Below are 60,948 nucleotides of genomic sequence, written 5' to 3'. Positions count from 1 at the left end.
AGGTTTCATAGACAGTCCAAGTATATTTTCCCAGGCTTTGCATGATTGTTTACAGTCTTTCCAACCAGAGAGTGGATCAGTATTAATACAGTACGTGGATGATCTACTACTGTGTTCTGATTCATTGGAAGCATCCCTGAAGGATACGAAACAGCTCCTGTTTCATCTTTCAGACACAGGACACAAGGTTTCCAAAGACAAGTTGCAATTATGCCAAACTAAGGTAAAATATTTGGGACACTGTCTAACACAAGGACTGAGACACCTGACCACTGATAGAATTCAAGCAATTAGAGACATGACTCTGCCAAAAACCCAGCAACAGATCAGAACATTTTTAGGAATGTGTGGGTATTGCCGTAACTGGATCCCAGGGTTTTCCATTCTAGCGTTACCTCTGCAGGAGATGGTCTCCTCAAACAAACCTGATCGGATTTCGCATACAGACGAGTCCGAGATGGCATTTGAGAGACTTAAACAGTGCCTAACGCAGGCACCAGCATTAGGTATGCCAGACTATGGGAAACCCTTTGAGCTGTACGGAACAGAAAGTGCTGGTTGCGCGGCAGGCGTCTTAACCCAAAAGCACGGTGATGCCAGCAGGCCAGTAGCATACTACAGCGCTCAGCTAGACACGGTAGCGCGATCCCTCCCCACATGCTTGCGAAGCGTCGCTGCGATAGCATTGCTAGTAACGAAAAGCGAAGATGTAGTGCTAGGTCACAACCTCACAATTCATACACCACATGCAGTGTCAGCCTTGCTAAATTCTGCCCAAACCAGGCACGTCTCATCAGCGCGGTTTACAAGATGGGAATTGGCACTAATGGCCCCCGTAAACATCACCATAAGGAGATGCAGTGCATTAAATCCTGCAACATATCTCCCAGGTGTGCCTGGACAGGCACAAAGGGTGGAGGATGAGAGTGGTGGGGAAGGAGAATTTAACACACAGGAGGACACACATGATTGTATGGAATATTTGACCCAAAATTTTACCGCAAGGCCTGACATCAGTGACAACCCGCTGGAAAATGTAGATCTAACTTTCTACACGGACGGTAGTTGTCACAGACAGACTCGGGAGACTTGTGTACTGGATACGCAGTCGTAGATGACCAAGGCACCATAGAAGCGGAACCGCTAGGCCCACCTCACTCAGCCCAGGTTGCTGAACTGGTCGCCCTAACCAGAGCATGTGAATTGGCTAAGGGCAAATCAGCCAATATCTACACCGACTCTAGATACGCATTCGGGGTAGTCCATGATTTCGGAGCCCTATGGCGCCTCAGAAATTTCATGACGGCAGCTGGTACACCGGTAGCGCATGCAGCTCACATCAAAAGGCTTCTAACAGCGATACAGGAACCCGACAGAGTGGCTGTTATCAAGTGTAAAGCACACACATATAGCCAGGACCCAGTATCACTTGGTAACAGCCGAGCAGACGAAGCAGCTAAGTTAGCAGCTGGTACCCCCAGACAGACAGACACCACACAACTGATGGTATTTAATACCATCAACACACAGAAGTTGTGTGAAATGCAAAATTTGTGTTCCACACAGGAAAAGGCAGTCTGGAAGGCGAAGGGATATGGCCAGGAGTCCTCAGGACTCTGGACGGATGGACAAGGTAAACCGGTGGCCCCCAGAGCATATCTTCCATGTTTAGCTGAGGCAGCTCACGGGCTGACTCATCTGGGCAAGGAAGGAATGTGCAAGTTGGTAAGAGCATATTGGTGCGCCCCAGGATTTTCATCTCATGCAAGTAAGAGAGCAATGTCATGCCTTACCTGTTTGAGAAAGAATATCGGAAAGGCAATACCAACAGAACCATCTCATATCCCACCTGCAGGCGGTCCTTTCCAGGCAATACAGATTGACTTCATTCAATTACCCCCTTGTCGAAATTTGAAATATGTACTTGTTTGTATAGATGTGTTCTCAAATTGGGTTGAAGCATTCCCGGCGGCCACAAATACCGCTATGTTTACTGCTAAGAAAATTGTGCAGGAATTTGTATGTAGATATGGTATCCCTAGAATTATCGAAAGTGATAGGGGTACCCATTTTACAGGTGATGTCTTTCAAGGAATGTGTAAGTTGATGGGAATTGATAGCAAGCTGCACACTCCATACCGTCCACAGGCGAGTGCGAAGGTGGAAAGAGTGAATAGCACTATTAAAAATAATTTGAGCAAAGTTATGGCAGAAACAGGATTGACATGGCCAGAAGCTTTACCCATTGTACTGTACAGCATCAGAACCACTCCCAGGTCCCCTCTTAATCTGTCCCCTTTTGAAATCTTGTTTGGTCGACAACCGCATGTTATGATTAACCCTCAGGATGATTTGAAGTGTAACAATGAAGTGACTGTAAAGTACCTGGTTAATATGAGTAAACAGCTAAGGAATCAAAATAATAATTTGAAGTTGGTGATTCCTGATTTACCAGATAGTAATTGTCATGACATTGAACCTGGGGAGTATGTAATGATACAAAATTTTCTACGCTCAGGTTGCCTTATTGACAGATGGGAAGGACCATATCAAGTCTTATTGACTAGCACTACAGCATTGAAAGTTGCCGAGAGAGAGACTTGGGTTCATTCGTCCCATTGTAAGAAGGTTGCTGATCCAGAGAGGTCCCGTGATAAGGAACAGACGGTAGAGGACGTTGTATCACTGGAGTGTCTGTTCCAGGAGGACTGAGGCGGCACCTGAGCATTGAAAATCACAAGATCAAAAGCAGTTGTCGATTCCCTGTTCCCTTTTATTGTTTTTCTCCAACTTCCCATCCCCTCTCCCTCAAATTATTTTCCCCCCCTTCTCATTCTTCTTCGTTTCCTCCTATAAGATGGACTTGCCCCAAGAGACTGTGATCCGGATTTTCCTGTTGACCATGATGTTGACCAGAGCAGTCTGTTCCGGCGAGAGTACCATGGAGGTCGAGAGAGGTTCTGGAATGGGTTCTGATGACAGAGATGGAGGCGTAGTTTTCCGAGAACAACATAATCAACAAGCAAAGGCGAGTATCAGAAAACGATCCGATAGCATTGACAATAGAAGGAATTGTGAAGGATTGTTAGCTGAAGAAAACTGTATCTGTAGGCTCTGTGACAACGTAGTCGAGGATGGGTGCATTAAGAAATGCCAATCCAGTTTTAATATCCACATGGACCGGCATCCCTTGAGTGACTATCACTCCTTAGTGGGTAGCGTGTTAAATCAAACAGATTGTTGGGTATGCTCTCAAGTACCTCAAGGTCATAGCAAATCAGGACTAGTACCATTTCCTTTAACGATAGGGGAGGTACTTGAGCTAAGTGGTGGGAGACCGGTGGACAGGAGGTTTAATATCTCCAGTCCTCCTAGTTTGAAGCTCCACCAATATCATGTGGATAGATCCCTCATATGTTTTAACATTTCCAATCCCCGAAAGCCGGGAAATTGGGAAGTGTCATGGAGTAACCAAACCATGACCTTTTCATATAGAGCAGATAGAATGCCGACAGATACAGAGCTTATACGCCACATAGCCAGTAGAGGAAAATCTTTCCGGTATAGGTATACCCTAGGAAGTAGGATTACGAGAGTTGGAGAGGTATCACCAGGATACTGTGCACATATCGTACAAGCTGATACGTGTACTAGACAGATGGGAGAATTAGGGTTAGGAGATTTCACATGGAAAATGTGTAATATGGTTATGTCCTACTCCGTCCCATATGTTCTCCCCGATGATGCATATTTCATATGCGGGAGGAAGGCGTATAAGTGGCTTGCCCCAAACTCTGAAGGATTGTGTTATATTGGAAAAGTATTGCCTGAGGTAATGACTGTATCACATGCCAAAATGAAAGACATACACCGTGTTGCCCAAACTCCTTATACTCACACCCATTACGAGCACGTAGTTAAACGGCACCTGATAGAAAGAACAGAGCACCCGGCCTCTGACATGATCCATGAATCCACCGGGATTCAGTTTCTACTTGCGTTAGACCTCACTCGCACCGCCAGAGGAGTGTTGAATTATAAATACATATCTGCGCTCGCAAATTTGTTAGACAATATCACAGAAATGTATGATGACACGTTTAGGTATACTGGAAGAGAACTTCAAGCTTATAAAACAGAACTAGTTCAGCATAGAATGATTCTCAATTATCTCACAGCAGTAACAGGTGGATATTGTGTCACACTGGCAACGCAGTACGGCGTGAAATGCTGCACATATATAACGAATAGTACCGAGGACCCGGTCGAGGTCATAGACCAAAAGATGGACGATATTCTCCAATTGAAGTGGGAATTTCGCAGGAGACACAATCTCACCCTTGCTGCTGTGAGTAATGAGCTGACTAGTTGGGTGTCATGGTTGAACCCGCGAAATTGGTTCTCCGGTTTAGGAGAATGGGCTCAAGGAGTTATAATGGATGTAGGGAAGTTTCTCCTATGTATCTTAGGTGTTATCATAACGATTGGCTTGATATTTAGATGCGGTCAGGCTTTAACGAAGTGCAAACGAAGTACCAGGGTGATGAGTTTAAGGAGTGAGGAAATTGTAATGCGATTTCTACGGTCCGTTTCTTTCACCTGTTTTTCCGTTTTCCTCTGAGGTAAAAAGACCCACTTGGACGAGGAATTTGATGAGCCGATATACAGACAACAGATGGATTAAAGAAGAAGTTTTGACAACCTTATACACAGATTTTTGATGAACTATGCCATAGATCCCCAGTTTCCCTAGAAATTTTAAAATTACTCTAGCCCAACACTTTTGTAAATCTATGGACATTGACAAAGCTTTTTGCTCGCACCTTATGGGCAAAAGCACAAAGAAGACTGCATTCAACAGACACCAAACAAGACCTCAATCGACGAATGTTCATTAACCTGACATAGAATACCACTGCATTTACCGTAACTATGTATTTTCTTCATCTCTACAACCTTCAGGTAATTACACACATAGTATAGGGAATACAGGCACAGATATCAGCAATCACATATTCCCCCATTCATGTATCATCAACTAAAATGTGCTCCCCATTTTTGTTACAACCAAAATCCGAAAAAAGCTCGGTAAAGTTTGACAGCCCATCCACAGACCCGTACCACGGGATAAGAAGGAATTCAAATGTATACTTCGCAATACCTCAAAGCTTGATTTAAAACACGTACGGCACGATGATACATGACCCCCCAAACATGGATTCATACACACATGCTTCTGCTATCTCACTAGGTCATACCCTTTTCCTACCTTCTCCTCTCCTCCCCTACCCAACCATGTAAATGTATTAACCCCTGACATATATTTTTCTCTTTTTGAAATGTTTTAGGAAGTGGCAGTTATTGTTGACTGCCAAAGGGTGGACTGTCAAAGTCAGAAAAATATCACGATGCACACTGCCATATTTGCACCTCATATGTGTCCCTGCTGCGCATGCGTGCGCTCTACCGTGCGTGCGCATACTCGCTGTTGCGGGCACCCGCAGGCGCACGGTATGCACATTTACGGTAGAGATTGTGTGCGTCTAGCGGGCGACTCTTTCGTTACATATTTTCACCATATAATGCATTTTGTAGATTATGGTCCCTTTGATAGATTCTGAAAGTTTAGTTAATGTAGTATGTTCCTGGACAGAGAGATCCCTCATTGTTTGATACGAAGGGTCAGACAGGAGTAATACAGTGGTGTTTAGTATCCATCGGAAGAGTATTTAATTAGCAATATTCCGGTGTTGGTTTGAAGCGGATCAATCGCTCGTGCGAATAGTTATGGACATAAGAAGTTTATGAACATTTACTGTATTTGCACTTACTTATCCATGCGGCGGGAAACCCAGTTTCCCTCCCACCTGAGCTGTTGGAAATAGTCACAGCCCACCTGTATGAATCAACCTATGACCTTTTGTTATAATGCGAAGACGAATTCCTGTGTCCAATGAACAATGAGATTGTAGGGACCATTGAATTGTATTGTGTGTGGGGCATAAATAGACAGGCCGATCACATCCAGCACTCACTCTTCATCGGTTATCATTGCTGAAAATCGGGAGCTGGATGTCCAGAGGCGCATGCGATCGTTTCCTTTGTGCGTAAGTTTTCTCCGTAATCATATTGTCTTTTCTTGTTATTATGGGCCATATCTTTCTCTCTCTCTCTTCTCTTTCTCTCATTTTCTCTTAAACGTACTTGTATTGTATTTACTGTGTAGTTACCTGGTTAGTTAGTCTATGTTATATTGTAGTGTATGACTTGTATTGTATTAATTCTTTTGCAAGTATAACATTCATAATATATATATTAGGCGTTGGACCCTAAGCACGGTATTTGTGTATTTCTTATAGTGTTAAGTATTCTCAGAGCGTCGGTGACGCTCGAACAGCTTTTGAGTTAATAAGGTTATACAGTGTTGCATTTACACCCTATCTCTACACTAAGGTTTTACAGCAAATTACATTGTTTGTGGTTTAGACATAAAGGTTTAACATTGTGAGCGTCGGCGCCGCTCGTGATCTCCTCGTGGTCTCGAGCGTCCGCTACGCTGATAGCGTAGCATTACGGTAGTCGCTCACCTATAAGTGTGCCCGATACCAACAGCGTATTCTCGTGAGCGTCTGTATCGCTCGAGCAGCCCGCTCCCGATACAGCGTCCGTTACGCTATAGCGAACCATTACGTTAGTCAGCAGCCAATAGCGTGCCTGCCTGTGATCTCTTGGCCGTGAGCGAACGTGACGCTTGAGCGTCTCGACCACGGCTAAGCGATTGTTACGCAACGAGCGTACCCTTACGGTACTCCATACGCAAATAGCGTACAGTGTTCTTAGACCTCACAAAGGGTTTTAAATAAGATAAATATTTAGCTTTATCAAAGCGCACTGTCAGCAGTGTTCATTCCGGGAGTGGACAACTGGGATGCAGACTTCCTCAGCAGACACGACCTACATCCAGGAGAGTGGGGACTCCATCAGGAAGTCTTCGCACAGATTGCAAGTCGGTGGGGACTGTTCCAGATAGACATGATGGCGTCCCGCCTCAACAAAAAGCTACAGAGGTATTGCAACAGGTCAAGAGACCCTCGGGCAGTAGCTGTAGACGCCCTAGTGACACCGTGGGTGTTCCGGTCGGTCTATGTATTTCCTCCTCTACCTCTCATACCCAAGGTGTTGATAATAGTAAGAAAAAGAGGAGTAAGAACAATTCTCATTGTTCCAGATTGGCCGCGAAGGACCTGGTATCCAGATCTGCAGGAAATGCTCACAGAAGATCCGTGGCCACTTCCTCTAAGACAGGACCTGTTGCAACAGGGGCCCTGTCTGTTCCAAGACTTACCGCGGCTGCGTTTGACGGCATGGCGGTTGAACGCCGGATCCTAGCGGAAAAGGGTATTCCAGATGAGGTCATTCCTACGCTAATAAAGGCTAGGAAGGACGTGACATCTAAACATTATCACTGTATATGGCGAAAATATGTTTCTTTGTGTGAGGCCAGGAATGCTCATACGTAAGAATTCCACCTGGGCCACTTCCTTCACTTCCTACAAACTGGAGTGAATTTGGGCCTAAAATTAGGCTCTATTAAGGTTCAGATTTTGGCCTTATCCATTTTCTTTCAAAAGGAATTGGCCTCTCTTCCTGAAGTAAGTACAAACTTTTGTGAAGGGAGTACTGCATATTCAGCCTCCTTTTGTACCTCCGGTGGTCCCTTGGGACCTTAACGTGGTGTTAAGGTTATGGTTTGAACCACTTAAAATGGTGGAGTTTAAATATCTCACTTGGAAGGTGGTCATGTTATTAGCCTTGGCTTCCGCTAGGCGAGTGTCGGAATTAGCAGCTTTATCACATAAAATCCCCTATCTGGTTTTCCATATGGATAGAGCGGAATTGCAGACCCGTCCTCAATTCCTGCTAAAAGTGGACTCATCCTTTCATATGAACCAACCTATTGTGGTGCCTGTGGCTACGCGTGACTTGGAGGATTCCGAGTCCCTTGATGTGGTCAGGGCTTTGAAAATTTACGTGGCCAGAACGGCTAGAGTCAGAAAAACAGAAGCACTGTTTGTCCTGTATGCAGCCAACAAGATTGGCACCCCTGCTTCAAATCAGACTATTGCTCTCTGGATCTGTAACACGATTCAGCAGGCGCATTCTATGGCGGGATTGCCGTTGCCTAATTCAGTCAAGGCCCATTCCACTAGTAAGGTGGGCTCTTCTTGGGCAGCTGCCCGGGGGTCTCGGCACTACAGCTGTGCCGAGCTGCTACTTGGTCGGGTTCAAACACCTTTGCAAAGTTCTATAAGTTTGATACCCTGGCTGAGGAGGACCTCCTGTTTGCTCAATCGGTGCTGCAGAGTCATCCGCAGGAGCCCGTTTGGGAGCTTTGGTATAATCCCCATGGTCCTTACGGAGTCCCCAGCATCTTTTAGGACGTAAGAGAAAATAAGATTTTAAACCTACCGGTAAATCTTTTTCTCGTAGTCCGTAGAGGATGCTGGGTGCCCGTCCCAAGTGCGGACTACTTCTGCAAGACTTGTATATAATTATTGCTTACATAAGGGTTATATGTTAGTTTTCATCGGTCTTGGACTGATGCTATGTTGTTTTCATACTGTTAACTGGGTAGTATATCACAAGTTATACGGTGTGATTGGTGTGGCTGGTATGAATCTTGACCTTGGATTAACAAAAATCCTTTCCTCGTACTGTCCGTCTCCTCTGGGCACAGTTTCTCTAACTGAGGTATGGAGGAGGGGCATAGAGGGAGGAGCCAGTGCACACCCAGATCTAAAGTCTTTCTTAAAGTGCCCATGTCTGCTGCGGAGCCCGTCTATCCCCCATGGTCCTTACGGAGTCCCCATCATCCTCTACGGACTACGAGAAAAAAATTTTACCGGTAGGTTTAAAATGTTATTTTTTTCTCTGCAACCCACTGCTAAATTGTGCTTCCTAGCTGTTTTTTATAAAATCACTTAATTAAATCTAACTCTGATTACGTCAGAGAAGGCCAGGTACCCTACACCATAAGAGGGGGTTTGACATTTTGACTTGTCTACTTAAAGATCACCAAAATCTGATCACAAGGTCAATTACATCCCTGGGTGGGATTGAACCACCAACCTTTTGGTTAATAGCCCATGTAAGTGAAAGAGATCCTGAAGCACTCACTCATCATGGGAAAGTACCAATGTGTTTCTTACAAAAATTCTCCAGATTATTGACTTTTTAAAGTTTTTCTAGGAAACGTTCTAGATAAATGCTTATTAGCCTTTGTCAGTATCTACTTTTGCAAGGTGTCTATGTGGCGCAATCGGTTAGCATGTTTGGCTATTAACCAAAAGGTTGTTGGTTCAATCCCACCCAGGGATGTAAATAACCTTGTAATCAGATTTTGGTGATCTTTAAATAGACAAGTCAAAATTTCAAACCCCCTCTTATGGTGTAGGGTACCTGGCCTTCTCTGATGTAATCAGAGTTAGATTTGATTAAGTGATTTTATAAAAAAACAGCTAGGAAGCACAATTTAGCAGTGGGTTGCAGAGAAAAAAAATTATGCTGGCAGAAAAGTCCAATTTAGTGACGAAACAGCTCTTCATTTTCTGATTTTATGTTTATGCTAACAAATTTGCTCTCTGAAAAGTGTCCACAAAGCCAAGTCTCTGATTAACACCTTTGTAGGGATGGTTTTTCACCTATTACTGAATTAAACTTGCTTCATTGGAAAGGCAGCAAGATGCATCCTCATTTCAATGTCTACTGAAATAATACAGGTTGACACCAGGAAACATAAACGTCACTGCATCCTTGCTGCTTCCTCATGGGGAAGTCTGTTTAATGTGAAAACAAGGTGATATCTAATCAGCACACAGGTAAGGAATTAAGAAAATCTTTCTTTATGGGTGAAGATGTTTCTCACAAAATTGTTGCACCAAAGCATCATTGAAATTCAAGCTGGAAAGATGATTTTAATATATCACTTGTACATTTTGTACTGCTCTTCTGGTGACAATGTAGTTTGTTTTTGTCAATTACCATTTTAATAATAGGGTAAAGAAAATTAAGTGGATTTTTGAAAGAAAACAATACTGTCAATATACTATTAAAACAAATTAAAATGGTAAAAGTTATTGTACTTTAAGTAAAAATAAAAGAGCCAAAATATCAATCCCAGTTTTGGATTACTTTAATTAACAAAAAACAATGCATATAGCAGAGGATAGTTTCAATCTGCCTACCTCTGGGTTATGGGCCCAGCATGCTTCCGTTGCAGTACTCTGCTGCTCATGTAAGTGCAAGAGATCCTGAAGCACTCACTCATCATGGGAAAGTACCAATGTGTTTCTTACAAAAACTCTCCAGATTATTGACTTTTTAAAGTTTTTCTAGGAAACGTTCTAGATGAATGCTTATTAGCCTTTGTCAGTATATACTTTTACGAGGTGTCTCTGTGGTGCAATCGGTTAGCATGTTTGGCTATTAACCAAAAGGTTGGTGGTTCAATCCCACCCATGGATGTAATTGACCTTGTGATTAGATTTTGGTAATCTTTAAGTAGACAAGTCAAAATGTCAAACTCCCTCTTATGGTGTAGGGTACCTGGCCTTCTCTGATGTAATCAGAGTTAGATTTGATTAAGTGATTTTATAAAAAACAGCTAGGAAGCACAATTTAGCAGTGGGTTGCAGAGAAAAAAAACTATGCTGGCAGAAAAGTCCAATTGAGTGATTAAACAGCTCTTCATTTTCTGATTTTATGTTTATGCTAACAAATTTGCTCTCTGAAAAGTGTCCACAAAGTAAAGTCTCTGATTAACACCTTTGTAGGAATGGTTTTTCACCTATTACTGAATTAAACTTGCTTCATTGGAAAGGCAGCAAGATGCATCCTCATTTCAATGTCTACTGAAATAATACAGGTTGACACCAGGAAACATAAACGTCACTGCATCCTTGCTGCTTCCTCATGGGGAAGTCTGTTTAATGTGAAAACAAGGTGATATCTAATCAGCACACAGGTAAGGAATTAAGAAAATCTTTCTTTATGGGTGAAGATGTTTCTCACAAAATTGTTGCACCAAAGCATCATTGAAATTCAAGCTGGAATGATGATTTTAATATATCACTTGTACATTTTATACTGCTCTTCTGGTGACAATGTAGTTTGTTTTTGTCAATTACCATTTTAATAATAGGGTAAAGAAAATTAAGTGGATTTTTGAAAGAAAACAATACTGTCAATTTACTATTAAAACAAATTAAAATGGTAAAAGTTATTGTACTTTAAGTAAAAATAAAAGAGCCAAAATATCAATCCCAGTTTTGGATTACTTTAATTAACAAAAAACAATGCATATAGCAGAAGATAGTTTCAATCTGCCTACATCTAGGTTATGGGCCCAGCATGCTTCCGTTGCAGTACTCTGCTGCTCATGTAAGTGCAAGAGATCCTGAAGCACTCACTCATCATGGGAAAGTAGCAATGTGTTTCTTACAAAAACTCTCCAGATTATTGACTTTTTAAAGTTTTTCTAGGAAACGTTCTAGATGAATGCTTATTAGCCTTTGTCAGAATGGACTTTTACGAGGTGTCTCTGTGGTGCAATCGGTTAGCATGTTTGGCTATTAACCAAAAGGTTGGTGGTTCAATCCCACCCAGGGATGTAATTGACCTTGTGATCAGATTTTGGTGATCTTTAAGTAGACAAGTCAAAATTTCAAACCCCCTCTTATGGTGTAGGGTACCTGGCCTTCTCTGATGTAATCAGAGTTAGATTTGATTAAGTGATTTTATAAAAAACAGCTAGGAAGCACAATTTAGCAGTGGGTTGCAGAGAAAAAAAAATTATGCTGGCAGAAAAGTCCAATTGAGTGATTAAACAGCTCTTCATTTTCTGACTTTATTTTTATGCTAACAAATTTGCTCTCTGAAAAGTGTCCACAAAGCCAAGTCTCTGATTAACACCTTTGTAGGAATGTTTTTTCACCTATTACTGAATTAAACTTGCTACATTGGAAAGGCAGCAAGATGCATCCTCATTTCAATGTCTACTGAAATAATACAGGTTGACACCAGGAAACATAAACGTTACTGCATCCTTGCTGCTTTCTCATGTGGAAGTCTGTTTAATGTGAAAACAAGGTAATATCTAATCAGCACACAGATAAGGAATTAAGAAAATCTTTCTTTATGGGTGAAGATGTTTCTCACAAAATTGTTGTCCCAATGCATCATTGAAATTCAAGATGGAAGATGATTTTAATATATCACTTGTACATTTTGCATTGCTCTTCTGGTGACAATGTAGTTTGTTTTTGTCAATTACCATTTCAGTAATAGGGTAAAGAAAATTAAGTGGATTTTTTAAAGAAAACAATGCTGTCAATATACTATTAAAACAAATTAAAATGATAAAAGTTATTGTACTTTAAGTAAAAATAAAAGAGCCAAAATATCAATCCCAGTTTTTGATTACTTTAATTATAAAAAAAAATGCACATAGCAGAGGATAGTTTCGATTAATCGACCTCTGGGTTATGCGCCCAGCATCCTTCCATTGCACTACTCTGCTGCTCATGGAAGTCCGAGAGATCCTGAAGACTAAATTGATTAAAGGCCTAAAAGTACTGGACTATAAGGAAAGACTTACTAGGCTGAATATGTATACACTAGAAAAGAGGTGCCTTAGAGGAGATATTATTAATATCTTCAAATATGTAAAGATACATAACAAAGAGTTATCAGAGGAATTATTTATTAAAAGAACACGTGGTCACTCGCTGCGACTGGAGGAAAGTTCAGAACGCAATGGAGGAAAGGTTTCTTCACTGTTAGGGCAATCAGGATGTGGAATTCCCTGCCAGGGAAGGTGGTAATGGCGGACTCTGTAATTGGATTTAAAAAAGGAATGGATACATTTCTGAATGAAAAAGCTATCCAAGGTTATAATACTTAAAATATCAACATGGTTAATCCGGGGGTAACATGAGTTATAGTAGCTAACTAGTCATAAAACATTATTCAGCAAGTATGTAGAATCATCACAACTTAAAACAGGTTGAACACGATGGGCAATTTGCCTCTATTCAACCTCAAAAACTATGTTACTATATGTTACTATATTACTGTAGTATACAGAACACCACAATGCAATGAGCAGTGATAGTGAGCACTGATGAGGATACTAGAACTGACACTGAGCAGCAAGATGCAGCACTGGACTATTAGTAATGTACTGTAGTATGCTGAGCACCACAATGCAGCACAAGACAATGAGCAGTGATACTGAGCACTGATGAGGATACTACTGAGAACTGACACTGAGCAGGAGAGACACACTACTAGTATTACTGAGCAGCAATAAGTAACCACTGATACTGAGCACTGATATTGAGATTTCCACTGAGAGAACATAGCCACGTCCTCTCCGCTCTCTCTTCAATGCACGAGTAAAAATGGCGGCAACGCGCAGCTCTATATATAATATCCGAATCTCGCGAGAATCCGACAGCGGGATGATGACATTTTCCCTTGTTCAGGTTTTCCGAGTCAGGCGGGAACAACCGAGCCTGCCTCAGACCAGTGTAAACCACGTGGAGTTCGTGGGGAATTCGGTTCTCGGAGAACCGAACCCGCTCCTCTCTACCTTATACCCATCAATTTTTTTTATTTTCAATCTAAGCCCCTGCAGTTTTCTGTAAGCATCTGCTTCGCTATGATGATCAACAAGTCACAAGGGCAAACACTCAGGGCTTGAGGCGTAGATCTTAGGACCAGCTGCTACAAGCATGGCAGAGGTGTCACTATCACTGGTGACACCCAGAGAGGTGGCGAGGGAGATTGTAATGCAGTGCGCGCAGATAAGCAGCGCAATGGTAAAAAGGAGGCATGGTTTCATAGGTAGGGGCGTGGCCTGGTGGCCTGAATCTACATTTTGTTGCTCCGGGTGTCCCGGGGGTTGGGTGCTGCACCCGGGGACTAGTGTGTAAGCGGTGCTGGCTCCTGCACAGTGACAGGGCATGGCCACCCAGTATGACACCTCCCTTCTTGACCATGCTGTAATTGCAGTCGCACTGCAGTTCAGCGTGATCATAAACAATGGTGTAGCCTCCTGCTGGTGCAGACTGTATGTGCGCGCAGGAAGCCGCCACCATTTTTGTGATCACAGCGGCTGAATGTGATGTCATACAGCCGCTGTGACCACGCCCCCTGTGTCTCCTCCATTGCAGACCCCATTTTGAAGCCTTGCCCCCGCACTGCTCCATCCCTGACTTGGAAATGGAGTGTTGCTGACCCCACTCTCCCCCCCTGCCCCGATTGACAGGCAGAGGCGATCGCATGCAGGCACATGCGTATGCTCTTAGCAATTTTTGCAGTTGGATCGCTTATTGTGATTGCAATCCAACCTGAATCAGGCCCTATTACCTATCACAATGCGCTGCGGGCAGTACAAAATTGGGTTAATATAGGAGAAAAACCCCCAGACCTGTGCTCCTTAACTGTACCTGGTGGCTAGTGGAGCGGCTGCCCAGTAATCAGTGTCCACCCCAGTGCGCACACGGCCCACCCCCTACGGCCACGCTCCCCTTAATCAGCGGCCTCGTGATCCGGAAGGGCGGTGTGTGTGTGTGACTGACCTTAGGAAGAAACCGGAGCCTCCGCTGCAGTGACCCAGCAACCAGGGCACGGGAGTATACAGCGCCGCTGGGAGTGATGAAGCTGCAGTAAAGATGTCTATTAGACCTAGCCTGCTGCAGCCCTTGTAGATTCTCATAAAACAAGTTCTTCTTTTCTTGTCAAAATTAATAGCTAAGAATAGGCTGCCTGAGGCAGGCCCCTGTTAAGTGGCCTGCTACTGAAGGCACCAACTACAAACTGAGCTCCCTGTTCATGGAAGCGGGGTTATAGAGGAGGATGCGCTGAGCATCTTGGGAACAGTCAAAAGCTTTGAGCCGGTTGGTGCCTCAGATCAAGATCCTACTCTACACCCCAATGTGAATCCTTGTGGAGTCCAGTGTACCCCACAGAAGAAATTAATGTGTCACACCCATTGGCAGCAACCTTAGAATAGCTGCTGACGGGCACAATTGAGAAAGGAAGGGGGGGGGGGGCATTTGAATCCAGCACATAGATGCAATTCAAATATGTAATTTGTACCTTCCTATTTTAAAATATAATGGATGAACCTCACCCTGTGAGAACAATCTTCATGATCAAGAGATCTAATATGTAAAATAAGTATGAGTTGGGATAGGGCTGGGGAGGGTGGCAGCTCGGGCAGCCCCTCCCCCGTCAAGTTAAGGAGATTCAACTGAGGAAGCACAAGGGAACTCTCGTCTGGGGACAACAACTGCAGGGAGACCACATCTTTTCAGATGAACATGGGAGGGCGGAAGGCTGCCTAATACTGAAGCACCATCAAATATCAAACCATATCCAACAACTAGTACAAGCATTCCTGGGGGAAGGTCTGTAGCAGACGGATTTGCATACGGTGATGTCATCCAAGCAGTGGGCCAAAGTTGGCTGGAACCCTCATCTGCATATAAAAAGAGAAAAGGGGCATGCAGGGCATGGCGGCCTTTTGCAGTGCTTGGATGACCCCTAGTTTGCATTAAACACCCCCACCCTCCTTTGGTGTGGGGCTCATGTTGGCCATGACCCATCCCCTGAAGCATTCATGCTGATTTCTTGCAGCAGCTGGGCACTGTAACAGCTCCAGAGCTGCTCTGTAAGGCAAGTAAAAGGGTGTGGGCCCTGCAGCACCACCTGTAGTTCGCATTGTGCGTTGGAAGGCACAAAGTAAGCAGACGGGAGGAGAAGTCAGGATAGTACACAAGGGCATCCTTTTCTCTTAGTCCGTAAAGGATGCTGGGGTCACATTAAGAACCATGGGGTATAGACGGGATCCGCAAGAGACATGGGCACTTTAAGACTTTCAAAGGGTGTGAACTGGCTCCTCCCTCTATGCCCCTCCTCCAGACTCCAGTTATAGGAACTGTGCCCAGGGAGACGGACATTTCGAGGAAAGGATTTATTGTTAAACTAAGGTGAGCATCTTACCAGCTCACACCTTAAGCATGCCGCAGAACGTGGCATTCAACAGAACACAAGCCAACGGCATGAACAATTGCAGCAAAAAGCTGACCAGAACCGTAACACAACATGTGTATAACCACAAGTAATAACTGCAGACACAGTATGGACTGGGACGGGTGCCCAGCATCCTCTACGTACTAAGAGAAAAGGATTTACCGGTAGGTATTAAAATCCTATTTTCTCATACGACCTAGAGGATGCTGGGGTCACATTAAGAACCATGGGGTTATACCAAAGCTCTTGAACGGGTGGGAGAGTGCGTACGACTCTGCAGCACCGAATGACCCAACTTGAGGTTATCATCAGCCAAGGTATCAAACTTGTAAAACTTAGCAAAAGTGTTTACTAAATAGCTGCTCGGCAAAGTTGCAATGCTGAGACTCCCCGACCAGCTGCCCAGGATGAACCCACCTTTCTAGTAGAATGGGTCTTCACCTAATTCAGTAACGGCAATCCTGCCGTGGAATGAGCATGCTGAATCTTACCACAGATTCAGCGCATAATGGTCTGCATGGAAGCAGGACACCCAATCCTGTTGGGAGCATACAGGACAAACAGAGCCTCTGTTTTCCTAATCTGAACCGTTCTGGTGACATAAATTTTCAAAGTTCTGACCACAGCCAGAGACTTTGACTCAACGAAGGTGTCAGTGGCCAAAGGCACCATGTGGAAAGATGAACCACCTTTGGCAGAAATTGTTGACGTGTCCTCAATTCTGCTCTATCTTCATGAAAGATCAAATAAAGGCTCTTGTGATACTGCATGGTTTGTACTGTTTTCCATGTGCTCCCAGATCTTTCAAGCAAGTAGCATGGTCAAGAAAGTTCTGTTTGAAAAGAAACAAACATTTACTGTCATTGTTATGCAAATAAACTTACATTAAAGCTAACAAGAAAGCACACTCGTTCTGTCTTTAAACTGATAAAAGAAACCCCAATAATATGGGGCATGCAAAAATTGAGATAAAACTCAGTTTTGCTCCTCTCCACGGAAATCTTTAATAAAAGGCGAAATATTTGTTAGTTCTGAAGAGAAACCAGAGCATGACCAAGATTCCACCTGTCGCCTGAGTGCCATGCCAGCAGTTCTCATTCAGCTCAAAGTGAGCACCCAATTTGAATGAAAGAAAGCAGATTTCTCACCAGGCTTCCCCTTGCTGTAAACATGGTTTGTACTCTTTTCCATGTGCTCCTAGATCTTTCAAACAATTAGTGTGGTCAAGAAAGTTCTGTTTGAAAAGAAACAAACATTGACTGTCATTTCTATGCAAATGAGCTTACATTAAAGCACACTCGTTCTATCTTTAAACCGATAAAATAAAACCCCAATAAGATGGGGCATGCAAAAATTGAGATAAAACTCAGTTTTGCTCCTCTTCACGGAAATCTTTAGTAAAAGGCGAAAGATTTGTTCGTTCTGAAGAGAAACCACAGCATGACCAAGATTCTACCTGTCGCCTGAGTGCCATGCCAGCAGTCCTCATTCAGCTCAAAGTGAGCACCCAATTTGAAAGAAAGAAAGAAAGCAGATTTCTCACCAGGCTTCCCCTTGCTATAAACATGGTTTGTACTCTTTTCCATGTGCTCCCACATCTTTCAAGCAATTAGTATAGTCAAGAAAGTTCTGTTTGAAAAGAAACAAACATTTACTGTCATTTCTATGCAAATGTGCTTACATTAAAGCACACTCGTTCTATCTTTAAACTGATAAAAGAAACCCCAATAAGACGGGGCATGCAAAAATTGAGATAAAACTCAGTTTTGCTCCTCTCCACGGAAATCTTTAGTAAAAGGCGAAAGATTTGTTCGTTCTGAAGAGAAACCAGAGCATAACCAAGATTCCACCTGTCGCCTGAGTGCCATGCCAGCAGTCCTCATTCAGCTCAAAGTGAGCACCCAATTTGAAAGAAAGAAAGCAGATTTCTCACCAGGCTTCCCCTTGCTATAAGCATGGTTTGTACTCTTTTCCATGTGCTCCCAGATCTTTCAAGCAATTAGTATGGTCAAGAAAGTTCTGCTTGAAAAGAAACAGACATTTATTGTCATTGTTATGCAAATAAACTTACATTAAAGCTAACAAGAAAGCACACTCGTTCTGTCTTTAATCCGATAAAAGAAACCCCAATAATATGGGGCATGCAAAAATTGAGATAAAACTCAGTTTTGCTCCTCTCCACGGAAATCTTTAGTAAAAGGCGAAAGATTTGTTCGTTCTGAAGAGAAACCAGAGCATGACCAAGCATTCCACCTGTCGCCTGAGTGCCGTGCCAGCAGTCCTCATTCAGATCAAAGTGAGCGCCCAATTTGAAAGAAAGCAGATTTCTCACCTGTCTTCTCCTTGCTATAAGCATGGTTTGTACTGTATTCCATGTGCTCCCAGATCTTTCAAGCAAGTAGCATGGTCAAGAAAGTTCTGTTTGAAAAGAAACAAACATTTACTGTCATTTCTATGCAAATGAGCTTACATTAAAGCACACTCATTCTATCTTTAAACCGATAAAAGAAACCCCAAAAAGATGGGGCATGCAAAAATTGAGATAAAACTCGGTTTTGCTCCTCTCCACGGAAATCTTTAGTAAAAGGCGAAAGATTTGTTCGTTCTGAAGAGAAACCAGAGCATGACCAAGATTTTTATCTGAAAATATGTGTTCTCCCTGCAGTTGTTGTCCCCAGATGAGAGTTCCCTTGTGCTGCCTCAGTTGAATCTCCTTTACTTGACAGGGGGATGCTCGAGCAGCGACCCTCCCCAGCTCTAGCCCAACTCCTACTTACCTGCCAGGTGAGATACTATGATCATGAAGGTGCTTCTCCCAGGGCAAGGCTCACCCATTGCACTCTGGGTGTGCTGCTTCTGCATTTTCCCCAAATGTGGGAAACTTGACTGCATAATTTGTGTTTCCCCTGGTCGGCTCTCGTATAATTCAGATCTCTTTGTCTCAGGTCTCTCTCCAGCCTAGTTTGCTGTCTGTTTCCACTTCTCTTTTCTTGAGCCGCTCCCTTCTATGCCCTTGCGCACTATCCTGACTTCTACCGTCTGCTTACTTCGTGCCTTCCAACGCACAATGCAAACTACAGGTAGTGCTGCAGGGCCCACACCCTTTTACTTGCCTTACAGAGCGTCTCTGGAGCAGTTACAGTGCCCAGCTGCTGCAAGAAATCAGCTTGAATGCTTCAGGGGCTGGGGCATAGCCAACATGAGCCCCACACCGAAGGAGGGTGGAGGTGTGTAATGCGAACTAGGGGTCATCCAAGCGCCGCAAAAGGCCGCCATGCCCTGCACGCCCCTTGTCTCTTTTCATATGCAGACGAGGGTTGAAGCCAACTTTGACCCACTGTTTGGATGACATCACCATATGCAAATCCATCTGCTGCAGGCCTTCCCCCAGGAATGCTTGCACTAGTTGTTGCATTTGGTTTGTTGTTTGGGGGTGCTTCAGTATTAGGTAGCCTTCTGCCCTCCCATGTTCATCTGAAAATATGTGTTCTCCCTGCAGTTGTTGTCCCCAGATGAGAGTTCCCTTGTGCTGCCTCAGTTGAATCTCCTTTACTTGACAGAGATGTGCCTGAGCAGCGGCCCTCCCCAGCCCTATCCCAAATCATACTTATTTTGCATAGGCGATACCATGGTCATGAAGATTGTTCTCCCAGGGTGAGGTTCATTCATTGCATTCTGGGTATGCTGACCCCTGTGATTTCCCCAAATGTGGGAAACTCGACTGCATTATTTGTGGTAGTGGGGGACTGTGTTTGTGCTTTCCTCTGGTCAGCTCTGGTAAAAATCAGATTTCTTTATATCAGATCTTCCTCTAGCCTTGTTCTTCTTTCGAGAGTTCCCTTGTGCTGCCTTAGTTGGATCTCTTTCACTTGAGAGGGGGGTGCCCGAGCAGCGACCCTCCCCAGCTCTAGCCCAACTCCTACTTACCTGCCAGGTGAGATACTATGATCATGAAGGTGCTTCTCCCAGGGCAAGGCTCACCCATTGCACTCTGGTTGTGCTGCCCCTGCGATTTCCCCAAATGTGGGAAACTTGACTGCATAATTTGTGTTTCCCTTGGTCATCTCTCGTATAATTCAGATCTCTTTGTCTCAGGTCTCTCTCCAGCCTAGTTTGCTGTCTGTTTCCACTTCTCTTTTCTTGAGCCGCTCCCTTCTATGCCCTTGCGCACTATCCTGACTTCTCCCGTCTGCTTACTTCGTGCCTTCCAACGCACAATGCAAACTACAGGTAGTGCTGCAGGGCCCACACCCTTTTACTTGCCTTACAGAGCAGCTCTGGAGCAGTTACAGTGCCCAGCTGCTGCAAGAAATCAGCTTGAATGCTTCAGGGGCTGGGGCATAGCCAACATGAGCCCCACACCGAAGGAGGGTGGAGGTGTGTAATGCGAACTAGGGGTCATCCAAGCGCCGCAAAAGGCCGCCATGCCCTGCACGCCCCTTTTCTCTTTTCATATGCAGACGAGGGTTGAAGCCAACTTTGACCCACTGCTTGGATGGCATCACCATATGCAAATCCATCTGCTGCAGGCCTTCCCCCAGGAATGCTTGCACTGGTTGTTGCATTTGGTTTGTTGTTTGGGGGTGCTTCAGTATTAGGCAGCCTTCTGCCCTCCCATGTTCATCTGAAAATATGTGTTCTCCCTGCAGTTGTTGTCCCCAGATGAGAGTTCCCTTGTGCTGCCTCAGTTGAATCTCCTTTACTTGAAAGAGATGTGCCTGAGCAGCGGCCCTCCCCAGCCCTATCCCAAATCATACTTATTTTGCATAGGAGAGACCATGGTCTTGAAGATTGTTCTCCCAGGGTGAGGTTCATTCATTGCATTCTGGGTATGCTGACCCCTGTGATTTCCCCAAATGTGGGAAACTCAACTGCATTATTTGTGGTAGTGGGGGACTGTGTTTGTGCTTTCCTCTGGTCAGCTCTGGTAAAAGTCAGATTTCTTTGTTTCAGATCTTCCTCTAGCCTTGTTCTTCTTTCGAGAGTTCCCTTGTGCTGCCTCAGTTGGATCTCCTTCACTTGACAGGGGGGTGCCCGTGCAGCGACTCTCCCCAGCTCTAGCCCAACTTCTACTTACCTGCCAGGTGAGATACTATAATCATGAAGGTGCTTCTCCCAGGGCAAGGCTCACCCATTGCACTCTGGATGTGCTGCCCCTGCGATTTCCCCAAATGTGGGAAACTTGACTGCATAATTTGTGTTTCCCCTGGTCGGCTCTCGTATAATTCAGATCTCTTTGTCTCAGGTCTCTCTCCAGCCTAGTTTGCTGTCTGTTTCCACTTCTCTTTTCTTAAGCCGCTCCATTCTATGGCCTTGCGCACTATCCTTACTTCTCCCGTCTGCTTACTTTGTGCCTTCCAATGCACAATGCAAACTACAGGTAGTGCTGCAGGGCCCACACCCTTTTACTTGCCGTACAGAGCAGCTCTGGAGCAGTTACAGTGCCCATCTACTGCAAGAAATCAGCTTGAATGCTTCAGGGGCTGGGGCATAGCCAACATGAGCCCCACACCGAAGGAGGGTGGAGGTGTTTAATGCGAACTAGGGGTCATCCAAGCGCCGCAAAAGGCCGCCATGCCCTGCACGCCCCTTTTCTCTTTTCATATGCAGACGAGGGTTGAAGCCAACTTTGACCCACTGCTTTGGATGACATCACCATATGCAAATCCATCTGCTGCAGGCCTTCCCCCAGGAATGCTTGCACTAGTTGTTGCATTTGGTTTGTTGTTTGGGGGTGCTTCAGTATTAGGCAGCCTTCTGCCCTCCCATGTTCATCTGAAAATATGTGTTCTCCCTGCAGTTGTTGTCCCCAGATGAGAGTTCCCTTATGCTGCCTCAGTTGAATCTCCTTTACTTGAAAGAGATGTGCCTGAGCAGCGGCCCTCCCCAGCCCTATCCCAAATCATACTTATTTTGCATAGGAGATACCATGGTCATGAAGATTATTCTCCCAGTGTGAGGTTTATTCATTGCATTCTGGGTATGCTGACCCCTGTGATTTCCCCAAATGTGGGAAACTCGACAGCATTATTTGTGGTAGTGGGGGACTGTGTTTGTGTTTTCCTCTGGTCAGCTCTGGTAAAAGTCAGATTTCTTTGTCTCAGATCTTCCTCTAGCCTTGTTCTTCTTTCGAGAATTCCCTTGTGCTGCCTCAGTTGGATCTCCTTCACTTGACAGGGGGGTACCCGAGCAGCGACCCTCCCCAGCTCTAGCCCAACTCCTACTTACCTGCCAGGTGAGATACTATGATCACGTAGGTGCTTCTCCCAGGGCAATGCTCACCCATTGCACTCTGGGTGTGCTGCTCCTGCGATTTCCCCAAATGTGGGAAACTTGACTGCATAATTTGTGTTTCCCCTGGTCGGCTCTCGTATAATTCAGATCTCTTTGTCTCAGGTCTCTCTCCAGCCTAGTTTGCTGTCTGTTTCCACTTCTCTTTTCTTAAGTGCCTTCCAATGCACAATGCAAACTACAGGTAGTGCTGCAGGGCCCACACCCTTTTACTTGCCGTACAGAGCAGCTCTGGAGCTGTTACAGTGCCCAGCTGCTGCAAGAAATCAGCTTGAATGCTTCAGGGGCTGGGGCATAGCAAACATGAGCCCCACACCGAAGGAGGGTGGGGGTGTTTAATGTGAACTAAGGGTCATCCAAGCGCCGCAAAAGGCCGCCATGCCCTGCATACCCCTTTTCTCTTTTCATATGCAGATGAGGGTTCCAGCCAACTTTGGCCCACTGCTTGGATGACATCACCGTATGCAAATCCGTCTTCTGCAGAACTTCCCCCAGGAATGCTTGTACTAGTTGTTGCATTTGGTTTGTTGTTTGGGGGTGCTTCAGTATTAGGCAGCCTTCTGCCCTCCCATGTTCATCTGAAAATATGTGTTCTCCCTGCAGTTGTTGTCCCCAGATGGGAGTTCCCTTGTGCTGCCTCAGTTGAATCTCCATTACTTGACAGAGATGTGCCTGAGCAGCGGCCCTCCCCAGCCCTATCCCAAATCATACTTATTTTGCATAGGAGATACCATTTTCATGAAGATTGTTCTCCGAGGGTGAGGTTCATTCATTGCATTTTGGGTATGCTGACCCCTGTGATTTCCCCAAATGTGGGAAACTCGACTGCATTATTTGTGGTAGTGGGGGACTGTGTTTGTGCTTTCCTCTGGTCAGCTCTGGTAAAAATCAGATTTCTTTATATCAGATCTTCCTCTAGCCTTGTTCTTCTTTCGAGAGTTCCCTTGTGCTGCCTCAGTTGGATCTCTTTCACTTGAGAGGGGGGTGCCCGAGCAGTGACCCTCCCCAGCTCTAGCCCAACTCCTACTTACCTGCCAGGTGAGATACTATGATCATGAAGGTGCTTCTCCCAGGGCAAGGCTCACCCATTGCACTCTGGTTGTGCTGCCCCTGCGATTTCCCCAAATGTGGGAAACTTGACTGCATAATTTGTGTTTCCCTTGGTCATCTCTCGTATAATTCAGATCTCTTTGTCTCAGGTCTCTCTCCAGCCTAGTTTGCTGTCTGTTTCCACTTCTCTTTTCTTGAGCCGCTCCCTTCTATGCTCTTGCGCACTATCCTGACTTCTCCCGTCTGCTTACTTCGTGCCTTCCAACGCACAATGCAAACTACAGGTAGTGCTGCAGGGCCCACACCCTTTTACTTGCCTTACAGAGCAGCTCTGGAGCAGTTACAGTGCCCAGCTGCTGCAAGAAATCAGCTTGAATGCTTCAGGGGCTGGGGCATAGCCAACATGAGCCCCACACCGAAGGAGGGTGGAGGTGTGTAATGCGAACTAGGGGTCATCCAAGCGCCGCAAAAGGCCGCCATGCCCTGCACGCCCCTTTTCTCTTTTCATATGCAGACGAGGGTTGAAGCCAACTTTGACCCACTGCTTGGATGGCATCACCATATGCAAATCCATCTGCTGCAGGCCTTCCCCCAGGAATGCTTGCACTAGTTGTTGCATTTGGTTTGTTGTTTGGGGGTGCTTCAGTATTAGGCAGCCTTCTGCCCTCCCATGTTCATCTGAAAATATGTGTTCTCCCTGCAGTTGTTGTCCCCAGATGAGAGTTCCCTTGTGCTGCCTCAGTTGAATCTCCTTTACTTGACAGAGATGTGCCTGAGCAGCGGCCCTCCCCAGCCCTATCCCAAATCATACTTATTTTGCATAGGAGATACCATGGTCATGAAGATTGTTCTCCCAGGGTTAGGTTCATTCATTGCATTCTGGGTATGCTGACCCCTGTGATTTCCCCAAATGTGGGAAACTCAACTGCATTATTTGTGGTAGTGGGGGACTGTGTTTGTGCTTTCCTCTGGTCAGCTCTGGTAAAAGTCAGATTTCTTTGTCTCAGATCTTCCTCTAGCCTTGTTCTTCTTTCGAGAGTTCCCTTGTGTTGCCTCAGTTGGATCTCCTTCACTTGACAGGGGGGTGCCCGAGCAGCGACCCTCCCCAGCTCTAGCCCAACTCCTACTTACCTGCCAGGTGAGATACTATGATCATGTAGGTGCTTCTCCCAGGGCAAGGCTCACCCATTGCACTCTGGGTGTGCTGCCCCTGCGATTTCCCCAAATGTGGGAAACTTGACTGCATAATTTGTGTTTCCCCTGGTCGGCTCTCATATAATTCAGATCTCTTTGTCTCAGGTCTCTCTCCAGCCTAGTTTGCTGTCTGTTTCCACTTCTTTTTTCTTGAGCCCCTCCCTTCTATACCCTTGTGGACTCTCTTGACTTCTCCTCCTGTCTGCTTACTTTGTGCCTTCCAACGCACAATGCAAACTACAGGTAGTGCTGCAGGGCCCACACCCTTTTACTTGCCTTTCAGAGCAGCTCTGGAGCTGTTACAGTGCCCAGCTGCTGCAAGAAATCAGCTTGAATGCTTCAGGGGCTGGGGCATAGCCAACATGAGCCCCACACCGACGGAGGGTGGAGGTGTTTAATGCGAACTAAGGGTCATCCAAGCGCCGCAAAAGGCCGCCATGCCCTGCATACCCCTTTTCTCTTTTCATATGCAGATGAGGGTTCCAGCCAACTTTGGCCCACTGCTTGGATGACATCACCGTATGCAAATCCGTCTTCTGCAGACCTTCCCCCAGGAATGCTTGTACTATTTGTTGCATTTGGTTTGTTGTTTGGGGTGCTTCAGTATTAGGCAGCCTTCTGCTCTCCCATGTTCATCTGAAAATATGTGTTCTCCCTGCAGTTGTTGTCCCCAGATGAGAGTTCCCTTGTGCTGCCTCAGTTGAATCTCCTTTACTTGACAGAGATGTGCCTGAGCAGCGGCCCTCCCCAGCCCTATCCCAAATCATACTTATTTTGCATAGGAGATACCATGGTCATGAAGATTGTTCTCCCAGGGTGAGGTTCATTCATTGCATTCTGGGTATGCTGACCCCTGTGATTTCCCCAAATGTGGGAAACTCGACTGCATTATTTGTGGTAGTGGGGGACTGTGTTTGTGCTTTCCTCTGGTCAGCTCTGGTAAAAGTCAGATTTCTTTGTCTCAGATCTTCCTCTAGCCTTGTTCTCTTTTTGAGAGTTTCCTTGTGCTGCCTCAGTTGGATCTCCTTCACTTGACAGGGGGGTGCCCGAGCAGCGACCCTCCCCAGCTCAAGCCCAACTCCTACTTACCTGCCAGGTGAGATACTATGATCAGGAAGGTGCTTCTCCCAGGGCAAGGCTCACCCATTGCACTCTGGGTGTGCTGCTCCTACGATTTCCCCAAATGTGGGACACTTGATTGCATAATTTGTGTTTCCTCTGGTCGGCTACTCGTATAATTCAGATCTCTTTGTCTCAGGTCTCTCTTTAGCCTAGTTTGCTGTCTGTTTCCACTTCTCTTTTCTTGAGCCCCTGCCTTCTATGCCCTTGTGCACTCTCCTGACTTCTCCTGTCTGCTTACTTTGTGCCTTCCAACGCACAATGCGAACTACAGGTAGTGCTGCAGGGCCCACACCCTTTTACTTGCCTTACAGAGCAGCTCTGGAGCTGTTACAGTGCCCAGCTGCTGCAAGAAATCAGCTTGAATACTTCAGGGGCTGGGGCATAGCCAACATGAGCCCCACACCGAAGGAGAATGGAGGTGTTTAATGCGAACTAGGGGTCATCCAAGCACCGCAAAAGGCCGCCATGCCCTGCATAACCCTTTTTTCTTTGCATATGCAGATGAGGGTTCCAGCCAACTTTGGCCCACTGCTTGGATGACATCACCGTATGCAAATCCGTCTTCTGCAGACCTTCTCCCAGGAATGCTTTTACTAGTTGTTGCATTTGGTTTGTTGTTTGGGGGTGCTTCAGTATTAGGCAGCCTTCTGCCCTCCCATGTTCATCTGAAAATATGTGTTCTCCCTGCAGTTGTTGTCCCCAGATGAGAGTTCCCTTGTGCTGCCTCAGTTGAATCTCCTTTACTTGACAGAGATGTGCCTGAGCAGCGGCCCTCCCCAGCCCTATCCCAAATCATACTTATTTTGCATAGGAGATACCATGGTCATGAAGATTGTTCTCCCAGGGTTAGGTTCATTCATTGCATTCTGGGTATGCTGACCCCTGTGATTTCCCCAAATGTGGGAAACTCAACTGCATTATTTGTGGTAGTGGGGGACTGTGTTTGTGCTTTCCTCTGGTCAGCTCTGGTAAAAGTCAGATTTCTTTGTCTCAGATCTTCCTCTAGCCTTGTTCTTCTTTCGAGAGTTCCCTTGTGTTGCCTCAGTTGGATCTCCTTCACTTGACAGGGGGGTGCCCGAGCAGCGACCCTCCCCAGCTCTAGCCCAACTCCTACTTACCTGCCAGGTGAGATACTATGATCATGTAGGTGCTTCTCCCAGGGCAAGGCTCACCCATTGCACTCTGGGTGTGCTGCCCCTGCGATTTCCCCAAATGTGGGAAACTTGACTGCATAATTTGTGTTTCCCCTGGTCGGCTCTCATATAATTCAGATCTCTTTGTCTCAGGTCTCTCTCCAGCCTAGTTTGCTGTCTGTTTCCACTTCTTTTTTCTTGAGCCCCTCCCTTCTATACCCTTGTGGACTCTCTTGACTTCTCCTCCTGTCTGCTTACTTTGTGCCTTCCAACGCACAATGCAAACTACAGGTAGTGCTGCAGGGCCCACACCCTTTTACTTGCCTTTCAGAGCAGCTCTGGAGCTGTTACAGTGCCCAGCTGCTGCAAGAAATCAGCTTGAATGCTTCAGGGGCTGGGGCATAGCCAACATGAGCCCCACACCGACGGAGGGTGGAGGTGTTTAATGCGAACTAAGGGTCATCCAAGCGCCGCAAAAGGCCGCCATGCCCTGCATACCCCTTTTCTCTTTTCATATGCAGATGAGGGTTCCAGCCAACTTTGGCCCACTGCTTGGATGACATCACCGTATGCAAATCCGTCTTCTGCAGACCTTCCCCCAGGAATGCTTGTACTATTTGTTGCATTTGGTTTGTTGTTTGGGGTGCTTCAGTATTAGGCAGCCTTCTGCTCTCCCATGTTCATCTGAAAATATGTGTTCTCCCTGCAGTTGTTGTCCCCAGATGAGAGTTCCCTTGTGCTGCCTCAGTTGAATCTCCTTTACTTGACAGAGATGTGCCTGAGCAGCGGCCCTCCCCAGCCCTATCCCAAATCATACTTATTTTGCATAGGAGATACCATGGTCATGAAGATTGTTCTCCCAGGGTGAGGTTCATTCATTGCATTCTGGGTATGCTGACCCCTGTGATTTCCCCAAATGTGGGAAACTCGACTGCATTATTTGTGGTAGTGGGGGACTGTGTTTGTGCTTTCCTCTGGTCAGCTCTGGTAAAAGTCAGATTTCTTTGTCTCAGATCTTCCTCTAGCCTTGTTCTCTTTTTGAGAGTTTCCTTGTGCTGCCTCAGTTGGATCTCCTTCACTTGACAGGGGGGTGCCCGAGCAGCGACCCTCCCCAGCTCAAGCCCAACTCCTACTTACCTGCCAGGTGAGATACTATGATCAGGAAGGTGCTTCTCCCAGGGCAAGGCTCACCCATTGCACTCTGGGTGTGCTGCTCCTACGATTTCCCCAAATGTGGGACACTTGATTGCATAATTTGTGTTTCCTCTGGTCGGCTACTCGTATAATTCAGATCTCTTTGTCTCAGGTCTCTCTTTAGCCTAGTTTGCTGTCTGTTTCCACTTCTCTTTTCTTGAGCCCCTGCCTTCTATGCCCTTGTGCACTCTCCTGACTTCTCCTGTCTGCTTACTTTGTGCCTTCCAACGCACAATGCAAACTACAGGTAGTGCTGCAGGGCCAACACCCTTTTACTTGCCTTACAGAGCAGCTCTGGAGCTGTTACAGTGCCCAGCTGCTGCAAGAAATCAGCTTGAATGCTTCAGGGGCTGGGGCATAGCCAACATGAGCCCCACACCGACGGAGGGTGGAGGTGTTTAATGCGAACTAAGGGTCATCCAAGCACCGCAAAAGGCCGCCATGCCCTGCATAACCCTTTTCTCTTTTCATATGCAGATGAGGGTTCCAGCCAACCTTGGCCCACTGCTTGGATGACATCACCGTATGCAAATCCGTCTTCTGCAGACCTTTTCCCAGGAATGCTTGTACTAGTTGTTGCATTTGGTTTGTTGTTTGGGGGTGCTTCAGTATTAGGCAGCCTTCTGCTCTCCCATTTTCATCTGAAAATATGTGTTCTCCCTGCTGTTGTTGTCCCCAGATGAGAGTTCCCTTGTGCTGCCTCAGTTGAATCTCCTTTACTTGACAGAGATGTGCCTGAGCAGCGGCCCTCCCCAGCCCTATCCCAAATCATACTTATTTTGCATAGGAGATACCATTATCATGAAGATTGTTCTCCCAGGGTGAGGTTCATTCATTGCATTCTGGGTATGCTGACCCCTGTGATTTCCCCAAATGTGGGAAACTCGACTGCATTATTTGTGGTAGTGGGGGACTGTGTTTGTGCTTTCCTCTGGTCAGCTCTGGTAAAAGTCAGATTTCTTTGTCTCAGATCTTCCTCTAGCCTTGTTCTTTTTTCGAGAGTTTCCTTGTGCTGCCTCAGATGGATCTCCTTCACTTGGCAGGGGGGTGCCCGAACAGCGACCCTCCCCAGCTCTAGCCTAACTCCTACTTACCTGCCAGGTGAGATACTATGATCAGGAAGGTGCTTCTCCCAGGGCAAGGCTCACCCAATGCACTCTGGGTGTGCTTCTCCTAAGATTTCCCCAAATGTGGGACACTTGATTACATAATTTGTGTTTCCTCTGGTCGGCTCTCGTATAATTCAGATCTCTTTGTCTCAGGTCTCTCTCCAGCCTAGTTTGCTGTCTGTTTCCACTTCTCTTTTCTTGAGCCGCTCCCTTCTATGCCCTTGTGCACTATCCTGACTTCCCCGTCTGCTTACTTTGTGCCTTCCAACGCACAATGCAAACTACAGGTAGTGCTGCAGGGCCCACACCCTTTTACTTGCTTTACAGAGCAGCTCTGGAGCTGTTACAGTGCCCAGCTGCTGCAAGAAATCAGCTTGAATGCTTCAGGGGCTGGGGCATAGCCAACATGAGCCCCACACCGAAGGAGGGTGGAGGTGTTTAATGCGAACTAGGGGTCATCCAAGCGCCGCAAAAGGCCGCCATGCCCTGCACACCCCTTTTTTATTTTCATATGCAGACGAGGGTTGAAGCCAACTTTGACCCACTGCTTGGATGACATCACCATATGCAAATCCATCTGTGGCAGGCCTTCCCCCAGGAATGCTTGCACTAGTTGTTGCATTTGGTTTGTTGTTTGGGGGTGCTTCAGTATTAGGCAGCCTTCTGCCCTCCCATGTTCATCTGAAAATATATGTTCTCCCTGCAGTTGTTGTCCCAAGATGAGAGTTCCCTTGTGCTGCCTCAGTTGAATCTCCTTTACTTGACAGAGATGTGCATGAGCAGCGGCCCTCCCCAGCCCTATTCCAAATCATACTTATTTTGCATAGGAGATACCATGGTCATGAAGATTTTTCTCCCAGGGTGAGGTTCATTCATTGCATTTTGGGTATGCTGACCGCTGTGATTTCCCCAAATGTGGGAAACTTGACTGCATTATTTGTGGTAGTGGGAGACTGTGTTTGTGCTTTCCTCTGGTCAGCTCTGGTAAAAGTCAGATTTCTTTGTCTCAGATTTTCCTTTAGCCTTGTTCTTCTTTCGAGAGTTCCCTTGTGCTGCCTCAGTTTGATCTCCTTCACTTTACAGGGGGGTACACGAGCAGCGACCCTCCCCAGCTCTAGCCCAACTCCTACTTACCTGCCAGGTGAGATACTATGATCATGAAGGTGCTTCTCCCAGGGCAAGGCTCACCCATTGTACTCTGGGTGTGCTGCTCCTGCGATTTCCCCAAATGTGGGAAACTTGACTGCATAATTTGTGTTTCCCCTGGTCGGCTCTCGTATAATTCAGATCTCTTTGTCTCAGGTCTCTCTCCAGCCTAGTTTGCTGTCTGTTTCCACTTCTCTTTTCTTCAGCCGCTCCCTTCTATACCCTTGTGCACTATCCTGACTTCTCCTCCCGTCTGCTTACTTTGTGCCTTCCAATGCACAATGCAAACTACAGGTAGTGCTGCAGGGCCCACACCCTTTTACTTGCCTTACAGAGCAGCTCTGGAGCTGTTACAGTGCCCAGCTCCTGCAAGAAATCAGCTTGAATGCTTCAGGGGCTGGGGCATAGCCAACATGAGCCCCACACCGAAGGAGGGTGGAGGTGTTTAATGCAAACAAGGGGTCAGACAAGCGCCGCAAAAGGCCACCATGCCCTGCACGCCCCTTTTCTGTTTTCATATGCAGACGAGGGTTGAAGCCAACTTTGACCCACTGCTTGGATGACATCACCATATGCAAATCCATCTGCGGCAGGCCTTCCCCCAGGAATGCTTGCACTAGTTGTTGCATTTGGTTTGTTGTTTGGGGGTGCTTCAGTATTAGGCAGTCTTCTGCCCTCCCATGTTCATCTGAAAATATGTGTTCTCCCTGCAGTTGTTGTCCCCAGATGAGAGTTCCCTTGTGCTGCCTCAGTTGAATCTCCTTAACTTGACAGAGATGTGCCTGAGCAGCGGCCCTCCCCAGCTCTATCCCAAATCATACTTATTTTGCATAGGAGATACCATGGTCATGAAGATTATTCTCCCAGGGTGAGGTTCATTCATTGCATTCTGGGTATGCTGACCCCTGTGATTTCCCCAAATGTGGGAAACTTGACTGCTTTATTTGTGGTAGTGGGGGACTGTGTTTGTGTTTTCCTCTGGTCAGCTCTGGTAAAAGTCAGATTTCTTTGTTTCAGATCTTCCTCTAGCCTTGTTCTTCTTTCGAGAGTTCCCTTGTGCTGCCTCAGTTGGATCTCCTTCACTTGACAGGGGGGTGCCCGAGCAGAGACCCTCCCCAGCTCTAGCCCAACTCCTACTTACCTGCCAGGTGAGATACTATGATCATGAAGGTGCTTCTCCCAGGGCAAGGCTCACCCATTGCACTCTGGGTGTGCTGCCCCTGCGATTTCCCCAAATGTGGGAAACTTGACTGCATAATTTGTGTTTCCCCTGGTCGGCTCTCGTATAATTCAGATCTCTTTGTCTCAGGTCTCTCTCCAGCCTAGTTTGCTGTCTGTTTCCACTTCTCTTTTCTTGAGCCGCTCCCTTCTATGCCCTTGCGCACTATCCTGACTTCTCCTCCTGTCTGCTTACTTTGTGCCTTCCAACGCACAATGCGAACTACAGGTAGTGCTGCAGGGCCCACACCCTTTTACTTGCCTTACAGAGCAGCTCTGGAGCTGTTACAGTGCCCAGCTGCTGCAAGAAATCAGCTTGAATGCTTCAGGGGCTGGGGCATAGCCAACATGAGCCCCACACCAAAGGAGGTTGGAGGTGTTTAATGCAAACTAGGGGTCAGCCAAGCGCCGCAAAAGGCCACCATGCCCTGCACGCCCCTTTTCTCTTTTCATATGCAGACGAGGGTTGAAGCCAACTTTGACCCACTGCTTGGATGACATCACCATATGCAAATCCATCTGCGGCAGGCCTTCCCCCAGGAATGCTTGCACTAGTTGTTGCATTTGGTTTGTTGTTTGGGGGTGCTTCAGTATTAGGCAGCCTTCTGCCCTCCCATGTTCATCTGAAAATATATGTTCTCCCTGCAGTTGTTGTCCCCAGATGAGAGTTCCCTTGTGCTGCCTCAGTTGAATCTCCTTTACTTGATAGAGATGTGCATGAGCAGCGGCCCTCCCCAGCCCTATTCCAAATCATACTTATTTTGCATAGGAGATACCATGGTCATGAAGATTTTTCTCCCAGGGTGAGGTTCATTCATTGCATTTTGGGTATGCTGACCCCTGTGATTTCCCCAAATGTGGGAAACTTGACTGCATTATTTGTGGTAGTGGGAGGCTGTGTTTGTGATTTCTTCTGGTCAGCTCTGGTAAAAGTCAGATTTCTTTGTCTCAGATTTTCCTTTAGCCTTGTTCTTCTTTCGAGAGTTCCCTTGTGCTGCCTCAGTTGGATCTCCTTCACTTTACAGGGGGGTACCCGAGCAGCAACCCTCCCCAGCTCTAGACCAACTCCTACTTACCTGCCAGGTGAGATACTATGATCATGAAGGTGCTTCTCCCAGGGCAAGGCTCACCCATTGTACTCTGGGTGTGCTGCTCCTGCGATTTCCCCAAATGTGGGAAACTTGACTGCATAATTTGTGTTTCCCCTGGTCGGCTCTCGTATAATTCAGATCTCTTTGTCTCAGGTCTCTCTCCAGCCTAGTTTGCTGTCTGTTTCCACTTCTCTTTTCTTCAGCCGCTTCCTTCTATACCCTTGTGCACTATCCTGACTTCTCCTCCCGTCTGCTTACTTTGTGCCTTCCAATGTACAATGCAAACTACAGGTAGTGCTGCAGGGCCCACACCCTTTTACTTGCCTTACAGAGCAGCTCTGGAGCTGTTACAGTGCCCAGCTGCTGCAAGAAATCTGCTTGAATGCTTCAGGGGATGGGGCATGGCCAACATGAGCCCCACACCAAAGGAGGGTGGAGGTGTTTAATGCGAACTAGGGGTCACCCAAGCACCGCAAAAGGCCGCCATGCCCTGCACGCCCCTTTTCTCTTTTCATATGCAGATGAGGGTTGAAGCCAACTTTGACCAACTGCTTGGATGACATCACCGTATGCAAATCCGTCTTCTGCAGAACTTCCCCCAGGAATGCTTGCACTAGTTGTTGCATTTGGTTTGTTGTTTGGGGGTGCTTCAGTATTAGGCAGCCTTCTGCCCTCCCATGTTCATCTAAAAATATGTGTTCTCCCTGCAGTTGTTGTCCCCAGATGAGAGTTCCCTTGTGCTGCCTCAGTTGAATCTCCTTTACTTGACAGAGATGTGCATGAGCAGCGGCCCTCCCCAGCCCTATTCCAAATCATACTTATTTTGCATAGGAGATACCATGGTCATGAAGATTGTTCTCTCAGGGTGAGGTTCATTCATTGCATTTTGGGTATGCTGACCCCTGTGATTTCCCCAAATGTGGGAAACTTGACTGCATTATTTGTGGTAGTGGGGGACTGTGTTTGTGCTTTCCTCTGGTCAGCTCTGGTAAAAGTCAGATTTCTTTGTCTCATATTTTACTCTAGCCTTGTTCTTCTTTCGAGAGTTCCCTTGTGCTGCCTCAGTTGGATCTCCTTCACTTGACAGGGGGGTACCCGAGCAGCGACCCTCCCCAGCTCTAGCCCAAATCCTACTTACCTGCCAGGTGAGATACTATGATCATGAAGGTGCTTCTCCCAGGGCAAGGCTCACCCATTGCACTCTGGGTGTGCTGCTCCTGCGATTTCCCCAAATGTGGGAAACTTGACTGCATAATTTGTGTTTCCCCTGGTCGGCTCTCGTATAATTCAGATCTCTTTGTCTCAGGTCTCTCTCCAGCCTAGTTTGCTGTCTGTTTCCACTTCTCTTTTCTTGAGCCGCTCCCTTCTATGCCCTTGCGCACTATCCTGACTTCTCCTCCTCTCTGCTTACTTTGTGCCTTCCAACGCACAATGCGAACTACAGGTAGTGCTGCAGGGCCCACACCCTTTTACTTGCCTTACAGAGCAGCTCTGGAGCTGTTACAGTGCCCAGCTGCTGCAAGAAATCAGCTTGAATGCTTCAGGGGCTGGGGCATAGCCAACATGAGCCCCACACCGAAGGAGGGTGGAGGTGTTTAATGCGAACTAGGGGTCATCCAAGCGCCGCAAAAGGCCGCCATGCCCTGCACGCCCCTTTTCTCTTTTCATATGCAGACGAGGGTTGAAGCCAACTTTGACCCACTGCTTGGATGACATCACCATATGCAAATCCGTCTTCTGCAGAACTTCCCCCAGGAATGCTTGTACTAGTTGTTGCATTTGGTTTGTTGTTTGGGGGTGCTTCAGTATTAGGCAGCCTTCTGCCCTCCCATGTTCATCTGAAAATATGTGTTCTCCCTGCAGTTGTTGTCCCCAGATGAGAGTTCCCTTGTGCTGCCTCAGTTGAATCTCCTTTACTTGACAGAGATGTGCATGAGCAGCGGCCCTCCCCAGCCCTATTCCAAATCATACTTATTTTGCATAGGAGATACCATGGTCATGAAGATTGTTCTCCCAGGGTGAGGTTCATTCATTGCATTCTGGGTATGCTGACCTCTGTGATTTCCCCAAATGTGGGAAACGCGACTGCTTTATTTGTGGTAGTGGGGGACTGTGTTTGTGTTTTCCTCTGGTCAGCTCTGGTAAAAGTCAGATTTCTTTGTTTCAGATCTTCCTCTAGCCTTGTTCTTCTTTCGAGAGTTCCCTTGTGCTGCCTCAGTTGGATCTCCTTCACTTGACAGGGGGGTGCCCGAGCAGCGACCCTCCCCAGCTCTAGCCCAACTCCTACTTACCTGCCAGGTGAGATACTATGATCATGAAGGTGCTTCTCCCAGGGCAAGGCCCACCATTGCACTCTGGGTGTGCTGCCCCTGCGATTTCCCGAAATGTGGGAAACTTGACTGCATAATTTGTGTTTCCCCTGGTCGGCTCTCGTATAATTTAGATCTATTTGTCTCAGGTCTCTCTCCAGCCTAGTTTGCTGTCTGTTTCCACTTCTTTTTTCTTGAGCCCCTCCCATCTATACCCTTGTGCACTATCCTGACTTCTCCTCCCGTCTGCTTACTTTGTGCCTTCCAATGCACAATGCAAACTACAGGTAGTGCTGCAGGGCCCACACCCTTTTACTTGCCTTACAGAGCAGCTCTGGAGCTGTTACAGTGCCCAGCTGCTGCAAGAAATCAGCTTGAATGCTTCAGGGGCTGGGGCATAGCCAACATGAGCCCCACACCGAAGGAGGGTGGAGGTGTTTAATGCAAACTAGGGGTCAGCCAAGCGCCGCAAAAGGCCACCATGCCCTGCACGCCCCTTTTCTCTTTTCATATGCAGACGAGGGTTGAAGCCAACTTTGACCCACTGCTTGGATGACATCACCATATGCAAATCCATCTGCGGCAGGCCTTCCCCCAGGAATGCTTGCACTAGTTGTTGCATTTGGTTTGTTGTTTGGGGGTGCTTCAGTATTAGGCAGCCTTCTGCCCTCCATGTTCATCTGAAAATATGTGTTCTCCCTGCAGTTGTTATCCCCAGATGAGAGTTCCCTTGTGCTGCCTCAGTTGAATCTCCTTTACTTGACAGATATGTGCCTGAGCAGCGGCCCTCCCCAGCTCTATCCCAAATCATACTTATTTTGCATAGGAGATACCATGGTCATGAAGATTATTCTCCCAGGGTGAGGTTCATTCATTGCATTCTGGGTATGCTGACCCCTGTGATTTCCCCAAATGTGGGAAACTCGACTGCTTTATTTGTGGTAGTGGGGGACTGTGTTTGTGTTTTCCTCTGGTCAGCTCTGGTAAAAGTCAGATTTCTTTGTCTCAGATTTTCCTCTAGCCTTGTTCTTCTTTCGAGAGTTCCCTTGTGCTGCCTCAGTTGGATCTCCTTCACTTTACAGGGGGGTACCCGAGCAGCGACCCTCCCCAGCTCTAGCCCAACTCCTACTTACCTGCCAGGTGAGATACTATGATCATGAAGGTGCTTCTCCCAGGGCAAGGCTCACCCATTGCACTCTGGGTGTGCTGCCCCTGCGATTTCCCCAAATGTGGGAAACTTGACTGCATAATTTGTGTTTCCCCTGGTCGGCTCTCGTATAATTCAGATCTCTTTGTCTCAGGTCTCTCTCCAGCCTAGTTTGCTTTCTGTTTCCACTTCTCTTTTCTTGAGCCGCTCCCTTCTATGCCCTTGCGCACTATCCTGACTTATCCTCCTGTCTGCTTACTTTGTGCCTTCAAACGCACAATGCGAACTACAGGTAGTGCTGCAGGGCCCACACCCTTTTAGCTGCCTTACAGAGCAGCTCTGGAGCTGTTACAGTGCCCAGCTGCTGCAAGAAATCAGCTTGAATGCTTCAGGGGCTGGGGCAGAGCCAACATGAGCCCCACACAAAAGGAGGGTGGGGGTGTTTAATGCGAACTAAGGGTCATCCAAGCACCGCAAAAGGCCGCCATGCCCTGCATGCCCCTTTTCTCTTTTCATATGCAGATGAGGGTTCCAGCCAACTTTGGCCCACTGCTTGGATGACATCACCGTATGCAAATCCGTCTTCTGCAGACCTTCCCCCAGGAATGCTTGTACTAGTTGTTGCATATGGTTTGATATTTGATGGTGCTTCAGTATTAGGCAGCCTTCCGCCCTCCCATGTTCATCTGAAAAGATGTGGTCTCCCTGCAGTTGTTGTCCCCAGACGAGAGTTCCCTTGTGCGTCCTCAGTTGAATCTCCTTAACTTGACGGGGGAGGGGCTGCCCGAGCAGCCACCCTCCCCAGCCCTATCCCAACTCATACTTATTTTGCATATGAGATCTCTTGATCATGAAGATTGTTCTCACAGGGTGAGGTTCATCCATTATATTTTAAAATAGGAAGGTACAAATTACATATTTGAATTGCATCTATGTGTTGGATTCAAATGCCCCCCCCCCCCCTTCCTTTCTCAATTGTGCCCGTCAGCAGCTATTCTAAGGTTGCTGCCAATGGGTGTGACACATTAATTTCTTCTGTGGGGTACACTGGACTCCTCAAGGATTCACATTGGTGTGTAGAGTAGGATCTTGATCTGAGGCACCAACCGGCTCAAAGCTTTTGACTGTTCCCAAGAAGCTCAGTGCATTCTCCTCTATAACCCCGCTTCCATGAACAGGGAGCTCAGTTTGTAGTTGGTGCCTTCAGTAGCAGGCCACTTAACAGGGGCCTGCCTCAGGCAGCCTATTCTTAGCTATTAATTTTGACAAGAAAAGAAGAACTTGTTTTATGAGAATCTACAAGGGCTGCAGCAGGCTAGGTCTAATAGACATCTTTACTGCAGCTTCATCACTCCCAGCGGCGCTGTATACTCCCGTGCCCTGGTTGCTGGGTCACTGCAGCGGAGGCTCCGGTTTCTTCCTAAGGTCAGTCACACACACACCGCCCTTCCGGATCACGAGGCCGCTGATGAAGGGGAGCGTGGCCGTAGGGGGTGGACCGTGTGCGCACTGGCGTGGACACTGATTACTGGGCAGCCGCTCCACTAGCCACCAGGTACAGTTAAGGAGCACAGGTCTGGGGGTTTTTCTCCTATATTAAACCAATTTTGTACTGCCCGCAGCGCATTGTGATAGGTAATAGGGCCTGATTCAGGCTGGATTGCAATCACAATAAGCGATCCAACTGCAAAAATTGCTAAGAGCATACGCATGTGCCTGCATTTTCTGCGGCACCCCGCAGAGAATGCGATCGCCTCTGCCTGTCAATCGGGGCAGGGGGGGAGAGGGGGGTCAGCAACACTCCATTTCCAAGTCAGGGATGGAGCGGTGCGGGGGCAAGGCTTCAAAATGGGGTCTGCAATGGAGGAGACACAGGGGGCGTGGTCACAGCGGCTGTATGACATCACATTCAGCCGCTGTGATCACAAAAATGGTGGCGGCTTCCTGCGCGCACATACAGTCTGCACCAGCAGGAGGCTACACCATTTTTTATGATCACGCTGAACTGCAGTACGACTGCAATTACAGCATGGTCAAGAAGGGAGGCGTCATGCTGGGTGGCCATTAGAGATGAGCGGGTTCGGTTCCTCGGAATCCGAACCCGCCCGAACTTCACCCTTTTTTGCACGGGTCCGAGCAGACTCGGATCCTCCCGCCTTGCTCGGTTATCCCGAGCGCGCCCGAACGTCATCATCCCGCTGTCGGATTCTCACAAGACTCGGATTCTATATAAGGAGCCGCGCGTCGCCGCCATTTTCACACGTGCATTGAGATTGATAGGGAGAGGACGTGGCTGGCGTCCTCTCCGTTTAGATTAGAAGATAGAGACGAGTGACATTTGATTTACTACTAATTTGGGGAGCAGTTGAACTTGTCAGGAGTACTCAGTAGTGCAGAGTTTTGCTGATAGTGACCACCAGTTTTATTATTTATAATCCGTTCTCTGCCTGAAAAAAAACGATACACATACCATATATGTGCTCAGCCTCAGTGTGCTGCGTGATATATCATCTATGTATATCTGACTGTGCTGAGTGCTCACTGCTCACACAGCTTAATTGTGGGGGAGACTGGGGAGCAGTTATAGCAGGAGTACAGTGCACACTTTTGCTGCCAGTGTGACCACCAGTATATTGTCTGCCTGAAAAAGTTAAACACTCCTGTGGTGTTTTTTTTTTTTATTCTATAAACGCATTCTGCTGACAGTGTCCAGCAGGTCGGTCATACATTATATTATATAAATATTTACCTGCAGTAGTGTTATATATTTTTTTCATCTCTATCATCTTTATCATCTCTATATTAGCAGACGCAGTACGGTAGTCCACGGCTGTGGCTATCTCTGTGTCGTCAGTGCTCGTCCATAATTGTATACCTACCTACCTGTGGTGGGTTTTTTTTTTCTATCTTCTTCATACTAGTAGTTTAGGAGTCTGCTGACAGTGTCCACCAGGTCCATCATTATATTATATACCTACAGTAGTAATATATTTATTATATTATCTATACTAGCAGACGCAGTACGGTAGTCCACGGCTGTGGCTATCTCTGTGTCGTCAGTGCTCGTCCATAATTGTATACCTACCTGTGGTGGGGTGTTTTTTTTCTATCTTCTTCATACTAGTAGTTTAGGAGTCTGCTGACAGTGTCCACCAGGTCCGTCATTATATTATATACCTACAGTAGTAATATATTTAGTATATTATCTATACTAGCAGACGCAGTACGGTAGTCCACGGCTGTACCTACCTCTGTGTCGTCACTCGTCCATAATTGTATACCTAACTGTGGTGGGGTTTTTTTTTCTATCTTCTTCATACTAGTAGTTTAGCAGTCTGCTGACAGTGTCCACCAGGTCCGTCATTATATTATATACCTACAGTAGTAATATATTTAGTATATTATCTATGCTAGCAGACGCAGTACGGTAGGCCACGGCTGTGGCTATCTCTGTGTCGTCAGTGCTCGTCCATAATTGTATACCTACCTACCTGTGGTGGGTTTTTTTTTCTATCTTCTTCATACTAGTAGTTTAGGAGTCTGCTGACAGTGTCCACCAGGTCCGTCATTATATTATATACCTACAGTAGTAATATATTTAGTATATTATCTATACTAGCAGACGCAGTACGGTAGTCCACGGCTGTACCTACCTCTGTGTCGTCACTCGTCCATAATTGTATACCTACCTGTGGTGAAGTTTTTTTTCTATCTTCTTCATACTAGTAGTTTAGCAGTCTGCTGACAGTGTCCACCAGGTCCGTCATTACATTATATATACCTACAGTAGTTATATATATTTTTTTTTATATCATTAATTATCATCTCTATACTAGCAGACGCAGTACGGTAGGCCACGGCTGTGGCTATCTCTGTGTCGTCAGTGCTCGTCCATAATTGTATACCTACCTACCTGTGGTGGGTTTTTTTTTTCTATCTTCATCATACTAGTAGTTTAGCAGTCTGCTGACAGTGTCCACCAGGTCCGTCATTATATAATATATACCTACAGTAGTTATATATATTTTTTTTTTATATCATTAATTATCATCTCTATACTAGCAGACGCAGTACGGTAGTCCACGGCTGTAGCTACCTCTGTGTCGTCAGTCACTCGTCATCCATAAGTATACTAGTATCCATCCATCTCCATTGTTTACCTGAGGTGCCTTTTAGTTGTGCCTATTAAAATATGGAGAACAAAAATGTTGAGGTTCCAAAAATAGGGAAAGATCAAGATCCACTTCCACCTCGTGCTGAAGCTGCTGCCACTAGTCATGGCCGAGACGATGAAATTCCATCAACGTCGTCTGCCGAGGCCGATGCCCAATGTCATAGTACAGAGCATGTAAAATTCAAAACACAAAAGATCAGTAAAAAAAAGGACTCAAAAATCTAAATAAAAATCGTCGGAGGAGAAGCGTAAACTTGCCAATATGCCATTTACCACACGGAGTGGCAAGGAACGGCTGAGGCCCTAGCCTATGTTCATGGCTAGTGGTTCAGCTTCACATGAGGATGGAAGCACTCAGCCTCTCGCTAGAAAAATGAAAAGACTTAAGCTGGCAAAAGCACAGCAAAGAACTGTGCGTTCTTCAAAATCACAAATCCACAAGGAGAGTCCAATTGTGTCGGTTGCGATGCCTGACCTTCCCAACACTGGACGTGAAGAGCATGCACCTTCCACCATTTGCACACCCCCTGCAAGTGCTGGAAGGAGCACCCGCAGTCCAGTTCCTGATAGTCAGATTGAAGATGTCAGTGTTGAAGTACACCAGGATGAGGAGGATATGGGTGTTGCTGGCGCTGGGGAGGTGAGGTGGTTTGTTTAAGTCAGGCACCCGGGGAGACACCTGTTGTCCGTGGGAGGAATATGGCCATTGACATGCCTGGTGAAAATACCAAAAAAAACTGCTCTTCGGTGTGGAAGTATTTCAACAGAAATGCGAACAACAGGTGTCAAGCCGTGTGTTGCCTTTGTCAAGCTGTAATAAGTAGGGGTAAGGACGTTAACCACCTCGGAACATCCTCCCTTATACGTCACCTGCAGCGCATTCATCATAAGTCAGTGACAAGTTCAAAAACTTTGGGCGACAGCGGAAGCAGTCCACTGACCAGTAAATCCCTTCCTCTTGTAACCAAGCTCACGCAAACCACCCCACCAACTCCCTCAGTGTCAATTTCCTCCTTCCCCAGGAATGCCAATAGTCCTGCAGGCCATGTCACTGGCAATTCTGACGAGTTCTCTCCTGCCTGGGATTCCTCCGATGCATCCTTGAGTGTAACGCCTACTGCTGCTGGCGCTGCTGTTGTTGCTGCTGGGAGTCGATGGTCATCCCAGAGGGGAAGTCGTAAGACCACTTTTACTACTTCCACCAAGCAATTGACTGTCCAACAGTCCTTTGCAAGGAAGATGAAATATCACAGCAGTCATCCTGCTGCAAAGCGGATAACTGAGGCCTTGGCATCCTGGGCGGTGAGAAACGTGGTTCCGGTATCCATCATTACTTCAGAGCCAACTATAGACTTGATTGAGGTACTGTGTCCCCGGTACCAAATACCATCTAGGTTCCATTTCTCTAGGCAGGCGATACCGAAAATGTACACAGACCTCAGAAAAAGACTCACCAGTGTCCTAAAAAATGCAGTTGTACCCAATGTCCACTTAACCACGGACATGTGGACAAATGGGGCAGGGCAGACTCAGGACTATATGACTGTGACAGCCCACTGGGTAGATGTATTGACTCCCGCCGCAAGAACAGCAGCGGCGGCACCAGTAGCAGCATCTCGCAAACGCCAACTCTTTCCTAGGCAGGCTACGCTTTGTATCACCGCTTTCCAGAATACGCACACAGCTGAAAACCTCTTACGGCAACTGAGGAAGATCATCGCAGAATGGCTTACCCCAATTGGACTCTCCTGTGGATTTGTGGCATCGGACAACGCCAGCAATATTGTGCGTGCATTATATCTGGGCAAATTCCAGCACGTCCCATGTTTTGCACATACCTTGAATTTGGTGGTGCAGAATTATTTAAAAAACGACAGGGGTGTGCAAGAGATGCTGTCGGTGGCCAGAAGAATTGCGGGACACTTTCGGCGTACAGGCACCACGTACAGAAGACTGGAGCAACACCAAAAACGCCTGAACCTGCCCTGCCATCATCTGAAGCAAGAAGTGGTAACGAGGTGGAATTCAACCCTCTATATGCTTCAGAGGATGGAGGAGCAGCAAAAGGCCATTCAAGCCTATACATCTGACCACGATATAGGAGGTGGAATGCACCTGTCTCAAGCGCAGTGGAGAATGATTTCAACGTTGTGCAAGGTTCTGCAACCTTTTGAACTTGCCACACGTGAAGTCAGTTCAGACACTGCCAGCCTGAGTCAGGTCATTCCCGTCATCAGGCTTTTGCAGAAGAAGCTGGAGACATTGAAGGAGGAGCTAAGACAGAGCGATTCCGCTAGGCATGTGGGACTTGTGGATGGAGCCCTTCATTCGCTTAACCAGGATTCACGGGTGGTCAATCTGTTGAAATCAGAGCACTACATTTTGGCCACCGTGCTCGATCCTAGATTTAAAACCTACGTTGTATCTCTCTTTCCGGCAGACACAAGTCTGCAGGGGTTCAAAGACCTGCTGGTGAGAAAATTATCAAGTCAAGTGGAACTTGATCGGTCAACAGCTCCTCCTTCACATTCTCCCGCAATTGGGGGTGCGAGGAAAAGGCTCAGAATTCCGAGCCCACCCGCTGGCGGTGATGCAGGGCAGTCTGGAGCGACTGCTGATGCTGACATCTGGTCCGGACTGAAGGACCTGCCAACGATTACGGACATGACGTCTACTGTCACTGCATATGATTCTCTCACCATTGAAAGAATGGTGGAGGATTATATGAGTGACCGCATCCAAGTAGGCACGTCAGACAGTCCGTACGTATACTGGCAGGAAAAAGAGGCAATTTGGAGGCCCTTGCACAAACTGGCTTTATTCTACCTAAGTTGCCCTCCCACAAGTAGTACTCCGAAAGAGTGTTTAGTGCCGCCGCTCACCTTGTCAGCAATCGGCGTACGAGGTTACTTCCAGAAAATGTGGAGAAGATGATGTTCATTAAAATGAATTATAATCAATTGCTCCGTGGAGACATTGACCAGCAGCAATTGCCTCCACAAAGTACACAGGGAGCTGAGATGGTAGATTCCAGTGGGGACGAATTGATAATCTGTGAGGAGGGGGATGTACACGGTGATGAATCGGAGGATGATGATGAGGTGGACATCTTGCCTCTGTAGAGCCAGTTTGTGCAAGGAGAGATTAATTGCTTCTTTTTTGGTGGGGGTCCAAACCAACCCGTCATTTCAGTCACAGTCGTGTGGCAGACCCTGTCACTGAAATGATGGGTTGGTTAAAGTGTGCATGTCCTGTTTATACAACATAAGGGTGGGTGGGAGTGCCCAAGGACAATTCCATCTTGCACCTCTTTTTTCTTTCATTTTTCTTTGCGTCATGTGCTGTTTGGGGAGTGTTTTTTGGAAGGGCCATCCTGCGTGACACTGCAGTGCCACTCCTAGATGGGCCAGGTGTTTGTGTCGGCCACTTGGGTCGCTGAGCTTAGTCACACAGCTACCTCATTGCGCCTCTTTTTTTCTTTGCGTCATGTGCTGTTTGGGGAGTGTTTTTTGGAAGGGCCATCCTGCGTGACACTGCAGTGCCACTCCTAGATGGGCCAGGTGTTTGTGTCGGCCACTTGGGTCGCTGAGCTTAGTCACACAGCTACCTCATTGCGCCTCTTTTTTTCTTTGCGTCATGTGCTGTTTGGGGAGTGTTTTTGGAAGGGCCATCCTGCGTGACACTGCAGTGCCACTCCTAGATGGGCCAGGTGTTTGTGTCGGCCACTTGGGTCGCTGAGCTTAGTCACACAGCTACCTCATTGCGCCTCTTTTTTTCTTTGCGTCATGTGCTGTTTGGGGAGTGTTTTTTGGAAGGGCCATCCTGCGTGACACTGCAGTGCCACTCCTAGATGGGCCAGGTGTTTGTGTCGGCCACTTGGGTCGCTGAGCTTAGTCACACAGCTACCTCATTGCGCCTCTTTTTTTCTTTGCGTCATGTGCTGTTTGGGGAGTGTTTTTTGGAAGGGCTATCCTGCGTGACACTGCAGTGCCACTCCTAGATGGGCCAGGTGTTTGTGTCGGCCACTTGGGTCGCTGAGCTTAGTCATCCAGCGACCTCGGTGCAAATTTTAGGACTAAAAATAATATTGTGAGGTGTAAGGTGTTAAGAATAGACTGAAAATGAGTGGAAATTATGGTTATTGAGGTTAATAATACTTTGGGATCAAAATGACTCCCAAATTCTATGAACAAGGGAAAATGTCATCATCCCGCTGTCGGATTCTCGCGAGATTCGGATTCCATATAAAGAGCTGCGCATTGCCGCCATTTTTACTCGTGCATTGAAGAGAGAGCGGAGAGGACGTGGCTATGTTCTCTCAGTGGAAATCTCAATATCAGTGCTCAGTATCAGTGGATACTTATTGCTGCTCAGTAATACTAGTAGTGTGTCTCTCCTGCTCAGTGTCAGTTCTCAGTAGTATCCTCATCAGTGCTCAGTATCACTGCTCATTGTCTTGTGCTGCATTGTTGTGCTCAGCATACTACAGTACATTACTAATAGTCCAGTGCTGCATCTTGCTGCTCAGTGTCAGTTCTAGTATCCTCATCAGTGCTCACTATCACTGCTCATTGCATTGTGGTGTTCTGTATACTACAGTAACATAGTAATATAGTAACATATAGTAACATAGTTTTTGAGGTTGAATAGAGGCAAATTGCCCATCGTGTTCAACCTGTTTTAAGTTGTGATGATTCTACATACTTGCTTAATAATGTATTATGACTAGTTAGCTACTACAACTCATGTTACCCCCGGATTAACCATGTTGATATTTTAAGTATTATAAACTTGGATAGCTTTTTCATTCAGAAATGTATCCATTCCTTTTTTAAATCCAATTACAGAGTCCGCCATTACCACCTTCCCTGGCAGGGAATTCCACATCCTGATTGCCCTAACAGTGAAGATCATAGTATCTCACCTGGCAGGTAAGTAGGAGTTGGGCCAGAGCTGTGGAGGATTGCTGCTCGGGCACCCCCTGTGAAGTGAAGGAGATCCAACTGAGGCAGCACAAGGGAACTCTCGAAAGAAGAACAAGGCTAGAGGAAGATCTGAGACAAAGAAATCTGACTTTTACCAGAGCTGACCAGAGGAAAGCACAAACACAGTCCCCCACTACCACAAATAATGCAGTCGAGTTTCCCACATTTTGGAAATCACAGGGGTCAGCATACCCAGAATGCAATGAATGAACCTCACCCTGGGAGAACAATCTTCATGACCATGGTATCGCCTATGCAAAATAAGTATGATTTGGGATAGGGCTGGGGAGGGCCGCTGCTCAGGCACATCTCTGTCAAGTATAGGAGATTCAACTGAGGCAGCACAAGGGAACTCTCATCTGGGGACAACAACTGCAGGGAGAACACATATTTTCAGATGAACATGGGAGGGCAGAAGGCTGCCTAATACTGAAGCACCCCCAAACAACAAACCAAATGCAACAACTAGTACAAGCATTCCTGGGGGAAGTTCTGCAGAAGACGGATTTGCATACGGTGATGTCATCCAAGCAGTGGGCCAAAGTTGGCTGGAACCCTCATCTGCATATGAAAAGAGAAAAGGGGCATGCAGGGCATGGCGGCCTTTTGCGGCGCTTGGATGACCCTTAGTTCGCATTAAACACCCCCACCCTCCTTCGGTGTGGGGCTCATGTTGACAATGCCCCAGCCCCTGAAGCATTCAAGCTGATTTCTTACAGCAGCTTGGCACTGTAACAGCTCCAGAGCTGCTCTGTAAGGCAAGTAAAAGGGTGTGTAGTTTGCATTGTGCATTGGAAGGCACAAAGTAAGCAGACAGGAGGAGAAGTCAGGATAGTGCACAAGGGTATAAAAGGGAGGGGCTCAAGAAAAAAGAAGTGGAAACAGACAGCAAACTAGGCTGGAGAGAGACCTGAGACAAAGAGATCTGAATTATACGAGAGCCGACCAGGGGAAACACAAATTATGCAGTCAAGTTTCCCACATTTGGGGAAATCACAGGGGCAGCACACCCAGAGTGCAATGGGTAAGCCTTGCCCTGGAAGAAGCACCTTCATGATCATAGTATCTCACCTGGCAGGTAAGTAGGAGTTGGGCTTGAGCTGGGGAGGGTCGCTGCTCGGGCACCGCCCTGTCAACTGAAGGAGATCCAACTGAGGAAGCACAAGGGAACTCTCGAAAGAAGAACAAGGCTAGAGGAAGATCTGAAACAAAGAAATCTGACTTTTACCAGAGCTGACCAGAGGAAAACACAAACACAGTCCCCCACTACCACAAATAATGCAGTCGAGTTACCCACATTTGGGGAAATCACAGGGGTCAGCATACCCAAAATGCAATGAATGAACCTCACCCTGGGAGAACAATCTTCATGACCATGGTATCTCCTATGCAAAATAAGTATGATTTGGGATAGGGCTGGGGAGGGCCGCTGCTCAGGCACATCTCTGTCAAGTAAAGGAGATTCAACTGAGGCAGCACAAGGGAACTCTCATCTGGGGACAACAACTGCAGGGAGAACACATATTTTCAGATGAACATGGGAGGGCAGAAGGCTGCCTAATACTGAAGCACCCCCAAACAACAAACCAAATGCAACAACTAGTGCAAGCATTCCGGGGGGAAGGCCTGCAGCAGATGGATTTGCATATGGTGATGTCATCCAAGCAGTGGGTCAAAGTTGGCTTCAATCCTCATCTGCATATGAAAAGAGAAAAGGGGCGTGCAGGGTATGGCGGCCTTTTGCGGCGCTTGGATGACCCCTAGTTCGCATTAAACACCTCCACCCTCCTTTGGTGTGGGGCTCATGTTGACAATGCCCCAGCCTCTGAAGCATTCAAGCTTATTTCTTACAGCAGCTTGGCACTGAAACAGCTCCAGAGCTGCTCCGTAAGGCAAGTAAAAGGGTGTGGGCCCTGCAGCACTACCTGTAGTTTGCATTGTGCATTGGAAGGCACAAAGTAAGCAGACAGGAGGAGAAGTCAGGATAGTGCACAAGGGTTAGCTGAACACACTAACCGATTGCGCCACAGAGACACTTTGCAAAAAGTATATACTGACAAAGACTAATAAGCATTCATCTAGAACGTTTCCTAGAAAAACTTTAAAAAGTCAATAATCTGGAGAGTGTTTGTAAGATGTTTCTTCCAGCAACCAATGAAGAAACACATTGGTACTTTCGCATGATGAGTGAGTGCTTCAGGATCTCTTGCACTTACATGTGCAGCAGAGTACTGCAATGGAAGCATGCTGGGTCCATAACCCAGAGGTAGGCAGATTGAAACTATCCTTTGCTATATGCATTTTTTTGTTGTTCATTAAAGTAATCCAAAACTGGGATTGATATTTTAGCTTTTATTTTTACTTAAAGTACAATAACTTTTACCATTTTAATTTGTTTTAATAGTATATTGACAGTATTGTTTTCTTTCAAAAATCCACTTAATTTTCTTTACCCTATTATTAAAATGGTAATTGACAAAAACAAACTACATTGTCACCAGAAGGGCAATACAAAATGTACAAGTGATATATTAAAATCATCTTTCCAGCTTGAATTTCAATGATGCATTGGGGCAACGATTTTGTGAGAAACATCTTCAGCCTTAAATAAAGATTTTCTTAATTCCTTACCTGTGTGCTAATTAGATATCACCTTGTTTTCACATTAAACAGACTTCCACATGAGAAAGCAGCAAGGATGCAGTGGCGTTAATGTTTCCTGGTGTCAACCTGTATTATTTCAGTAGATATTGAAATGAGGATGCATCTTGCTGCCTTTCCAATGAAGCAAATTTAATTTAGTAATAGGTGAAAAACCATCCCTACAAATATGTTAATCAGATACTTGGCTTTGTGGACACTTTTCAGAGAACAAATTAGTTAGCATAAAAATAAAGCCAGAAAATGAAGAGCTGTTTAATCACTCAATTGGATTTTTCTGCCAGCATTTTTCTTTTTCTCTGCAACCCACTGCTAAATTGTGCTTCCTAGCTGTTTTTATAAAATCACTGAATCAAATCTAACTCTGATTACATCAGAGAAGGCCAGGTACCCTACACCATAACAGGGGGTTTGAAATTTTGACTTGTCTACTTAAAGATCACCAAAATCTGATAACAAGGTCAATTAAGTCCCTGGGTGGGATTGAACCACCAACCTTTTGGTTAATAGCCTTACACACTAACTGATTGTGCCACCGCGACACTTTGCAAAAGTACATACTGACAAAGGCTAATAAGCATTCATCTAGAACGATTCCTAGAAACATTTTAAAAAGTCAATAATGTGGAGAGTTTTTGTATGATGTTTCTTCCATCAACCAATGAAGAAACACATTGGTACTTTCCCATGATGAGTGAGTGCTTCAGGATCTCTTGCACTTACATGTGCAGCAGAGTACTGTAATGGAAGCATGCTGGGTCCATAACCCAGAGGTAGGCAGATTGAAACTATCCTCTGCTATATGCATTTTTTTTTTGTTAATTAAAGTAATCCAAAACTGGGATTGATATTTTTGCTCTTTTATTTTTACTTAAAGTACAATAACTTTTACCATTTTAATTTGTTTTAATAGTATATTGACAGTATTGTTTTCTTTCAAAAATCCAATTAATTTTCTTTACCCGATTATTAAAATGGTAATTGACAAAAGCAAACTACATTGTCACCAGAAGAGCAATACAAAATGTACAAGTGATATATTAAAATCATCTTTCCAGCTTGAATTTCAATGATGCATTGGGGCAACGATTTTGTGAGAAACATCTTCACCCTTAAATAAAGATTTTCTTAATTCCTTACCTGTGTGCTAATTAGATATCACCTTGTTTTCACATTAAACAGACTTCCACATGAGAAAGCAGCAAGGATGCAGTGGCGTTAATGTTTCCTGGTGTCAACCTGTATTATTTCAGTAGATATTGAAATGAGGATGCATCTTGCTGCCTTTCCAATGAAGCAAGTTTAATTTAGTAATAGGTGAAAAACCATCCCTACAAAGATGTTAATCAGATACTTGGCTTTGTGGACACTTTTCAGAGAACAAATTTGTTAGCATAAAAATAAAGCCAGAAAATGAAGAGCTGTTTAATCAGTCAATTGGATTTTTTTGCCAGCATATTTCTTTTTCTCTGCAACCCACTGCTAAATTGTGCTTCCTAGCTGTTTTTATAAAATCACTGAATCAAATCTAACTCTGATTACATCAGAGAAGGCCAGGTACCCTACACCATAACAGGGGTTTTCGAAATTTTGACTTGTCTACTTAAAGATCACCAAAATCTGATAACAAGGTCAATTAAGTCCCTGGGTGGGATTGAACCACCAACCTTTTGGTTAATAGCCTTACACACTAACTGATGGCGCCACCGCGACACTTTGCAAAAGTACATACTGACAAAGGCTAATGAGCATTCATCTAGAACGATTCCTAGAAACATTTTAAAAAGTCAATAATGTGGAGAGTTTTTGTATGATGTTTCTTCCATCAACCAATGAAGAAACACATTGGTACTTTCCCATGATGAGTGAGTGCTTCAGGATCTCTCGCACTTACATGTGCAGCAGAGTACTGTAATGGAAGCATGCTGGGTCCATAACCCAGAGGTAGGCAGATTGAAACTATCCTCTGCTATATGCATTTTTTTTTTGTTAATTAAAGTAATCCAAAACTGGGATTGATATTTTTGCTCTTTTATTTTTACTTAAAGTACAATAACTTTTACCATTTTAATTTGTTTTAATAGTATATTGACAGTATTGTTTTCTTTCAAAAATCCAATTAATTTTCTCTACCCGATTATTAAAATGGTAATTGACAAAAGCAAACTACATTGTCACCAGAAGAGCAATACAAAATGTACAAGTGATATATTAAAATCATCTTTCCAGCTTGAATTTCAATGATGCATTGGGGCAACGATTTTGTGAGAAACATCTTCAGCCTTAAATAAAGATTTTCTTAATTCCTTACCTGTGTGCTAATTAGATATCACCTTGTTTTCACATTAAACAGACTTCCACATGAGAAAGCAGCAAGGATGCAGTGGCGTTAATGTTTCCTGGTGTCAACCTGTATTATTTCAGTAGATATTGAAATGAGGATGCATCTTGCTGCCTTTCCAATGAAGCAAGTTTAATTTAGTAATAGGTGAAAAACCATCCCTACAAAGATGTTAATCAGATACTTGGCTTTGTGGACACTTTTCAGAGAACAAATTTGTTAGCATAAAAATAAAGCCAGAAAATGAAGAGCTGTTTAATCAGTCAATTGGATTTTTTTGCCAGCATATTTCTTTTTCTCTGCAACCCACTGCTAAATTGTGCTTCCTAGCTGTTTTTATAAAATCACTGAATCAAATCTAACTCTGATTACATCAGAGAAGGCCAGGTACCCTACACCATAACAGGGGTTTTCGAAATTTTGACTTGTCTACTTAAATATCACCAAAATCTGATCACAAGGTCAATTACATCCCTGGGTGGGATTGAACCACCAATCTTTTGATTAATAGCTGAACACACTAACCGATTGCGCCACAGAGACACTTTGCAAAAAGTACATACTGACAAAGACTAATAAGCATTCATCTAGAATGTTTCCTAGAAAAACTTTAAAAAGTCAATAATCTGGAGAGTTTTTGTAAGATGTTTCTTCCAGCAACCAATGAAGAAACACATTGGTACTTTCGCATGATGAGTGAGTGCTTCAGGATCTCTTGCACTTACATGTGCAGCAGAGTACTGCACTGGAAGCATGCTGGGCCCATAACCCAGAGGTAGGCAGATTGAAACTATCATTTGCTATATGCATTTTTTTTTTGTTCATTAAAGTAATCCAAAACTGGGATTGATATTTTAGCTTTTATTTTTACTTAAAGTACAATAACTTTTACCATTTTAATTTTTTTTAATAGTATATTGACAGTATTGTTTTCTTTCAAAAATCCAATTAATTTTCTTTACCCGATTATTAAAATGGTAATTGACAAAAACAAACTACATTGTCACCAGAAGAGCAATACAAAATGTACAAGTGATATATTAAAATCATCTTTCCAGCTTGAATTTCAATGATGCATTGGGGCAACGATTTTGTGAGAAACATCTTCACCCTTAAATAAAGATTTTCTTAATTCCTTACCTGTGTGCTAATTAGATATCACCTTGTTTTCACATTAAACAGACTTCCACATGAGAAAGCAGCAAGGATGCAGTGGCGTTAATGTTTCCTGGTGTCAACCTGTATTATTTCAGTAGATATTGAAATGAGGATGCATCTTGCTGCCTTTCCAATGAAGCAAGTTTAATTTAGTAATAGGTGAAAAACCATCCCTACAAATATGTTAATCAGATACTTGGCTTTGTGGACACTTTTCAGAGAACAAATTAGTTAGCATAAAAATAAAGCCAGAAAATGAAGAGCTGTTTAATCACTCAATTGGATTTTTCTGCCAGCATTTTTCTTTTTCTCTGCAACCCACTGCTAAATTGTGCTTCCTAGCTGTTTTTATAAAATCACTGAATCAAATCTAACTCTGATTACATCAGAGAAGGCCAGGTACCCTACACCATAACAGGGGGTTTGAAATTTTGACTTGTCTACTTAAAGATCACCAAAATCTGATAACAAGGTCAATTAAGTCCCTGGGTGGGATTGAACCACCAACCTTTTGGTTAATAGCCTTACACACTAACTGATTGCGCCACCGCGACACTTTGCAAAAGTACATACTGACAAAGGCTAATAAGCATTCATCTAGAACGATTCCTAGAAACATTTTAAAAAGTCAATAATGTGGAGAGTTTTTGTATGATGTTTCTTCCATCAACCAATGAAGAAACACATTGGTACTTTCCCATGATGAGTGAGTGCTTCAGGATCTCTTGCACTTACATGTGCAGCAGAGTACTGTAATGGAAGCATGCTGGGTCCATAACCCAGAGGTAGGCAGATTGAAACTATCCTCTGCTATATGCATTTTTTTTTTGTTAATTAAAGTAATCCAAAACTGGGATTGATATTTTTGCTCTTTTATTTTTACTTAAAGTACAATAACTTTTACCATTTTAATTTGTTTTAATAGTATATTGACAGTATTGTTTTCTTTCAAAAATCCAATTAATTTTCTTTACCCGATTATTAAAATGGTAATTGACAAAAGCAAACTACATTGTCACCAGAAGAGCAATACAAAATGTACAAGTGATATATTAAAATCATCTTTCCAGCTTGAATTTCAATGATGCATTGGGGCAACGATTTTGTGAGAAACATCTTCACCCTTAAATAAAGATTTTCTTAATTCCTTACCTGTGTGCTAATTAGATATCACCTTGTTTTCACATTAAACAGACTTCCACATGAGAAAGCAGCAAGGATGCAGTGGCGTTAATGTTTCCTGGTGTCAACCTGTATTATTTCAGTAGATATTGAAATGAGGATGCATCTTGCTGCCTTTCCAATGAAGCAAGTTTAATTTAGTAATAGGTGAAAAACCATCCCTACAAAGATGTTAATCAGATACTTGGCTTTGTGGACACTTTTCAGAGAACAAATTTGTTAGCATAAAAATAAAGCCAGAAAATGAAGAGCTGTTTAATCAGTCAATTGGATTTTTTTGCCAGCATATTTCTTTTTCTCTGCAACCCACTGCTAAATTGTGCTTCCTAGCTGTTTTTATAAAATCACTGAATCAAATCTAACTCTGATTACATCAGAGAAGGCCAGGTACCCTACACCATAACAGGGGTTTTCGAAATTTTGACTTGTCTACTTAAATATCACCAAAATCTGATCACAAGGTCAATTACGTCCCTGGGTGGGATTGAACCACCAACCTTTTGATTAATAGCTGAACACACTAACCGATTGCGCCACAGAGACACTTTGCAAAAAGTACATACTGACAAAGACTAATAAGCATTCATCTAGAACGTTTCCTAGAAAAACTTTAAAAAGTCAATAATCTGGAGAGTTTTTGTAAGATGTTTCTTCCAGCAACCAATGAAGAAACACATTGGTACTTTCGCATGATGAGTGAGTGCTTCAGGATCTCTTGCACTTACATGTGCAGCAGAGTACTGCACTGGAAGCATGCTGGGCCCATAACCCAGAGGTAGGCAGATTGAAACTATCCTTTGCTATATGCATTTTTTTTTTGTTCATTAAAGTAATCCAAAACTGGGATTGATATTTTAGCTTTTATTTTTACTTAAAGTACAATAACTTTTACCATTTTAATTTTTTTTAATAGTATATTGACAGTATTGTTTTCTTTCAAAAATCCAATTAATTTTCTTTACCCGATTATTAAAATGGTAATTGACAAAAACAAACTACATTGTCACCAGAAGAGCAATACAAAATGTACAAGTGATATATTAAAATCATCTTTCCAGCTTGAATTTCAATGATGCATTGGGGCAACGATTTTGTGAGAAACATCTTCACCCTTAAATAAAGATTTTCTTAATTCCTTACCTGTGTGCTAATTAGATATCACCTTGCTTTCACATTAAACAGACTTCCACATGAGAAAGCAGCAAGGATGCAGTGGCGTTAATGTTTCCTGGTGTCAACCTGTATTATTTCAGTAGATATTGAAATGAGGATGCATCTTGCTGCCTTTCCAATGAAGCAAGTTTAATTTAGTAATAGGTGAAAAACCATCACTACAAATATGTTAATCAGATACTTGGCTTTGTGGACACTTTTCAGAGAACAAATTAGTTAGCATAAAAATAAAGCCAGAAAATGAAGAGCTGTTTAATCATTCAATTGGATTTTTCTGCCAGCATATTTCTTTTTCTCTGCAACCCACTGCTAAATTGTGCTTCCTAGCTGTTTTTATAAAATCACTGAATCAAATCTAACTCTGATTACATCAGAGAAGGCCAGGTACCCTACACCATAAGAGGGGGTTTGCAATTTTGACTTGTCTACTTAAATATCACCAAAATCTGATCACAAGGTCAATTACGTCCCTGGGTGGGATTGAACCACCAACCTTTTGATTAATAGCTGAACACACTAACCGATTGCGCCACAGAGACACTTTGCGAAAAGTATATACTGACAAAGACTAATAAGCATTCATCTAGAACGTTTCCTAGAAAAACTTTAAAAAGTCAATATTCTGGAGAGTGTTTGTAAGATGTTTCTTCCAGCAACCAATGAAGAAACACATTGGTACTTTCGCATGATGAGTGAGTGCTTCAGGATCTCTTGCACTTACATGTGCAGCAGAGTACTGCAATGGAAGCATGCTGGGTCCATAACCCAGAGGTAGGCAGATTGAAACTATCCTTTGCTATATGCATTTTTTTTTGTTCATTAAAGTAATCCAAAACTGGGATTGATATTTTAGCTTTTATTTTTACTTAAAGTACAATAACTTTTACCATTTTAATTTGTTTTAATAGTATATTGACAGTATTGTTTTCTTTCAAAAATTCACTTAATTTTCTTTACCCTATTATTAAAATGGTAATTGACAAAAACAAACTACATTGTCACCAGAAGAGCAATACAAAATGTACAAGTGATATATTAAAATCATCTTTCCAGCTTGAATTTCAATGATGCATTGGGGCAACGATTTTGTGAGAAACATCTTCACCCTTAAATAAAGATTTTCTTAATTCCTTACCTGTGTGCTAATTAGATATCACCTTGTTTTCACATTAAACAGACTTCCACATGAGAAAGCAGCAAGGATGCAGTGGCGTTAATGTTTCCTGATATCAACCTGTATTATTTCAGTAGATATTGAAATGAGGATGCATCTTGCTGCCTTTCCAATGAAGCAAGTTTAATTTAGTAATAGGTGAAAAACCATCACTACAAATATGTTAATCAGATACTTGGCTTTGTGGACACTTTTCAGAGAACAAATTAGTTAGCATAAAAATAAAGCCAGAAAATGAAGAGCTGTTTAATCACTCAATTGGATTTTTCTGCCAGCATTTTTCTTTTTCTCTGCAACCCACTGCTAAATTGTGCTTCCTAGCTGTTTTTATAAAATCACTGAATCAAATCTAACTCTGATTACATCAGAGAAGGCCAGGTACCCTACACCATAACAGGGGGTTTGAAATTTTGACTTGTCTACTTAAAGATCACCAAAATCTGATAACAAGGTCAATTAAGTCCCTGGGTGGGATTGAACCACCAACCTTTTGGTTAATAGCCTTACACACTAACTGATTGCGCCACCGCGACACTTTGCAAAAGTACATACTGACAAAGGCTAATAAGCATTCATCTAGAACGATTCCTAGAAACATTTTAAAAAGTCAATAATGTGGAGAGTTTTTGTATGATGTTTCTTCCATCAACCAATGAAGAAACACATTGGTACTTTCCCATGATGAGTGAGTGCTTCAGGATCTCTTGCACTTACATGTGCAGCAGAGTACTGTAATGGAAGCATGCTGGGTCCATAACCCAGAGGTAGGCAGATTGAAACTATCCTCTGCTATATGCATTTTTTTTTTGTTAATTAAAGTAATCCAAAACTGGGATTGATATTTTTGCTCTTTTATTTTTACTTAAAGTACAATAACTTTTACCATTTTAATTTGTTTTAATAGTATATTGACAGTATTGTTTTCTTTCAAAAATCCAATTAATTTTCTTTACCCGATTATTAAAATGGTAATTGACAAAAACAAACTACATTGTCACCAGAAGAGCAATACAAAATGTACAAGTGATATATTAAAATCATCTTTCCAGCTTGAATTTCAATGATGCATTGGGGCAACGATTTTGTGAGAAACATCTTCACCCTTAAATAAAGATTTTCTTAATTCCTTACCTGTGTGCTAATTAGATATCACCTTGTTTTCACATTAAACAGACTTCCACATGAGAAAGCAGCAAGGATGCAGTGGCGTTAATGTTTCCTGGTGTCAACCTGTATTATTTCAGTAGATATTGAAATGAGGATGCATCTTGCTGCCTTTCCAATGAAGCAAGTTTAATTTAGTAATAGGTGAAAAACCATCCCTACAAAGATGTTAATCAGATACTTGGCTTTGTGGACACTTTTCAGAGAACAAATTTGTTAGCATAAAAATAAAGCCAGAAAATGAAGAGCTGTTTAATCAGTCAATTGGATTTTTTTGCCAGCATATTTCTTTTTCTCTGCAACCCACTGCTAAATTGTGCTTCCTAGCTGTTTTTATAAAATCACTGAATCAAATCTAACTCTGATTACATCAGAGAAGGCCAGGTACCCTACACCATAACAGGGGTTTTCGAAATTTTGACTTGTCTACTTAAATATCACCAAAATCTGATCACAAGGTCAATTACGTCCCTGGGTGGGATTGAACCACCAACCTTTTGATTAATAGCTGAACACACTAACCGATTGCGCCACAGAGACACTTTGCAAAAAGTACATACTGACAAAGACTAATAAGCATTCATCTAGAACGTTTCCTAGAAAAACTTTAAAAAGTCAATAATCTGGAGAGTTTTTGTAAGATGTTTCTTCCAGCAACCAATGAAGAAACACATTGGTACTTTCGCATGATGAGTGAGTGCTTCAGGATCTCTTGCACTTACATGTGCAGCAGAGTACTGCACTGGAAGCATGCTGGGCCCATAACCCAGAGGTAGGCAGATTGAAACTATCCTTTGCTATATGCATTTTTTTTTTGTTCATTAAAGTAATCCAAAACTTGGATTGATATTTTAGCTTTTATTTTTACTTAAAGTACAATAACTTTTACCATTTTAATTTGTTTTAATAGTATATTGACAGTATTGTTTTCTTTCAAAAATCCAATTAATTTTCTTTACCCGATTATTAAAATGGTAATTGACAAAAACAAACTACATTGTCACCAGAAGAGCAATACAAAATGTACAAGTGATATATTAAAATCATCTTTCCAGCTTGAATTTCAATGATGCATTGGGGCAACGATTTTGTGAGAAACATCTTCACCCTTAAATAAAGATTTTCTTAATTCCTTACCTGTGTGCTAATTAGATATCACCTTGTTTTCACATTAAACAGACTTCCACATGAGAAAGCAGCAAGGATGCAGTGGCGTTAATGTTTCCTGGTGTCAACCTGTATTATTTCAGTAGATATTGAAATGAGGATGCATCTTGCTGCCTTTCCAATGAAGCAAGTTTAATTTAGTAATAGGTGAAAAACCATCCCTACAAAGATGTTAATCAGATACTTGGCTTTGTGGACACTTTTCAGAGAACAAATTTGTTAGCATAAAAATAAAGCCAGAAAATGAAGAGCTGTTTAATCAGTCAATTGGATTTTTTTGCCAGCATATTTCTTTTTCTCTGCAACCCACTGCTAAATTGTGCTTCCTAGCTGTTTTTATAAAATCACTGAATCAAATCTAACTCTGATTACATCAGAGAAGGCCAGGTACCCTACACCATAACAGGGGTTTTCGAAATTTTGACTTGTCTACTTAAATATCACCAAAATCTGATCACAAGGTCAATTACGTCCCTGGGTGGGATTGAACCACCAACCTTTTGATTAATAGCTGAACACACTAACCGATTGCGCCACAGAGACACTTTGCAAAAAGTACATACTGACAAAGACTAATAAGCATTCATCTAGAACGTTTCCTAGAAAAACTTTAAAAAGTCAATAATCTGGAGAGTTTTTGTAAGATGTTTCTTCCAGCAACCAATGAAGAAACACATTGGTACTTTCGCATGATGAGTGAGTGCTTCAGGATCTCTTGCACTTACATGTGCAGCAGAGTACTGCACTGGAAGCATGCTGGGCCCATAACCCAGAGGTAGGCAGATTGAAACTATCCTTTGCTATATGCATTTTTTTTTTGTTCATTAAAGTAATCCAAAACTGGGATTGATATTTTAGCTTTTATTTTTACTTAAAGTACAATAACTTTTACCATTTTAATTTTTTTTAATAGTATATTGACAGTATTGTTTTCTTTCAAAAATCCAATAAATTTTCTTTACCCGATTATTAAAATGGTAATTGACAAAAACAAACTACATTGTCACCAGAAGAGCAATACAAAATGTACAAGTGATATATTAAAATCATCTTTCCAGCTTGAATTTCAATGATGCATTGGGGCAACGATTTTGTGAGAAACATCTTCACCCTTAAATAAAGATTTTCTTAATTCCTTACCTGTGTGCTAATTAGATATCACCTTGCTTTCACATTAAACAGACTTCCACATGAGAAAGCAGCAAGGATGCAGTGGCGTTAATGTTTCCTGGTGTCAACCTGTATTATTTCAGTAGATATTGAAATGAGGATGCATCTTGCTGCCTTTCCAATGAAGCAAGTTTAATTTAGTAATAGGTGAAAAACCATCACTACAAATATGTTAATCAGATACTTGGCTTTGTGGACACTTTTCAGAGAACAAATTAGTTAGCATAAAAATAAAGCCAGAAAATGAAGAGCTGTTTAATCATTCAATTGGATTTTTCTGCCAGCATATTTCTTTTTCTCTGCAACCCACTGCTAAATTGTGCTTCCTAGCTGTTTTTATAAAATCACTGAATCAAATCTAACTCTGATTACATCAGAGAAGGCCAGGTACCCTACACCATAAGAGGGGGTTTGCAATTTTGACTTGTCTACTTAAATATCACCAAAATCTGATCACAAGGTCAATTACGTCCCTGGGTGGGATTGAACCACCAACCTTTTGATTAATAGCTGAACACACTAACCGATTGCGCCACAGAGACACTTTGCGAAAAGTATATACTGACAAAGACTAATAAGCATTCATCTAGAACGTTTCCTAGAAAAACTTTAAAAAGTCAATATTCTGGAGAGTGTTTGTAAGATGTTTCTTCCAGCAACCAATGAAGAAACACATTGGTACTTTCGCATGATGAGTGAGTGCTTCAGGATCTCTTGCACTTACATGTGCAGCAGAGTACTGCAATGGAAGCATGCTGGGTCCATAACCCAGAGGTAGGCAGATTGAAACTATCCTTTGCTATATGCATTTTTTTTTGTTCATTAAAGTAATCCAAAACTGGGATTGATATTTTAGCTTTTATTTTTACTTAAAGTACAATAACTTTTACCATTTTAATTTGTTTTAATAGTATATTGACAGTATTGTTTTCTTTCAAAAATTCACTTAATTTTCTTTACCCTATTATTAAAATGGTAATTGACAAAAACAAACTACATTGTCACCAGAAGAGCAATACAAAATGTACAAGTGATATATTAAAATCATCTTTCCAGCTTGAATTTCAATGATGCATTGGGGCAACGATTTTGTGAGAAACATCTTCACCCTTAAATAAAGATTTTCTTAATTCCTTACCTGTGTGCTAATTAGATATCACCTTGTTTTCACATTAAACAGACTTCCACATGAGAAAGCAGCAAGGATGCAGTGGCGTTAATGTTTCCTGGTGTCAACCTGTATTATTTCAGTAGATATTGAAATGAGGATGCATCTTGCTGCCTTTCCAATGAAGCAAGTTTAATTTAGTAATAGGTGAAAAACCATCACTACAAATATGTTAATCAGATACTTGGCTTTGTGGACACTTTTCAGAGAACAAATTAGTTAGCATAAAAATAAAGCCAGAAAATGAAGAGCTGTTTAATCACTCAATTGGATTTTTCTGCCAGCATATTTCTTTTTCTCTGCAACCCACTGCTAAATTGTGCTTCCTAGCTGTTTTTATAAAATCACTGAATCAAATCTAACTCTGATTACATCAGAGAAGGCCAGGTACCCTACACCATAACAGGGGGTTTGAAATTTTGACTTGTCTACTTAAAGATCACCAAAATCTGATAACAAGGTCAATTAAGTCCCTGGGTGGGATTGAACCACCAACCTTTTGGTTAATAGCCTTACACACTAACTGATTGCGCCACAGCGACACTTTGCAAAACTATATACTGACAAAGGCTAATAAGCATTCATCTAGAACGATTCCTAGAAACATTTTAAAAAGTCAATAATGTGGAGAGTTTTTGTAAGATGTTTCTTCCATCAACCAATGAAGAAACACATTGGTACTTTCCCATGATGAGTGAGTGCTTCAGGATCTCTTGCACTTACATGTGCAGCAGAGTACTGTAATGGAAGCATGCTGGGTCCATAACCCAGAGGTAGGCAGATTGAAACTATCCTCTGCTATATGCATTTTTTTTGTTAATTAAAGTAATCCAAAACTGGGATTAATATTTTTGCTCTTTTATTTTTACTTAAAGTACAATAACTTTTACCATTTTAATTTGTTTTAATAGTATATTGACAGTATTGTTTTCTTTCAAAAATCCAATTAATTTTCTTTACCCGATTATTAAAATGGTAATTGACAAAAACAAACTACATTGTCACCAGAAGAGCAATACAAAATGTACAAGTGATATATTAAAATCATCTTTCCAGCTTGAATTTCAATGATGCATTGGGGCAACGATTTTGTGAGAAACATCTTCACCCTTAAATAAAGATTTTCTTAATTCCTTACCTGTGTGCTAATTAGATATCACCTTGTTTTCACATTAAACAGACTTCCACATGAGAAAACAGCAAAGATGCAGTGGCGTTAATGTTTCCTGGTGTCAACCTGTATTATTTCCGTAGATATTGAAATGAGGATGCATCTTGCTGCCTTTCCAATGAAGCAAGTTTAATTTAGTAATAGGTGAAAAACCATCC

At 44.0% G+C, this 60,948-nt stretch overlaps 37 non-coding genes and 3 pseudogenes across 37 annotated transcripts; 32 read left to right on the top strand and 8 right to left on the bottom strand.

Annotated features, from left to right (window-relative positions):
• Window positions 1-11,595: 11,595 nt before the first annotated feature.
• Window positions 11,596-11,669, top strand: TRNAN-AUU (transfer RNA asparagine (anticodon AUU)). Its single transcript has one exon. It is a non-coding gene; the product is annotated as a tRNA-Asn (tRNA).
• A 5,364-nt stretch (window positions 11,670-17,033) lies between these two features.
• On the bottom strand, window positions 17,034-17,149 carry LOC134996068 (U5 spliceosomal RNA). The gene has a single exon (XR_010198776.1). It is a non-coding gene; the product is annotated as a U5 spliceosomal RNA (small nuclear RNA).
• A 275-nt stretch (window positions 17,150-17,424) lies between these two features.
• Window positions 17,425-17,540, bottom strand: LOC134995992 (U5 spliceosomal RNA). The gene has a single exon (XR_010198702.1). It is a non-coding gene; the product is annotated as a U5 spliceosomal RNA (small nuclear RNA).
• A 278-nt stretch (window positions 17,541-17,818) lies between these two features.
• LOC134995960 (U5 spliceosomal RNA) lies at window positions 17,819-17,934 on the bottom strand. The gene has a single exon (XR_010198670.1). It is a non-coding gene; the product is annotated as a U5 spliceosomal RNA (small nuclear RNA).
• A 286-nt stretch (window positions 17,935-18,220) lies between these two features.
• On the bottom strand, window positions 18,221-18,336 carry LOC134995946 (U5 spliceosomal RNA). The gene has a single exon (XR_010198655.1). It is a non-coding gene; the product is annotated as a U5 spliceosomal RNA (small nuclear RNA).
• A 271-nt stretch (window positions 18,337-18,607) lies between these two features.
• LOC134995956 (U5 spliceosomal RNA) lies at window positions 18,608-18,723 on the bottom strand. Its single transcript, XR_010198666.1, has one exon. It is a non-coding gene; the product is annotated as a U5 spliceosomal RNA (small nuclear RNA).
• Window positions 18,724-18,867: 144 nt separating this feature from the next.
• LOC134996557 (U1 spliceosomal RNA) lies at window positions 18,868-19,030 on the top strand. Its single transcript, XR_010199230.1, has one exon. It is a non-coding gene; the product is annotated as a U1 spliceosomal RNA (small nuclear RNA).
• A 671-nt stretch (window positions 19,031-19,701) lies between these two features.
• LOC134996194 (U1 spliceosomal RNA) lies at window positions 19,702-19,865 on the top strand. The gene has a single exon (XR_010198899.1). It is a non-coding gene; the product is annotated as a U1 spliceosomal RNA (small nuclear RNA).
• A 152-nt stretch (window positions 19,866-20,017) lies between these two features.
• LOC134996509 (U1 spliceosomal RNA) lies at window positions 20,018-20,180 on the top strand. Its single transcript, XR_010199199.1, has one exon. It is a non-coding gene; the product is annotated as a U1 spliceosomal RNA (small nuclear RNA).
• Window positions 20,181-20,851: 671 nt separating this feature from the next.
• LOC134996133 (U1 spliceosomal RNA) lies at window positions 20,852-21,015 on the top strand. Its single transcript, XR_010198840.1, has one exon. It is a non-coding gene; the product is annotated as a U1 spliceosomal RNA (small nuclear RNA).
• Window positions 21,016-21,167: 152 nt separating this feature from the next.
• Window positions 21,168-21,330, top strand: LOC134996544 (U1 spliceosomal RNA). Its single transcript, XR_010199219.1, has one exon. It is a non-coding gene; the product is annotated as a U1 spliceosomal RNA (small nuclear RNA).
• A 672-nt stretch (window positions 21,331-22,002) lies between these two features.
• LOC134996318 (U1 spliceosomal RNA) lies at window positions 22,003-22,166 on the top strand. Its single transcript, XR_010199020.1, has one exon. It is a non-coding gene; the product is annotated as a U1 spliceosomal RNA (small nuclear RNA).
• A 152-nt stretch (window positions 22,167-22,318) lies between these two features.
• On the top strand, window positions 22,319-22,481 carry LOC134996559 (U1 spliceosomal RNA). The gene has a single exon (XR_010199232.1). It is a non-coding gene; the product is annotated as a U1 spliceosomal RNA (small nuclear RNA).
• Window positions 22,482-23,096: 615 nt separating this feature from the next.
• On the top strand, window positions 23,097-23,260 carry LOC134996213 (U1 spliceosomal RNA). Its single transcript, XR_010198919.1, has one exon. It is a non-coding gene; the product is annotated as a U1 spliceosomal RNA (small nuclear RNA).
• Window positions 23,261-23,412: 152 nt separating this feature from the next.
• Window positions 23,413-23,575, top strand: LOC134996508 (U1 spliceosomal RNA). Its single transcript, XR_010199198.1, has one exon. It is a non-coding gene; the product is annotated as a U1 spliceosomal RNA (small nuclear RNA).
• Window positions 23,576-24,246: 671 nt separating this feature from the next.
• LOC134995983 (U1 spliceosomal RNA) lies at window positions 24,247-24,410 on the top strand. Its single transcript, XR_010198693.1, has one exon. It is a non-coding gene; the product is annotated as a U1 spliceosomal RNA (small nuclear RNA).
• Window positions 24,411-24,562: 152 nt separating this feature from the next.
• Window positions 24,563-24,704, top strand: LOC134996519 (U1 spliceosomal RNA; annotated as a pseudogene).
• Window positions 24,705-25,398: 694 nt separating this feature from the next.
• On the top strand, window positions 25,399-25,562 carry LOC134996379 (U1 spliceosomal RNA). The gene has a single exon (XR_010199079.1). It is a non-coding gene; the product is annotated as a U1 spliceosomal RNA (small nuclear RNA).
• A 152-nt stretch (window positions 25,563-25,714) lies between these two features.
• Window positions 25,715-25,878, top strand: LOC134996465 (U1 spliceosomal RNA). The gene has a single exon (XR_010199155.1). It is a non-coding gene; the product is annotated as a U1 spliceosomal RNA (small nuclear RNA).
• A 671-nt stretch (window positions 25,879-26,549) lies between these two features.
• LOC134995972 (U1 spliceosomal RNA) lies at window positions 26,550-26,713 on the top strand. Its single transcript, XR_010198682.1, has one exon. It is a non-coding gene; the product is annotated as a U1 spliceosomal RNA (small nuclear RNA).
• A 152-nt stretch (window positions 26,714-26,865) lies between these two features.
• On the top strand, window positions 26,866-27,007 carry LOC134996518 (U1 spliceosomal RNA; annotated as a pseudogene).
• Window positions 27,008-27,701: 694 nt separating this feature from the next.
• LOC134996368 (U1 spliceosomal RNA) lies at window positions 27,702-27,865 on the top strand. The gene has a single exon (XR_010199068.1). It is a non-coding gene; the product is annotated as a U1 spliceosomal RNA (small nuclear RNA).
• Window positions 27,866-28,017: 152 nt separating this feature from the next.
• On the top strand, window positions 28,018-28,181 carry LOC134996464 (U1 spliceosomal RNA). The gene has a single exon (XR_010199154.1). It is a non-coding gene; the product is annotated as a U1 spliceosomal RNA (small nuclear RNA).
• A 671-nt stretch (window positions 28,182-28,852) lies between these two features.
• Window positions 28,853-29,016, top strand: LOC134996109 (U1 spliceosomal RNA). Its single transcript, XR_010198816.1, has one exon. It is a non-coding gene; the product is annotated as a U1 spliceosomal RNA (small nuclear RNA).
• A 152-nt stretch (window positions 29,017-29,168) lies between these two features.
• LOC134995923 (U1 spliceosomal RNA) lies at window positions 29,169-29,331 on the top strand. The gene has a single exon (XR_010198636.1). It is a non-coding gene; the product is annotated as a U1 spliceosomal RNA (small nuclear RNA).
• Window positions 29,332-30,001: 670 nt separating this feature from the next.
• On the top strand, window positions 30,002-30,165 carry LOC134996337 (U1 spliceosomal RNA). Its single transcript, XR_010199038.1, has one exon. It is a non-coding gene; the product is annotated as a U1 spliceosomal RNA (small nuclear RNA).
• A 152-nt stretch (window positions 30,166-30,317) lies between these two features.
• Window positions 30,318-30,480, top strand: LOC134996450 (U1 spliceosomal RNA). The gene has a single exon (XR_010199140.1). It is a non-coding gene; the product is annotated as a U1 spliceosomal RNA (small nuclear RNA).
• A 674-nt stretch (window positions 30,481-31,154) lies between these two features.
• Window positions 31,155-31,318, top strand: LOC134996293 (U1 spliceosomal RNA). The gene has a single exon (XR_010198996.1). It is a non-coding gene; the product is annotated as a U1 spliceosomal RNA (small nuclear RNA).
• A 152-nt stretch (window positions 31,319-31,470) lies between these two features.
• On the top strand, window positions 31,471-31,633 carry LOC134996377 (U1 spliceosomal RNA). The gene has a single exon (XR_010199077.1). It is a non-coding gene; the product is annotated as a U1 spliceosomal RNA (small nuclear RNA).
• Window positions 31,634-32,307: 674 nt separating this feature from the next.
• On the top strand, window positions 32,308-32,471 carry LOC134996325 (U1 spliceosomal RNA). Its single transcript, XR_010199027.1, has one exon. It is a non-coding gene; the product is annotated as a U1 spliceosomal RNA (small nuclear RNA).
• Window positions 32,472-32,623: 152 nt separating this feature from the next.
• On the top strand, window positions 32,624-32,786 carry LOC134996448 (U1 spliceosomal RNA). The gene has a single exon (XR_010199138.1). It is a non-coding gene; the product is annotated as a U1 spliceosomal RNA (small nuclear RNA).
• Window positions 32,787-33,460: 674 nt separating this feature from the next.
• On the top strand, window positions 33,461-33,624 carry LOC134996208 (U1 spliceosomal RNA). Its single transcript, XR_010198913.1, has one exon. It is a non-coding gene; the product is annotated as a U1 spliceosomal RNA (small nuclear RNA).
• A 152-nt stretch (window positions 33,625-33,776) lies between these two features.
• On the top strand, window positions 33,777-33,939 carry LOC134996405 (U1 spliceosomal RNA). Its single transcript, XR_010199105.1, has one exon. It is a non-coding gene; the product is annotated as a U1 spliceosomal RNA (small nuclear RNA).
• A 674-nt stretch (window positions 33,940-34,613) lies between these two features.
• LOC134996312 (U1 spliceosomal RNA) lies at window positions 34,614-34,777 on the top strand. Its single transcript, XR_010199014.1, has one exon. It is a non-coding gene; the product is annotated as a U1 spliceosomal RNA (small nuclear RNA).
• A 152-nt stretch (window positions 34,778-34,929) lies between these two features.
• On the top strand, window positions 34,930-35,070 carry LOC134995889 (U1 spliceosomal RNA; annotated as a pseudogene).
• A 694-nt stretch (window positions 35,071-35,764) lies between these two features.
• LOC134996254 (U1 spliceosomal RNA) lies at window positions 35,765-35,928 on the top strand. Its single transcript, XR_010198959.1, has one exon. It is a non-coding gene; the product is annotated as a U1 spliceosomal RNA (small nuclear RNA).
• Window positions 35,929-36,080: 152 nt separating this feature from the next.
• LOC134996376 (U1 spliceosomal RNA) lies at window positions 36,081-36,243 on the top strand. Its single transcript, XR_010199076.1, has one exon. It is a non-coding gene; the product is annotated as a U1 spliceosomal RNA (small nuclear RNA).
• Window positions 36,244-45,366: 9,123 nt separating this feature from the next.
• On the bottom strand, window positions 45,367-45,529 carry LOC134996274 (U1 spliceosomal RNA). Its single transcript, XR_010198977.1, has one exon. It is a non-coding gene; the product is annotated as a U1 spliceosomal RNA (small nuclear RNA).
• A 655-nt stretch (window positions 45,530-46,184) lies between these two features.
• Window positions 46,185-46,347, bottom strand: LOC134996555 (U1 spliceosomal RNA). The gene has a single exon (XR_010199228.1). It is a non-coding gene; the product is annotated as a U1 spliceosomal RNA (small nuclear RNA).
• A 152-nt stretch (window positions 46,348-46,499) lies between these two features.
• On the bottom strand, window positions 46,500-46,663 carry LOC134996204 (U1 spliceosomal RNA). The gene has a single exon (XR_010198909.1). It is a non-coding gene; the product is annotated as a U1 spliceosomal RNA (small nuclear RNA).
• Between the last annotated feature and the right edge of the window lie 14,285 nt (window positions 46,664-60,948).

The sequence above is a fragment of the Pseudophryne corroboree genome, unplaced genomic scaffold, assembly GCF_028390025.1.
Source record: "Pseudophryne corroboree isolate aPseCor3 unplaced genomic scaffold, aPseCor3.hap2 scaffold_142, whole genome shotgun sequence".
NCBI lineage: Eukaryota > Metazoa > Chordata > Amphibia > Anura > Myobatrachidae > Pseudophryne > Pseudophryne corroboree.
Note: the sequence above shows the minus strand (reverse complement) of the source record. Positions and strands in the feature narration are given on the sequence as shown.